The 72,089-nt window shown below is 36.9% G+C and overlaps 3 protein-coding genes and 2 pseudogenes across 5 annotated transcripts; all 5 read left to right on the top strand.

Annotated features, from left to right (window-relative positions):
- The first annotated feature begins 16,137 nt into the window (after nt 1–16,137).
- LOC126605584 (phosphoglycerate mutase-like protein 4) lies at nt 16,138–18,360 on the top strand. Its single transcript, XM_050272991.1, has 7 exons — nt 16,138–16,289; nt 16,419–16,497; nt 16,668–16,718; nt 16,833–16,943; nt 17,217–17,348; nt 17,637–17,712; nt 17,929–18,360. Exons 1-7 carry the CDS (start codon nt 16,270–16,272, stop codon nt 18,120–18,122), a joined length of 663 nt encoding a protein of 220 aa, XP_050128948.1. The 5' UTR covers nt 16,138–16,269; the 3' UTR covers nt 18,123–18,360.
- Nucleotides 18,361–25,244: 6,884 nt separating this feature from the next.
- On the top strand, nt 25,245–27,994 carry LOC126605583 (phosphoglycerate mutase-like protein 4; annotated as a pseudogene).
- A 3,390-nt stretch (nt 27,995–31,384) lies between these two features.
- Nucleotides 31,385–35,150, top strand: LOC126605581 (phosphoglycerate mutase-like protein 4). Of its 3 annotated transcripts, none has more exons than XM_050272987.1 (7): nt 31,385–31,649; nt 31,752–31,830; nt 32,655–32,705; nt 32,850–32,960; nt 33,523–33,654; nt 34,281–34,356; nt 34,708–35,150. In XM_050272987.1, exons 1-7 carry the CDS (start codon nt 31,423–31,425, stop codon nt 34,929–34,931), a joined length of 900 nt encoding a protein of 299 aa, XP_050128944.1. In that variant the 5' UTR covers nt 31,385–31,422; the 3' UTR covers nt 34,932–35,150. The 3 variants fall into 3 exon arrangements, with proteins under 3 accessions (XP_050128944.1, XP_050128945.1, XP_050128946.1); XM_050272988.1 differs by having other exon boundaries at nt 31,408–31,576; XM_050272989.1 differs by having other exon boundaries at nt 31,408–31,681.
- A 7,128-nt stretch (nt 35,151–42,278) lies between these two features.
- LOC126605578 (CDPK-related kinase 5-like) lies at nt 42,279–46,807 on the top strand. Its single transcript, XM_050272985.1, has 11 exons — nt 42,279–43,166; nt 43,846–43,976; nt 44,078–44,119; nt 44,254–44,362; nt 44,633–44,711; nt 44,819–45,115; nt 45,194–45,306; nt 45,503–45,610; nt 45,690–45,752; nt 45,851–46,018; nt 46,237–46,807. Exons 1-11 carry the CDS (start codon nt 42,609–42,611, stop codon nt 46,375–46,377), a joined length of 1,809 nt encoding a protein of 602 aa, XP_050128942.1. The 5' UTR covers nt 42,279–42,608; the 3' UTR covers nt 46,378–46,807.
- Nucleotides 46,808–47,931: 1,124 nt separating this feature from the next.
- LOC126602853 (uncharacterized) lies at nt 47,932–57,324 on the top strand (annotated as a pseudogene).
- Nucleotides 57,325–72,089: the final 14,765 nt, after the last annotated feature.

Here is a 72,089-nt window from a genome sequence, read left to right as displayed (position 1 = left end):
TTAGTGTGCCAAGCACGTGCTTGCGTGTGGCTGGCGCGTGAGACATAAATTTTTTTTTCTAAAAATATGGGGATGCTTGTGGTGTTGAGTAGGCCACGATGGTATATTCAAACACCCTAATTGAGCAGCGTATGAGAAGTTATTACGCGGTTTTGGTTAGGTGCTAAAAATTAACATTAAATTAGTTGTTTCGCATATAGGTGAGACGTTTAAGGAGGATGAGCATAGCCAGGCAAGACTCGGGGGTTATGACCCTGCTATATACCAGTGAGTGAGTTTTTGGTTTGCTATATATGCGTATATGTGTTTTCCATTTTCCCAGAAATTGTTTTAAATGGATTTACATTTTTAAATGCCATGTCAATTGCATTACATTTTAGTATATGCATTAGTATAGATATGCATATTATTGCATGTAGCTGCGGACGCCCAGGTAAGCTTCAGGTGAGTGCATATTGATGATAGGGATTGCAGTGTGTATGGTTATGTTTAGATGCATTTTGTGCTCATTATTCTACACCTCGGTGTTAGTGCTCCGCCCGAGGCTAGGGCCTAGCCTTCACGTGATCGTTCACCTCCAGCACCACACGCTCACCTTGGATCCAAGGCAGGTGTTAGCCTGTCATACAGACCACATTAGGTGGTTCCGACTCGTAGGTGACTTGCAATACTTCGCACAGACTTCACGTGATCATAGCACTTGAGCATATTTATTTACACCTAGCTTGTCATACATACCACATTAGGTGGTTCCGACTCATGTGCGGGAATTGGTAGATGAGTTATAGGCTCAGCTGTATAGGTCACATTAGGTGACTCCGGCTGACATATCAGTTTACATTGATTTATTTCACCTGGCTTACTCATTTCATTGTTGAGATATGGCATATACTTGGTTTTCACTACTCTTGAGCATGATTTCTACATATGTATGTATTACTATTTTCTGGGAAATTATACGGGTTTTACGGTGAGTGGTTATTATTTTTGGAAAGAGAAATGGTTTTAAAAAGCTTTGTTTTTACCCACTCACGTTTTTTTGTTTTGCGCCCCTCCATGTTCTAGTTAGACGTTCGTGTTGGTGGCTTACAAGGACTCTACAGCGGTTCTGACAGACTTTAATTAATGTAGGAATTTCTTTCATGTCTTGTATAATTAATACTTAGCTTGCTAAACTGCATCTAGGTTACCTATACTCTGAATATGTGTATCTACACCTTAAGTACCTCCACTCGCTTATATATATAGTGTAAGTTAGTTAATTGGTTTTTATTTACTCACATTTTCATATCACTATCACTTCTGCTCTGCGCTCATGGTTACGTCACCCTCACGTGACGGCCAACATGCCTCGATTTTTTGTCACGGTGTGTCATTGATTCCTTATATTGTTGTTTTCACATTTATGTAAAAATGAGCATTTTTATCCTTTCAAATAATTGTAACAGGTAAATTAGTATTTTTCACAAATATACAAATGTTGTTTTATTCAAAAGTTAAGTTATTTGCGTGCGCGCGCGTGCACACACACAAATAATAATAATAATAATAATAATAATAATAATAATGATATCAAAATGTGCCTAACATATGTAATAATACATGCAAAATAATTTACCTACAGAATAAATAAATTGGAGATTATATCCACACACCGCAAATTACTTCTCCCACACCTTTTTAATTTTTTTAATATTTTCTTATCAAGTGTTAGTTGACACATCCCGACCCGGATTGTTCACTAGGACTCCGAATCGAGTTGTGTTGGCCGACACCTGGAAGGTAACGAAGCCATAAGGTGTAATGATGTGGAATATGTGAATAAATTTAAACCTAGAAGTGCCTAAATACGAGAGTGCGCTGTGAGCGAGAATGAACCCATTTCACACGTGACGTCAAAGCATAAGTAAAGTATAGTAGAGTGGATTGAAAATCATACCATCGAAGGTAATCTCTAATACCAAGATTTGCCACGAATCCTCGTCGATACTAAAACTATGCTACTAGAACCTGGAAGGAAAAAGAAACAAGAGTGAGTGGGCCTGAAAATAACGCTTTAATAAAGACCTTCTAAACGTTATAATCCCTCGCTATAATACCTGTATAGTTTCCAAGAAATCATACTATGTATAAGTATGAAATCAAATGTAAATCAATAGTAAATCCAGGAATATTCCAAATCACTACATGGCAACAGCATAAAAATCAAGTGCTCATCAACCTATGATAACACATTAGTTGGAGTTGTCTAATGCAACATGTACCACTCATAAATCAATCTATGATAACACATGAGTCGGAGTTGTCTAATGCAACATGTACGACTCATAGGCAACATGTATGACAATGTTGGAGTTGCTTATTATTGCAACCTGTATGACAATGTCGGAGTTGCCTAAAACACAAATATAGTCATGTCATAACTTATTCATTCCAGATAACACCATAAATTCACCTGAACTTACCTCATGACCCGCGTTCACCTTAGCACTTCAAAGCATTCACAACAATTATATATAGGTAATATGCATATGGATATGCCATGACTCAATATAAAACTCAACCACATCATAGTATTTTAGAAAATATAAAGGAAATTGTTATTGGCATAAAATGCATAATTCAATTTAAAAGCATTTGTGGAACTATCAGTTATATATATATATATATATATATATATACGATAAAAAAAGATAAGACTCACTCACCTGAGGTCCACACTACGACTCCTTAGCATGAATATTGAGACGTCACGAATGACCATCACTTAGAATAAATATTCAATCATGTCTCAGAACTCTTATCAATAAAACACGTAACTTACATAAAACACATCCCAAGGACATTCTAGAATGATTTGAGACCCCTTTGACCAAAAGTCAACCGTTGGTCAAAGATCAATGGTAGGGTCCACAACCCTACATAACTAAATCCGGAAGATATGCATCTTGGATTTTCGATTCGTAACTTCTAAAAATCCACATTATACTTCTAGGACATCATACTAAAGTTTCATTACTATCCAACGATTGGATCTCTGCTAATTGCCAATTCAAGGGGAGGTCAACGTTATATTTTACAAACTTACAAATCTAATTTGGGAAGATCTGTACGTCAGAATCTTAATCTGTAAGTTTCTAATATCCTCAAATATTATGTACTATAGCGTATTAAAGTTTGGTGACGATCCCAAGGTTGGATCGTCAATTCACATAATGTTCAAGTAGCGGTCTTTAACCAAACTATATTCAAACGATGAGATTTCAACAATCGGACACCTTAGCTTAGGAAGGTCAGGGGGTGACCTGGCTCACGCGTTGCCGCACACGGCGGTCGGCTGCCCCGATTCGCAGGAAAATTCAACTATCCCAAAAAATTCTCAAATTCTATAGAAATGAAGATCTCCAAGAGTATAGCAAGTTTTATACATGTGGTCAAGTCCAATTTGGCTGGGAAAGGCTCCAATTTCACTCAAACCCGTCGGAACCCTAAAATTGGTGAATTTCGATTCTCCTTCCTCGGTGCTCCAACATCTCTACCACTGGTTGGGTCTTGTTCATGGGTCCAAGGGAAGTTGATTAAGGGTGGTGATGGGTGGTGAGACTCACCGGAACAGCGAATCGCCGTTGAGAACCTCCGTGTTCTCTGGTATGGTTTTACTCGAAATTGGCCTTAAAAACCCTGAAATTTGAGCAAATATGGTAGATGAGAGGTTGTGGAATAAGTTGTAGGTGGTGGAGGGGTGAGAATGGCCTGAAAAATGGTGGCAATTGGCTGGAATTCATCCGGGTTGAAGTCGGGTTTGTGGGTGCACGGGTTAACGGGAAAGGGTGGTTCTTTCTCACCCTTCCTGATTGGTCCCTCATTTTCTCCTCCTTTCTAATCGGTCCTTAGTTCCATTTAAATTGATTGGTCCTATATTCCCTTGTTGAAAGCTCATTGGCTTCCTTCCCACAAGATGGGAGCTCAAATTATTTAACTAACTTTAAATAATCAATTTCAAACATTTGTAACTATACCGTTATAATTCAAACTCAAACGGTTTTCGCCTATGCGTTCGTAGTTTCAAAATCTATTCGAAAACATTAATTGTGACTTCGAACGGTCAACGAAAGTCAAACATCCTTGCCTCTAAGGGCATTTTCGAAAAATCACTACTTTAAAATTTATAAAACTTAAAATTTGGGATGTGATGTCACATTAGTGGTGTGTAAAAAATATTAAAAATTAAAAAGGTGTGAGAGAAGTAATTTGGGGAGTGTGAATATAATCTCTCTAAATAAAAATGTTGATTGATTGCAAACAACACATAATAATATATAACAAAATGTGTCTAATGTATACATGCAAAATAATTTACCTACAATGATTGTCAAACAAATATATGAAATGGAACAGATGATGATAAGACAAGTATAAAGTAGATACTTTTGTAATTTACCTATAGAATAAATGAATGTTGATTGATTGCAAACAACATAATAATAACAAATGTGCCTAATATATGTAATAATACATGCAAAATTATTCACCTACAAAATAAAAATATGTTTTCAGCCAATTGATTCAAAGTTAATTAATTACCTATATTCTACTTAAAAATATAAGTAATTTATTTCACACAGATATAATAATAAAAAAATGTGCCTAATGTATACATGCAAAATAATTTACCTACAATGATTGTCAAACAAATATAAGAAATGGAACAGATGATGGTAAGACAAGTATAAAATATATACTTTTGTAATAATAAAGCTCTTATTTGCCATAATTATGGTGGATAATTAAATTCATAAACATAATTAGGGTGATGTGGCACAATTGTAAATATTTTGAAAATAATAAGTATTTATTTGTTTTCATGGCAGTTTATTTCAAATTTAGGTTTTATTTGGATGTTTAAAACGAGATGGGTTTTTGTCAAGAAAATAAGTGTTGCATGGGCTTATATCTAAAGTGTGACAACCCGTCCCTAATTTTACGTTTTTATAAATTTTAAAAGCGTGAATTGACGAAAATGCCCTAGAGGCAAGGACTTTGACTTCCGTTGACCCTCGTTTAGAGAAACGTTTAACTTATTCTTTTAGCGTATTTAAGTAATACTCGTCACTACGCATAGGCGAAAGCCATTTATGAGTCTAGATTATAACAATATAGTTATGGACGTTTAAAGTTGGTTATTTAAAGGTAGTTAAATTATTTGAAGTCCCACCTTGTATGATTGAGAACCAATCAACATATGGGTTAAGGGGACCAACCTGATTTGGAGGGAGAGAAAGTGAGAGCCAATGAGGAAAAAGAAAGGAAAAAAAAGAGGGGGGGGGGGAAGCTCCCAGCCTTCCCATAGCCTTTCACACGCACCCACACCCATTGCGACGACCCATCTTCCAAGGCCGATTCCGGCCAACTCCGGTGGAGTTTTTTGACACCACCACCACCATCTTGAAGCTCTCATTCCCTCTACAAAACCCAACCAAGAACCACCTTGATTAACCACTGTATGAGGCGGTTTGAGACCACGAAAGTCGACGGTTCTCGCGGTGCTCTAACCACCATTTTCAATTTTCCGACGAATCGACAAAACAATGGCTGATGCCACCCCTTGGGCTTTGTATCCCATCATCCCTAGAGAAAATCCCAACCAATCTTGACCCTGTTGGACCACCGTAGACGACGAATTGACGCCGGGAAGCTTTAGGCACCCGCCAGTTTTATGAGCAAAATTGACTATCTTCCGTCCACTTTTGGACTTCGTGGCATGTATGAAAGTTGTTCCTCTCTTTGAGATCTTCATTTCTGTGAATTTTGGTAATTTTTAGAAATAGTTGAATTTTCCGGAAAGTCGGGGCGGCCAACCGCCACTTGCAGCGGCGCGTGGGCCGAGGGGTCCCCTAACCTTCCTAAGCTATATTTGAATACGTTGGTTCCATTTGTGAAGTCCGATTGACGAAATTTCGTCGTTTGAACTTAGTCCCATTATGGTCCACCACTTGATTATTACAGCAATTGACGATCCGACTGTTGGATTGTCATTAAATTTTAATACATTATAATACGTAATATTTGAGGATATTAAAAAATTACGGATTGGGAATCTGACGTACGGATCTTCCCAAATTGGAATTATAAGTTCGTAAAATAAAACGTTGACCACCACTTGAATTGGCAATTGGAGGAGATCCAACCGTTGGATCGTAATGAAACTTTAGTATGATGTTTTAAAAGAACAATATGTATCTTTGGAAGTTACGGATCAGAAATCTGTGATGCGGATCTTCTAGATTGAGTTACGTAGGGTTGCGGACCCTAGCGTCGATCTTTGACCGACGATTGACTTTTGGTCAATGGGTCCCAAATCATTCTAGAACGTCCTTGGGGATATGTTTTATGTAAATTATGTGTTTTATCGATAAGAACTCTGAGATGTGATTTGATAATTGTTATAGGCAACGATGGTTCGTGATGTCTCGATTTTCGTGTTAGGACGCCGTAGCGCGGACCTCAAGTGATTGGGTATTTTCCTTTTATCGTATATAGATATGACTGATAATTCCACAAATGCTTTTAAATTGTTCTATGCATTTTATGCCATGTTATATATATGTATATGTTAAAATACTATGGTATGGTTGAGTTCTAGATTGCATTATGATATATCTATATGCATATTATCGGCATATAATTACTGTGAATGCTTTGAAGTACTAAGTTGAACTACGAATTGCTTGATCCCGTTTGAGAGTACGTAGGTAGTCTAACAAGACAGTTAGATGCAGCCATAAAACAATCCAAATTTAACATGTACTTGGTTTCTTTAAAGAAATAAGTTATGATGATTAACAGCATAGTAATTAACCATGATTTTATTCTAGTCTATGACTGGGTTTAGTTCCGATTAAAAATGTTGGGACGTTAAAGTGGTTATGCCAAATGACGCTGCGGATGCCCCGGTAAGCTTCAAGTGAGTACACATTGATGATAGTGATTTCAATGTGTATGGTTATGTTTTTTGCATTTAATGCTCATTATCCTGCACCTCGGTGTTAGTGCTCCGCCCGAGGACAGGGCTTAGCCTTCACGTAATCGTTCACCTCTCGCACCACACGCTCACTTTGGATCTAAGGTAGGTGTCAGCCTGTCGTACATACCACATTAGGTGGTTCCGACTCGTAGGTGACTTGCGATACTTCGCACAGCCTTCACGTGATCGTAGCACTTGAGCGTATTTATTTACACCCAACCTGTCATACAGACCACATTAAGTGGTTCTGACTCATATGCAAGAATTAGTAGATGAGCTATATAGGCAACTCCAACACTATCGTACAAGTTGCCTATGAGTCATACAGGTCACTACAGGTGACTTCGACTTATGTGCTAGCATTGATTGATGAGATATGGATGAGTCGTACAGGTCACTATAGGTGACTTCGACTTATGTGCTAGCATTGATTGATGAGATATGGATGAGTCATATAGGTCACTAAAGGTGACTCCGACTTATGTGCTAGCACTAACTGATGAGATATGGGGGAGTCATACAGGTCACTATAGGTGACTCCTAATTATGTGCCAGCATTGATTGATGAGATATGGCGGAGTCTTACAGGTCATTATAGGTAACTCCAACTTATGTGCTAGCATTGATTGATGTGATATGGATGAGTCGTACAGGTCACTATAGGTGACTCCGACTTATGTGCTAGCATTGACTGATGAGATATGAGGGAGTCATACAGGTCACTATAGGTGACTCTAACTTATGTGCCAGCATTGATTGATGAGATATGACGAAGTCGTACAGGTTACTATAGGTGACTCTGACTTATGTGCTAACATTGATTGATGAGATATGGATGAGTCATACAGGTCACAATAGGTGACTCCGACTTATGTGCTAGCATTGATTGATGAGATATGAATGAGTCATACAGGTCACTATAGGTGACTACGACTTATGTCCTAGTATTGATTTATTGAGCACATGATTATATATATTGTTTATGAGATGCTGTGTCACGGTATATTTATGGATTTACTGTTGATATACTTTTGATTTTACATTGATACGTGGTATGATTTTTTTTTTAAACTATACAGGTGTTACAGCAAGGGGTTATAACGATTTAGAAGGTTTTTATTAAAATTTTATTTCCAAGGCCACTCACCTTTGCTTTGTTTCCACCCTCCAGGTTTTTTTTTTAGCTGAGCTTTTTTATCGACGAGGATTCGTGACAAATCTTGGTATTGGAGATTACCTTCAATGGTATGATTCTCAATCCACTCTACTATACTTTACTTATACTCTGACATCACATGTGAAATGGTTCATTTTTGCTCACAATGCACTCTCATATTTAGACACTTTTATATTTAAATTTATTCACATTTTTCCCACATCACAATACTTTATGGCTTCATCACCCTCTTGGTGTCGGCCATCACAACTCGATTTGGAGTCTAAGTAGAACCCTAAAAATTTTCTCTATAACGACTAGACCTAGAATTCGTGTTGTGTTTCCCGTGTTCATTTCGTTTTCGTGTCATACTAGATATCTTAACGGGTCGTGTCGTGTAACACCCGTTAAAATAAACGGGTAAAATGACCCGACCCGAAATCGACCTGATAATATTAACAGGTAATATGACCCGACCCGTTACCCGTTAAGGAAAATATATTTTAAACCAATAAATAATCAAATGAAAAACATAATACTAAATAAGTATATACATATCATATTATCGCATTCAAAACATAAAAAGGCATTTGTCTTTCAAGTATTACATATTTACATATCCAAAATAAGAGCATAATAAAAAATAAAAAATAAAACATTAGAACATTACAAAATATCAAATGTTCAAAAGATTTGCAAAATTAAGAGAGTTATGTTCAAGGTTTGGAACCTTGCACATTTTCTTACAATCAAACTCTTCAATTTTCATCAATCACCATGGAAAACGGTATTGGAACTTTGGCTTGATATATTGTCTTCAAGAGTTATATTGATGATATTTTTAGTGAGGCTTTTTACATTAGCACTCTCTTCTCATTTATCCTATGTTAATTGTTTAAGTAAAGTCTTTAATAGTTTTTTTAATTAATGTAGAAGTGTGAAAAATATATAAATGCTCGTAATGACAAGCTTTACAACTTTCGTGAATGGCTTAACTTTGAAATGTGCCACTATAATAATATAAATCATAGATCAAAATTTAACCATCAATTGTTGTTTACATTTATGCTTCATTTTTTCTCACCAATTTTTTTTTTCTTTTCAGATTTTCTTTTTTGAAAACATGATCTATTAGAGGATACAGGAAGATGAACGGTTCGGATTGTTGATATTATGTTCAGAGTTTTACCGTTAGTGAAAATATTGCTTGGTGTTTATAAAGTCTCTACAAACTATATAACATTGACTCATATTTCAATTAACCGTAAATACCAGGATGTGATATCAAAGATCTGAACTGTTCATCTTCCTACATCCCCCAGAAGATCATGTTTTCAAAAAAGAAAATTTTAAAAATGAAATTCAATATAGAGAATAAAGCCTAAACGACAATCGAAGGTTAAATACAAATTTAAGGTTTATGGATTATAGTGTCGGATTTCGAAGTTGATCCCTTTACGAAAGTTGTAAAGCTTGTCACTACTAGTGATTGTATTTTTTTTTTTTTTACATTTCTTACACTTCTACAATAATTATTATTAATTTTATTACTTTTACACTCAAATAAAAAACACTATTCATGACGGTTTAGAGGGTTTTAAAAATCTAAACAATAATGTAAGTGTAACCATTGTTTACTCATAGAGGAATGATGAATCACGAGTGTTTATATATTCTTTCACATTTTGCATACTTGTAGGGATGTCTTATTGCCTATACTAATACTATACTAGTTGATTTTAATTTTGGACAACATGTTAAGTAAAATTTATCCTATTAATGATAATAAGAAACTCTCATAATAAAAATAAATAAATGAATAAAACTTAATTTTTTTGACTTATATAGAATAAGAATACCAAAATATATATTTAATATAGAATATACCAATATATACAATATGGCTATTGTATTTTATAACAAATTTTTAGTAATTATAAACTTTAAAATTATAATTTTTTTTTCTTAAGGGGTTGAAACGGATTACCCATGTTAACGGGTTCTTAACGGGTCATCCGATAATAACCCGATTAGTTATCGTGTTGATCCAAAACCCGTTATTTTCGTGTTGTGTCACTGTGTCGTGTAAAAAACTGCCGGATCTAATAACGACCGACTATGTCTAGAACTAAAAGATAGAAAGCTTCTTTTGCATTAATTGAGATGAATCGTTGCTATCATGGAATTAGTTCGCATTCTCATCGGCATCTAGAAAGCTTCTTTTATTAATTCCAAGTACCAAACGTTTTCCTTATGTTAATAAACTATTCCTATTCTTATGAGAGATTAAGGCATCTAGAAAGCTTCTTTTATTAATTCCAAGTACCAAACGTTTTCCTTATGTTAATAAACTATTCCTATTCTTATGAGAGATTAAGCCAATAATGTTAAAGGCCTCAATTATTTGAGATAAAAAAATTTAAAAAAAAAAAATTGTTCCCCAAACAAAAGAAAACAATAGGACACTGCCAATCAGTATGACGCAAATTGGGTGGCCGCCAGTCAAGAACTTTGGTTAAGACTGTGGGAGACGCTAAAGTGAACAGTACCAAATGTTTTTCGTTAAAGTTCCCATAATAAAAAATGACCAGGAAATGCACGTAGTTAAACGAGGGTTGGTGGCCGCCAGTCAAGAACTTTGGTTAAGGCTGTGGGAGACGCTAATAAAAAATGACCAGGAAATGCATGTAATTAAACGAGGGTTGGTGGCCGCCAGTCAAGAACTTTGGTTAAGGCTGTGGGAGATCTTTTAATTAAAGGAAAACTAACGAAAAAATCTTAAAAATTTTAATTTTAATGAAAAAAGACAAATAAATGTGTAAGTGAATAGTACCAGGAAAGGTAAAAATGTCATTTTTCGTGAAAAGTAAATAGCACCGAGAGTGTTTTATTAAAACTCTTTTTAATTAAACCAAGTGGCCTAAACAATTAGTTAAAAAAAATTCTAAACTCTCAACCAATTTTATTATAACACTTGATGTACTAGCTGTGTTCCCGTCACACACTCCCCTCACGTTTCTCTCTCTATAGCTCATTTGCACATTTTTACCATCTTGTCCTTAACTTTTTTTTATTTTTTATATCTTAACCTATAATTAAATGAATAATTTTGGTCATTATAAGAATGTTTAACCATGAGTTCTTCTGCCTTACGAATATAAATACAATGGTCAAGGCAGATGCCTTTATTTGATTTTGATTTTTAATTTTCATATTTTGGTATTATTAAAAACCAGATAAACATTACTAAGCAAAGCCTGAAAACTATATATAATTACTGAAATGTTTATCAAACTCTAGTTAAGAGTCACCAAACTCTACTAAAAAATTAATGACCTCATATATTGTCACTTACGTGCCCCTTTTGTTGAAGTTGATAAATTTAATGAAATGCTCATTTGACAACCATTCTAGTTTTTATTATTATTTTTTTTTTTTTGAACTAAAAGCTAGTTTAGTAATTGCCTTCAGTTTCAAATATATGATGCATGAAAATCAAAATCAAGCCAAATTATGAAACTAAAAAAAAGTAGCTTTTAGTTTTTTATTTTCAATTTTTATACCATACAAGTTTTCAATTTTCACTTTTTTTTTTTGGAAAATCTTGACGTACGATAAAATTTTATTGATTTGAAAAAAAAATTACACCTAATTAGGTAGACATAAACCTTACCCCTTATAAAGCAAGAAAACCAAAATACAAAAAATGAGGAGGAAATAAACATTACCTTCTTGAAAAAGAAAGTACAAGAAAAGAAAGGGAGCATAAATCTTATCCCTGATAAAAAGAAAATACAATAAAAGGAGTGGAGATCTATGACCAAACCCCTCTAAAATAAAAGCTATAAGGTAAGAACTTGCATGATAAACTGCAAAACAAAAAGTAAAATCCAAAAGGATTAGGTAAAAAAGAAAATCATACATAAAAAAGGGAGATAAACATGTAAGTCGGCATGCCAAACAAGTAAAGATGAAAGAAGCTCTAAAATGGCTAATTTGTCAACAAATGCATTCTTTTCTCGAAATGTATGGGAGCAACAATAAACCATGTGTTGTAACATAGAAATAAAGTTTTTCCAATGAGTTCGGAACAACCAAAAAGGAGAAAAAGAACTAGAAGCAAAGCAATATATCACATTAGAATAGCCATAAGCCAACCCTGCGCATGAGCCAACTCCGTAGCAAGGATGACAACATAAAGCTCTGTACAGAAAGAAGTATGATGGCCCAAACTCAGGGAGAAACCACCAAGAAAATAACCTGCATAATCTTGGAAAACCCCACCATATATAAGCCGCAAGATCTAGGTTACCTTTAGCAATGTCATCCTTATTCACTTTGACCTATGGAAATGGAGGGGCATGCCAAAGAACATGAACTGTAAAAGAAGCTTTACAGGACTCAACCAAGATTCTAAAAGAGACCAAAAATTGCTTACCCAATATACAACGTACATGACCATGAGTTAAAACTCCAACTTACCTAATCCAGGCAAAGTAGAACAACATAAGCATAAAAAAGAAGAAGGCCTACTTTCAAACTTTACTTTATTATGCATCTTCCAAACAACCATTAATAAGTAAAATCATAATGCTAGCCAAACATTGTGAAGTTGTGGAGAAACCCGTTTTGACACAAAAGCAAGTCGAAAATTCAAGAAGGAACCTGTAAGCAGAAAAATAGTCCAAATTGAGTAGCAAGCCAAAACTAAGTGTGGAACCATGATTTTCTAGATTTGGAGTAAGATAGATCGGAATACGAATATCTTAGAAATTCGGTCATGGACTTAACAGCTTCCATCACGGAGCTGCATAGATGAACCAGTGATTCCATTGTCATCTTGCTCGAAGCAGTGGGCGAAGTCTGTTGACTTCACTGAGATTAACCATGCTTGTTCAGCAAGATACAGAAATTTGTTCTAGTATAGAATCAACCAAGTTTCCTTAAATCTGGAAGATTCCTAAAATCTAGGGATTTGGTGTGCACCACAAGTAATCATACCACTAAGAGGATTCAATATCTACTCATAGATATCTTGTGGGATTCTCATGGTTTAATACAAATTCTATATCCTAAAATAACTCTATCTCAACTAGTATAAATACACCATTCTGGGTTCATCTCTGGTAACACAATTATCTTATGTACTGCTTGAGTCTCAAATATTGCTTACTAACTTGACCGTTAGAGAGTCTTTGACTAGTACCCTACCGATCCTTAGGTTGCTTACGGTTATTTGTTATTTTATAGGTTGTCGAATTTGTGCATCCCGACCCTTCAAGGTAGTGCACAAATTTAGTTTTAACACCAAGCATGTTGTGCAAATTCACAACTAAAAAATTGGAAATAAAGGAATGTCCCCTACTTGATGTTGATTCTCTTTTGGTAGCTTATTAAAAAGAATCAACCAAACTAAAATAAAGTAGCGAGCTAGAATGAAAGGATGCCAAATAATGGAAGACTAACTTTTAACAGGAAACCGAAGACGAACAGTTTCATAGCCATCAAAAAATGAAAAATCTCAAAATGTGCATCTCAGATTAACACATCCTTTTCCTCATCAATTATAAGAGGCATCTCTAAAATCTCTTTACCTAACTCTGAAAAGTAGAAGAAGAAAAATAGGAGGAATAACCCATTTTCCATATCATAATGTCTGAGACTTTTGTCTGAAATAGAGAATGAGCAAGCTTAGTAGCAACAACGGCCTCCATAATAGGCATAACCAACCACTTATCAATCCAAAGAGAAAAGAGAAGTACTAGAACCATACCAATTGCCCAACGATAATTCTAAAACAAGATATGAACAATAGATTAATACTAGGCCATATAGAAGATTGTTTGTAACAAGAAAAGTATAAATAACCATGTAGCTGAAATTGCTCTAAAAATAAACACTATAGAGAATCTAATGTTAAACCCCACCCCCGAATTTATATGTAATTTTATAATTTCCCAAAGTTTTATTGAAAATTTCATTTTGGTCCCCTAGATTGACTAAATCTGGACCCTTTATCTAGATTCCTAAACCCCCTCAAACTGCCACGTGGCAGCACCCTAACAAACCTCATCTCTCTCTCTATTCCCCCCTTGGTGACTCTTTCTTCTTCTTCTTTCTATTTTTGTTTCTCTCCCTCTCTCTCTCTACAAACCACGCACACCACCGTGCATCCTCACCCAATTGACCTTTGACCCTTGACTATGACTGTTGACTTTGACTTTGACCGGTCAACGATCAGCGTTGACTTTGAATTTGACTTTGACCAGTCAACGGTCAGCGTTGACTTTGACCGGTCAACGGTCATCGTTGACTTTTCGGGGTTTCGTCTGAGACCTCTCCTAGGTTAATTTCGACGTCCTGGACCTGTTTCTGAAGTCCGTTTTCCTAAATTAAATCGTTTGAGTAGAGTTTGATTAAATGTACTATTTATGTGTTTAGGGGCAATTATTGTGACGTTTCCGTCTTCGTTAGTAGTGTAGCTTTTGGCGGCTAAGTACTATGAGTGGACCCTTTCTAAAATTACATGATTTTTATAGTTCAATTTCATAAATGAATAGCATGCCTTACGAGTTTATGATTTGATTTTATGTTAAGCATGTTTTTTTTAATATGTTGATTTTCATCTCGTGTTTTTAGTGAGGAATTAATTGTTGGCCTATATTGAGCTATATTTTAATATATCGTATTTTCTATAAAACCATGAACTGGTAGACTATCTGATGGATGACGAAAGGATACTAGAAAGTGTTTTCAAAACCCCTCTTTATAGTATAGAAGATAGATGACTTTATACTATGAAGTGGTTATTTATGAGAGGCGTAACTATTTGTGCGTACCTAGTGGACACTATGTCGCCTGAGGCGAGGATCTGGTGTTGGTAGATAGGCCGGGAGAAATAATCCCTAGCTACGGGTTGAGGGACACAGAGCAAGCATTGGGCCGGGAGTTGGTAATCTCTGGCTACGGGCGCAGAGACCATGGTGTTGGCATATGGCCAGGAGTTATATTTATTTCAGTGATCTTACTAGCAGTATACTGCGATTACAAGACAATCTACAAGACGATATACTCGATGATTTATATGATGGTTTTCCGCGTTATACCTGTTGAGATGTTTTATGGCATGCTAGAGTTCAGAAAACCTATCACTTATTATGCTAGTAGTTTTCATTATATATAAACTTGGGAGTTAGTATGTTCATAACTGTTTTGGTCCACTCATCCTTGTTTTGCGCCCCCTTTCAGAATTTAGAATCGAGGCATACGATCCCAACGTCAACACTTTCGCATTGGCATATTCGAGTCCTCTCGGTGTAGGTACCACATCCTTTTATTTATTCAATTTTATATTAATTCTTTTAGAGCTCTAGTTAGTTGTATACTCTGAACTCGTTTCTAAATTATTAATTCATTGTTTTTAAATTCATAACCCTTAATTACTTCTTATTCTTAGCTTTTGTATCAATTAATCGCTTTCGTCACCCTTAGGTGTCGGCCAACACGTGTTTATCCTGGTATTCGGGGAATATCAGGGTCGGGGCGTGTCATCAGAAGTAATAATAACTCATCTAATGTGCCACTTAGTATTACAGTCTATTGATATTCATCTTCACTTGTAAGTAAAAAGTCATTTGCTTGATTTTCGCTAAAGGCGGAGTTGAACCATATAATACGTTACCCAGTGTGAGACTTAGCCTATTCTCCACACCTTAGTGTAGATACTATCGTTTGTAATATCTAGAGAGCAAAAATTAAATAAACCGCAATCCATCCTCTTTTTCTATGCACAAATCCGAGACAAAAACCACTGACAATTTTCATTGAACTAAGGTCAGCAAAATGTCACAATTTTCTTTGAACTAACGTCAGTGGAGCATATCTTGTGGGAAAGTGAACGCCTGCCACAAAGAACTGATTCCAGGCAATTTCCATGTCTTTTCACAGAATCAGACTCTTCTTCTATTTAATTAACAATTATTGCAATGCGCACTCTTAACCCTCCTCTCACTTTCACTCAACCCTTAGCGCCTCACGGAGCTCAGAGCTCAGCGTCGGTACGGCGGCGGCGTCAGTTCCCGATTCATCCATGGCGGAGGCCGATTCCAGGTCCCTCTCATTCTCCTTGTACCTCAATCCTCCGTTTCCTTCCAATCGCATACTTCGTCAATAAATTTTTTTTTAAAAAAAATGAAGCTTGAAATTCAATCCTTTTTTAATCTTGTGGATTCAATGCAGCAGTGTTGACTCGGATTACGCGGAGATCCTTGTAGTGCGTCATGGCGAAACGGTCTGGAATGCTGACGGTAGAATCCAGGTCCTATTTTTCACTTAAAATACGTTGTTTTGTTAGTTGTTTGATGAGTAGAGGAATACCCTCAGCTGTACTTTAAATTCAAGTAAAGCCTTTCTGGTCTCTTTGTTTTCAGTAAACTATAGGACTGCCGCACCCTTCTTTTCTGAAAAAAGTAAACTTATGTTGGGCAGGGGACTTTGGATGTCGAATTAAATGACGCTGGGAGGCAGCAAGCAGCCGCAGTAAGTTACAAACTGTATGTATACGTGCTATTTGAGGAACTCATATGACAGTTTTGAGCCTTACGTACCCTTCGCTTGTTAATGTCTGACAAATTTTTCGTTTACGCCCTGTAGCTGGGTGATAGATTATCCAAGGATCCCAAAATCTCCCTTGTATATTCTTCAGACCTGAGTCGAGCTTATGAGACTGCACAGATAATTGCATCCAGGTGCGGTGGGCTAAAGGTAGGTAATATTTTTTTGTACTTCGTTGCATCTACTAAAGCAAAGCAGATTCCGTAAATTATAGTACCGCAACTGCTTTCTTCATGCTCTAATCTAGAATTTTGGACAGAAATGAATTTGGAAGCTGGGTGTATAAATTTACCGCGTTTTGGTAATAAGTAGACAACAAAATGGAGTCAACTCAGCTAAATCAGTGCTACAGAAAAATGATACTGGATAAAATCTAATTTCGATCTGAAACCAAATGTAAAAAATCTTTTGGGTTAAATTCAGGTTGTTACCGATCCTGATCTACGAGAAAGGCATAAAGGTGTTCTTCAAGGACTTGCATACCATGAAATTCCCAAACTGTATCCTGAGGCTTACCAGGCCTTTTTATCTGGTGACACAAGTAAAGATTTCCCGGTAAGCAATCTTCTTTTACTTGGGTTTTGAGCATGCAGCAATCGGTACTTGTTTGAATTTTGTAAGCAGATATAACATCCACATTATAAAAGTACTCCAATGAGAAATTTTATGGAATTGGTCGGTGCGCCTTGATTTCGGACTGTCTTTCCGAAATCTTGGTACCGCCTGTCTTCACAGTCGGGGAGAGAGGACTCATAGCATATAAGATTGTAATATTAGTAATGTTGTTTCCTGCCTAATTATACAATACAAATTTATGTTGATTCCATTATTCTACCCATGTAGGGTGCTGAAGAAAGTCTTGATCAACATTATCAACGCTGCACATCTTCGTTGCAGCGAATTGGCAATAAACACAAAGGTATGTTATCACGGGCGGATGTCGCATTTGTATTTTTACTGCTACGGAATTCGTAAAAATTTTGTTTGAGATTACATGAGTACTTAAGAAAACTAACTGGTTCTTTGTTGAATGTAACACATGTCAGAACTAAGCCGCAATAACAAATGCCAATTTAGATCAGTGGCGACAAAAATTACAATCTGAATGTTTATATCTGGCTTGTTACAATCGCAGGAGAGCGAGTAGTTGCGGTCACCCATGGGGCGGTCATACATACACTCCTCACGAAGGGTTACCCAAATGGCGATTTTATTGGCAAAATTATACCCAATACATCGATCCATGTATTTCACTTGTACGATGACGAAAAATGGACCGTAAAATCCTTAGGTGATGTTAGTCACCTCAACCAAACTGATTTTTTGTAATCAGCTCTCCGTGGGGACGAAAAATCTGCCTAGTCCGTGTGTCGGGTTCTCTCGCAATTTGTAGTAATGAATTGAATGCTGGAACTGCCTAGTCACTATTCAGTAACAATGTCATTTAGCTGATGCTGGATTATCGCATTAAGGTGGCCTATGTTCTTGAGAATAATATGTTGTATTGCTTGATATGGTTATTGGATTGGAAGAAGTTCAAGCATAAGATAATTTATCATTTAGCAAATGCAATCTGTTAAAAATTATACTATATATGCTCTGAAGTATCTTATGCACTGAGGTTTTGGTAATTAATTCTTGGTCTTGGATTTCTAACAGCCTAAAACCTCAGTGTATAGGATGCGTCGGAGCATTAATCCCGCATCATTATATGCCAACATCTATTAGGACACTATCATGTGAGATGGAATCGTTTCTCTAATTGGAATGAGGGAAGTATTGTCCTTCCAAAAAAGTCATATTCCACCCCTTACGGATGGAAAAAAAAGGTTAACAAGTGTAAAATTATTTTTAGAGAGCCAATAGCAATTTTTAAAAATAAATATACTTTCATACACGAAATGACAATATATACGAAATTTTAATATGTTTTGTACGTAGTATATGAGGACCTTAGAGACTTACAGATCAGAAATCCAATGTAGGGATCTTTCGAATTAAAGAATCTTAGATTATGGACTCTTGTAGGTAGTCGATGATCTGACTGTTGGATCGTTATCGAATTTTAGTATGTTATTGTATTTATTATGTAAGGACCTTTGGAATCTACTAATCGGAAATCCGATATACAAATCTTCCAGATTGAAGGAAATACGGTAGACTTTACAGTGGTTGGCTCCATTAATCTTAGTAAAGTGATATTTGGTCTTAATGGATGATTAACGTAATTAAATGTTAATATGGTGCTTCTTTGATTCATTGGATCAATTATTTTCTCGTGATTGTTGACTTGTCATTGGAAGATAGTGTGAGGTATGTGATGGATGAAATGGAATTCTTGGTTATTATATATATTTTTTAAGTAGTCTAGAATCTAGTGAATTATACTCATTGAGTTCCATGGAGTGATTCTGGAACTTTATGTTATTTTCCTATTGAGAGATGCCATGAGAAACGTTGGGGTTAATAATGGTGAACTGAGAATAAGAATTGCTGCGTAGTGGAACCATTGATTGGGTTTTGGGTCATGCCTCGGAGGTGAGACATGAGAGACGTACAAGTACTTGGTGACGTCAAATGTTGATCCTGACCTCAGGATCAGGGCGTGATAATCTCAACTAACTGAATTTGCATATATTATCCCTCTAGTAGATTAAAAAAATATTAATATATACATAACTCATGTGCCATTTTTGTTTAAATAAATGAATAAAATTAAAGGCTTGTTTGATATCTATTCTAGTTTTTAATTTTTTTTTTTTTTAAATCAAAAATTTTTTAGTAACTGTTTTCAGTTGAAAACAATGTGACATAAAGATCAAAACCAAGCCAAATATAAAAGAACTTTTCCGTTAGCACCCTTTCCCTTAGTGTAGATAATATCATTTGTTTAAAAAAAAAAAACAAGTATGTGTAGGATGTTTTAAGTATGTAGGATGCATTCAACAACATATATGGGGTGATAATAAAACAACCCTTGAAGAAGCTTGTGATTTAATAAAAACCTGGCGTTAGATTACATATTGATTATAGTCCATTGATGTGTGCTTAATTCAAATTAACTAATGTTTATTTTATTCAATGTCTCCCATTAAATGTTTAAATTTATTAATAAACACATTTTAATTTATTTTTTGTCACAGTCCGTTCCAAAATACTTTTATCGAAGGTGTGAAAAGACTAGAATGCCCTTGGGCGTTGAGATGAGTCGTATATGACATGGTTTTAGAAGTGGACCAATATAATTATTTTCCTAAGTTTTTGGGGCCTATGAGAACTAAACCTTGGTTAGTTGTGATTGGTGTATAGATTGGACCACACACACACATCCACATTACTTTATCTCTCTCTTCCCTCCCGTGTTCTCTCTCTATCTCTCATATTCTCTCTCTTCTTCGAAATGGTACGGACAAGCACCCAAGACCCTTAAAACTTCACGGATCATGGCCAAAATTAGTACCATTGTGCTCGTGAGGACCATACGAGTTCAAAGGTACCCATTTCAGGTAAGAACTCGTTCGATATCACGTTGAACATTCAAGCTCCAAGTTGAGCACTATTCACAAACTTTTAAATGGTTATGTTTTATGACAATCCAAGCTTGTAGGAAGCTTGGAGTGCTTTGTTTGAAGGTTTTGGACGTCGGGATTGTGTGGACGAAGTTTGGCCGGTTTTCTTTGAATTCTCCGGTGAGATTCTGTGACTTTTAGAACTTTAAATTAGTATGATCGTGTTCTACAAGTTAAGAGCTTCATTTTGGTATAAAATACGTGAAAAGTGGTGCAAAAACGAGTGAGAAATGGGCAGTTGCAGGTCTGCCCAGAATCCGGCACTGGTAACATAGTTCTGGCGTCTGAAGGTTAAAGACGATGCGCGTGGGCCGCGCGTGAAGCCATGCCCTCCCCAGCGCGTGGGGGCGGGTGAGCCACCTAAAAATTTATCTAAAAATATCACAATGTTCATGAGGTTGTGTAGGTCACGTTGGTATATTTAAATACCAAAATTGAGCAATGTATGAGAAGTTATTAGCTAGTTTTGTATATGTGCTTTAAAATAACATTTTTATAGTTAATTCGCATATAGGTGAGACTTATCCCGAGGACGAGCGTATCCACGGGCGACTCGGGGGCTACGACCCTTTGACATACCAGTGAGTGGGCTTTTGTTTTCAGTATATACTTATATACTTGATATATTTCCCAAAAATGCATTTTTAAGGAAAGTATGCTTAGAAATAATATGCCAAATGCTTCTATATTTTGAATATGCATTGCATTGTTGCATATATATATATATATATATATATATATAAATGTGGTGTTGTGGAAGCACAGGTGAGTTCAGGTAAGTTATGTTTGGTTGTGTGAATCATCGATGATGTGATATGTGATTAAGTAATGTTGAGCTCATAAAGCTGCACCTAGGGTGATTGTGAATTAGCCAGAGATATGAAGTACATGCTTGTTTATTTACGTCACCTCCCGCACTATATGCTCATATTGGATCCAACTTAAGTGCACAGTCTTGTCGTACAGACCTTATTCATGGTTCCGACTCGTAGGTGACTAGCGATTTATCGTCCGGCTATTATGAGAGAATAGAGTTGAGCATAATTATATTACACCCAAACTTGTCATACAGACCCTGTCTAGGGGTTCCGACTTATGTGTAGTATATTACCGTATAGGTTACAGTAGTGACTCCGGCTAGATTGAGTTTGAGCTATGAATTCAGCCGTACAGACTACCACAGAAGTTTCGGCTAACATATCATATTTCTATGAAATTATTATTACCTGGATTGTTTACTTTGTTACATTTTGGCATGGCATACATATGAATATGATTATGTGAAGCATGAACTGAATTGATATGATTTCAGATATATATATATATATATATATATGTATGTATATGTGTATGCTTATATCTTGATTCTGGGAAAATAATACATATTTTACAGCGAGGGGTTAGTATATTAATAAATGAAATGATTTTGTAAAACATTTGTTTTTGCCCACTCACGTTTTCTGTTTTGCGCCCCTCTAGGTTCTAAGTAAGCTTGTTGTTGGTGGCTCGGGATCGTCGGCAGTTCTGATCTATTTGATTAATAGTAGGACATTTCTGATACTGTGTAACTAGTACTTGTCCTACTGGACTGCACCTAGACTTTTTATGCTCTGATTAAGAGTGTTTACGGTTGTAACTAACTCCTATCACTCCCTGCTAGCAGTACACTCTATTAATGTGGTTTTAAATTATTCGTATATTTGCTATCTTTATCGCTTCTGCACTGTGCACATGGCTACGTCACTCTCACGTGACGACCAGCATGCCTTGACCTCAGTCAAGGTGTGTCATTTTTTGACCAAAAAAAGTTTTTTAATTTATTAGTTTTATTTAGCATTCTTCAAAGTTGAAAGACTCAATTAATGTACCTAAATGTTAGTACCGAAATGTATTATATTGAATTAATATACCTAAATGTTTGTATCAAAATATATATACTGAAATGTGTGTACCTAAATGTATGCACCAAAATATATTATATTGAATTAATATACCTAAATGTTTGTATCAAAATATATATACTGAAATGTGTGTACCTAAATGTATGCACCGAAATGTATTATAATGAATTTGATATATCTAAATGAAGAAAACAAGGTATATCTAAATATATTGTATAACAAAAATTAGTTTATCTAAGATTTACGACAAAATATATTACAATGAATGAAATAAAAATTATAATTATAATGAAATATAATTAATATATTAAAGTTAGGAAGAAAAAGAGAAATAATTAAAACATCAAAATTAATTAATAGATGAGGTGATTAATGTATCAAGGGACTAAAATTAGATTTTGATCTTACTTATGGTTTTAATCTAAATGTCATCTTTGCTAATTATTAAAATAAAGTTTCCTAATATAAAAACTACAAAAAAAATTGTTTTAATTTTTTATTTTCAGTATTTATACCATGGAAATTTTCAGTTTCTAAAAAATTGACATACATTATTTGGTGGGAAAGTAAACGGCCAAAAGAACTAGATTCCAGGCAAGTTCCATGTCCTTTTACAAACAGTCAAATTCTTCTTCTATTTAAGGCTAAATAGCTAAAATGGTCCCTAAGATTTGCACAACTCATCACTTTGGTCCCTAACATTTCAAATCGATAAAAGTGGTCCCTGAGATTGTTCACCATCCATCATTTTGATCATTCCGTTAAAAACTCCGTTAAGTGTCCAGGAGCTCTTGGCCGGAAGTTTGAGCAATTTTCAAAGCTTCGTAACTCAATCGTTTCTTAACCAAATTCGACCCATAATATATCAAAATGAAGATAGGAAAGTGTAGAATATGATTATACCTATTTAGAAGCCCAATGGATGCCAGAGATGCCAGAAAATAGCCTCAAAGTTGACTGGTCCGAGGGAAAACTGGAAAACTCGCCGGAAACTAGGTAAACTTTAAACGTTCATAACTTCTTCAATACTCAACGAAATCAAGTGATTCAAAAACAAAAATTATAATTCTCAACGAGACGAAGAGAATGGTACCTTTGTAGACGGTTAAAACACCATGGTTTAGTCGAAAAAGGGCTTAAAAGTGGCTAACTCGAGACCAAGACAGCCACTTTCAAGTCGTTTTCCAGCAAAAAAATGGTGATTTAGCCATCAAAAAAGGTACCATTCTCTTTGTCTCGTTGAGAAGTATGATTTTTGTTTTTGAATTACTTAATTTCATTGAGTATTGAAGACATTATGAACGTTTAAAGTTTACCCAGTTTTCGGCGAGTTTTCCAGTTTTCCTTCCGCCAGTCAACTTTGAGGCTATTTTCCAGCTATCTCTGGCAGTCATTGAGCTTCTAAATAGGTATAATCTTATTCTACACTTTCATATCTTCATTTTTGTATATTATGGGTCGAATTTGGTTAAGAAACGATTGAGTTACGAAGCTTTGAAAATTGTCCAAACTTCCGGCCAAGAGCTCCAGGACACTTACCGAAGTTTTTAACGGAATGACCAAAATGATGGATGGTAGACAATCTCAGGGACCACTTTTATCGATTTGAAATGTTAGGGACCAAAGTGATGAGTTATGCAAATATCAGGGACCATTTTGACTATTTAGCCTCTATTTAATTAACAATGACTACAACGTGCAATCTAAGTACTGGTTTGATACTGATGTGCTTTTATAAAAAATGGGTATAAAAAAAGCTGAGCTCAAAAAAGTGTTTGGTAAACACTTAAAAACAACTTATTTTCACAGTTTTTGGTGAAAAAAGCTGAAAACGTGAAATAGCAAAAATGAGCTTATTTTCACAGCACAACAATAATAGTTTTTTTTTTTCAAAGTACAGTAATACCAATCAGTCCTAAGTCCTCTTCTCTCACTTTCACTCGAAAAATGATCCTTGCCTGTGGATTCTAGGGATCTCGTGATCGTGATCATTCATCATACATCATTCGATCAGAAATCATTAGAAATTTAAAATTTAAAATTAAATATAAATAGTAGCTAACGAAAACTGACCATACGATATATAATGAATGACCACGATCACGAAACCCCTAAAAAATGATACGAGGAGGATCTTTTCCCTTTCACTCAACCCCCTCGCGCTGCACGTAGCTCGCAGCTCAGCATTGACTTATACGGCGGCGTCATCAGCTCCCGATTCATTCTCCTTGTAACCCTATCCTCCATTTCCTTCCAATCGCATACTTTTGTCAATAAACCGAAAAAAAAAAAAAAACTTTTAATTCAATGGTTCTTATAATCTTGTGGATTCAATGCAACTGCGTTGACTCGGATTAAAAAGCTTTAAATAAATTTATTACCAGGTCATATAGAAGATTGCTTGTAACAAAAAGAGTATAAATGATCATATGGTTGAAATCGCTCAGAAAAATAAACACTTCATAGAGAATTAGAAGTAATAACTCATCGAGGTTTAAAAGAATTGTAGCATTTATAGAGCAAAATCACTTGATTTCAAGCCATCATAATGTTATTCATATCATGTTTTTATACCACATTTTCATACCACCTTAGATGACATTTGATGTAGACAGCCACATCATTTGAAAAATTTGCAAAACCTAAGGAAAAGAAGAAGAAAGATTCTTTGTATACCACAATAATTATTTAATTAACTAGTTTTTCTTAATTATTAATTTATTAAATAATGAACTAAATTTAAAAATCTGATTAACTCAAACGATAGACTCTTCTTCAAATGCCACCTAGGGTGGATGTCCACATCAAATATCATCTAGAGTGGTATAAAAATATGAATAGCATTACTTTTTTTTTTTATGCACAAATAAAAGACAAAAAACTGTGACAATTTTCCATAGTTGGTGGGAAAGTAAACGCCTGCAACAAAGACTAGATTCCAGGAAATTTCCATGTCTTTTCACAAACAATAGACTCTTCTTCTATTTAATTAACAATGATTGCAATGCGCACTCTTAACCTCTCACTTTCACTCAACCCCTTCGCGCCTCACGGAGCTCGCGGCTCTGCGTTGACTCGGTACCGCCGCGTCGTCAGTTCTCGATTCATCCATGGCGGAGCCCCATTCCTGGTCCGATCTCCCTCTCATTCTCCTTGTAGGCTTGTACCTCAATTCCCCGTTTCCTTCCAATCGCATACTTCGTCAATAAATTGAAAAAAATGAAGCTTTAAATTCAATCCTTGTTTAAATCTTGTGGATTCAATGCAGCTGTGTTGACTCGGATTACGCGGAGATCATTGTAGTGCGTCACGGCGAAACAGTCTGGAATGCTGAGGGTAGAATCCAGGTCCTCTTTTTCACTTAAACTACGTCTTTTTGTTAGTTGTTTGATGAGTAGAGGTGTAAGTTTTGAGTTAGCTGATATGTTCATAGCACAATCTAAAATCTTTATATGTTCTAATTCTGAACTCCGGATAATATCAAACTTGTTAAGCAAGTAATCATTAAGACAATGAAAATGGTATTTTAGAGTACAAATAACGCCGTGTATAGATGTTCGTTCCATCAGAAATTGTTATGGAATCATAATGTTGTTTTATCCTCAATTGACATTTTTCGCTATTACGTGACTACGTCATTAGCATTGCTGGTAGGGTAACGTATTCTTTGTTCGTCATTTATATATCTGCATACCTTTCTACTGGATTTGGATCGCTGATTATGTAAGGCTTTTCCGGTTTCTTTGTTTTCAGTAAATTAGAGGAATACCCTCTGTGGTCTGTACTTTGACTGATGTTTGTGTTTAGTACGTGAATTTTGGAATGGGTCACTTTGCCCCTTGTAACTTCAATTCAATGATTTAAAGTGGACATCTGTTATCTTTCCTGTCAAAAATGATCATGCATCGCACACGCCACGCTTTCTTAGGGGCATTTTGTAGCTCCAAAGGAACCGCAAGAGAAGGGAAAATGAGGTGGTTTTGATGTCTGCCTACGAAGAACACTATATTGCTCATTTAAAGTAAGAGAAAAACATTAAGTGTGCATCGAGGTGGCGCTGCCACGACAGGCACCAAGCATGAGTAGATTTTCTGGATCATTAGTGCAATTACCCTTCTTTTCTAAAAAAAGTAAATTTGTGTTTGGCAGGGGAATTTGGATGTTGAATTAAATGACGCTGGGAGGCAGCAAGCAGCTGCAGTAAGTTACAAACTGCATATATACATGCTGTTTGAGGAGCACATATGACAGTTTTTAGTCTTACCCTTTGCTTGTTAATGTCTGATAAATTTTTCGTTTATGCCCTGAAGCTGGGTGATAGATTATCCAAGGATCCCAAAATCTCCCTCGTATATTCTTCCGATCTCAGTCGAGCTTATGAGACTGCACAGATAATTGCCTCTAGGTGTGGTGGGCTAAAGGTAGGTAATTTTTTATTTTTTTATTTTTTTTTGTACCTCCTTGTTGCATCTACTAAAGGAAAGCAGATTCCGTAAATGGTAGTACAGCAAGTGCTTTCTTGATGCTCTAATCTAGAAAAATAGACAGACATGAAATTGGAAGCTGGGTGTATTAGTTTACCGCGGTTCGCTAATAAGTACATGGAGTCAACTCAGCTAAATACATGCTACAGAAAATTGGTACTGGATCAAATCAAATTTTAGTCTGAAGGCAAATGTAAAAGGACTTTTGGGTTAAAATTCAGGTTGTAACCGATCCTGATCTACGAGAAAGGCATAAAGGTGTTCTTCAAGGACTTGTATACCATGAAATTCCCAAACTTTATCCTGAGGCTCACCAGACCTTTTTATCTGGTGACATGAGTAATGATTTCCCGGTAAGCAATCTTCTTGTACTTTGAGTTTAAGCATATAACAGTTGGTACTTGTTTGAATGTTGTAAGTAGATCTAACATCCGGATTATAAAAGTACTCCAATGAGAGATTTTAAGGAATTGATCCGTGCGCCTTGATTTTGGACTGTCTTCTGAAATCTTGGTACTGCCTGTCTTCGCACTTGAAGAGAGATGACTCATAGCATATAAGATTGTAATGTCAGTATTGTTCTTTCTTGCCAAATCATACAATACACAATTATGTTTATTCCATTATCCTACACATGCAGGGTGCCGAAGAAAGTCTTGATCAACATCATCAACGCTGCACATCTTCGTTGCAGCGGATTGGCGATAAACACAAAGGTATATTATCACGGGGCAGATGTCTCATTTGTATTTATACTGCTATGGAATTTGTAAACTTTTTCTTTGGGATTACATGAGTACATAACAAAACTAACTGGTTCTTTGTCGAACGCAACACATGTCATAACTAAGCCGGGATAACAAATGCCAATTTAGATCAATGGTGACACAAATGACAATCTGAATGTTTATATCCCAGCTTGTTACAATTGCAGGAGAGCGAGTAGTTGCGGTCACTCATGGGGGAGTCATAGAAACACTCCTCAGGAAGGGTTACTCAAATGGCGATTTTATAGGCAAAGTGGCCAATACATCGATCCACATATTTCACTTGTACGATGACGAAAAATGGACCGTAAAATCCTTGGGTGATGTTAGTCACCTCAACCAAACAGATTTTCTGTAACAGCTCTCTGTGGGGACGAAAAATCTGGTTCGACCGTGTTTCGGGTTCTCTCGCAATTTGTAATAATGAATTGAATATTGGAACTGCCCAGTCACTATTCAGTAACAATTTCATTTAGGTGATGCTGAATTATCTCTTTAAGGCGGCTTAAATTAACGCCGGCGATATGTTTTTACAATCGAATGGAAGAAGTTCATGCACCCATTTATTTGATATGATTCTTGAATTGGAAGAAGTTCATGCATAAGATAATTTATCATTTAAAAAATGCAATCTATCCAAAAATTCTACTATGTTCTGGAGTATTCTATATACTCAGATTTTTTGTCGTTAGTTTTAAATGGTGGTATGCCCATTCCAATGTCTTATTTCATCAACCATCTTATATTTACACTCACCATAAAAAGTGAAAAAATACAACTCTTTTCCCACCCGCCATTATTTCTAAAATAACCCTACATCTCTTTTTCAATTTTTTCTTGCTTTAAAAAAATTATTACATATTTTAAAAAGCCAATTATCACTAAATGAAAATACCCAAGAACTCCAAATATCACCATTAGGCAGCACCCCTCTCCCGTAGAAATTTTAAGAACCATCACTACCGACTCCGCAAATCCCCAACACCCAACGCCCCTCCTCGATCGCCAACCATCGTAGCACCACCACGTCTCAAAAGCCGCTCCAGCACCCAATTTCTATCATTTCCAATTTGAATTCAGACCACGCAAGAGAGTGTGATTAAATTGGAAGAACTTCACTCATAGTTTGGTGCTACATTGGCTTTCTCTAACATCAAATTCCTCCAAATTCAGTATATGGTAGGTATCCAAATTGTTCCAAAACACCAAACACGATCGGGGTTCAATGAGTGTCGGATCCGTGAGTCTCCTAATGTAATATGGACTATAAGCTTATCTCCTCATCTATCTCAACATTATAATAGTCTTGAAGATTAACTTGCTCTACTCTCTGGTGAAGCTTGATCACATCTTCCACAACATGTGCTATATTGCCAGCCTCGAGGCTTTACTCTGTCTAGTCTGAAATCTAGCAGAATTTAAGCCTTGAAACTTGAATAATGTGATTCTACATGTTGTTAGCTTCATTTTGGTACCAATTTCATGAAAAATGGTGAAGAAATGAAGGAGAATAGTGGTCTTAAAGTTTTACCCAGAAACCCGCGAAGTCGCCGGCGATCGGTGACTCACCGGAGAAGAAAGGGGAATATTCCGTCAGTTTTGACGGAATATGCTAACATCGTTAGTTAGGGTTAACAGTTACCGTTGAGTTTTAATGGAATATTTCGGGGAATATTCCTAACAGCAGTTAGAGAATCCGTCAGGATTCCCTGCGCGTGGCCGCACGCCTTGCCGTGCACTTGCCGGCGCATGGCGGTGCGTGAGGGGTCCAAAAATTAATCTGAAAATTTTGGGATGATCCCTGAGGTTGTGTAGGTCACCGTGGTATATTCATATGCCCATTTTGAGCTATGTATGAGAAGTTATTAGCTAGTTTTGCCTATGTGCTTTAGAATAACGTTTTTATAGTTAATTCGCATATAGGTGAAACTTATCCTGAGGACAAGCGTATACAAGGGCAACTCGGGGGCTACGACCCTTCGACTTACCAGTGAGTGGGCTTTTGGTTTTCAGTATATATTATATGCTTGATATTTTCCCAGAAATATGTGTTTAAATGATAGTATGCCATAAATGCCATGCATATAAGTTTATAATTCAAGTATAAATTGGTATGTGATGCTTTATATATATAAATGTGGTGATGTGGACGCTCAGGTAAGTTCAGGTAAGTTGTGTTTGATTATTTGAATCATCGATGATGCGATATGTGATTGAATAATGTTAAGCTCATAAAACTGCGCTTAGGGTGATTGTGATTTAGCCATAGATATGGCACATGCCTGTTTATTATGTCACCTCCCGCACCATATGCTCACATTGGATCCAATTTAGGTGCACAGTTTTGTCGTAAAGACCTTATTTATGGTTTCGACTCGTATGTGACTAGCGATTTATCGCCTAACTATTATGTTAGAGTATTATTGAGCATGATTGTATTACACCAATTATTGTCGTATAGACCTTTTCATTTGGTTCCGACTCTTGTGGAGTTGCCGTATAGGTCATTGTAGTGAGTTCGGCTAGAGTGACTTTTGAGCTATGATTTCAGCCGTACAGATTACCACAGGGGTTCCGGCTAACATGTTATATTTCTATGAAATTATTCTTACTTGAATTGCTTACTCGGTTTTATCTTGGCATGGCATACATATAAATATGATTATGTGAAGTATGAATTGAGTTGATATATTTTCATATCTGATTATATATATACTTATATCTTAATTCTGGGAAAAATTGTACATGTTTTACAGCGAGGGATTAGTTATGTTGATAAATGAAATGGTTTTTTAAAACATTTGTTTTTGCCCACTCACATTTTCTGTTTTGCGCCCCTCCAGGTTTTAATTAAGCTTATTGTTGGTGGCTTGAGGAAGTAGGCAGTTCTGACCTTTCTAAATAATAGTAGGATATTCCTAGTACTGTGTAACTAATACTTGTCCTACTGGATTGCACCTAGACTTATTATGCTCTGATTAGGAGAATTTACTTTTGTATCTAACTCTTATCACTTCCTGTTTAGTAGTGCACTCTAGTAATTCAGTTTTTAATTATTTGTATATTTCCTATCATTATTGCTTCCGCACTGTGCACATGGCTACGCCACTCTCACGTAACGGCCAGCATACCTTGATCTCGGTCGGGGTGTGTCACTATCGTGTGAGCTGGAATAGTTTATCTAATTGGAATGAGGGAAGTATCCCCCCTCCCCCCCCCCCCCCCCCAAAAAAAAAAGTCGTAATCCTCCTCCTTAACAGATGGAAAAAAAGATTGACAAGTGCAAAACTATTTTCGGAGAGCTAATAACAAATCTTAAAAATAAATATACTTTTATACATGAAATGATAATATATATGAAAACTAATTCCTAAAAACTGTTTATCCATTGTCATTTCATATATCCTCACTCATGTGCCATTTTTAACAGTAATGTTTTGTTTGATAACCATTTCAGTTTTATGTTTTTATTTCTTTAAAAAATGGAAAGTAAAAAAATCAAAACCATCAAAAGTTAAAAACTTAAAAAAGTAGTTTTTAATTTCTTGGTTTTAGTTTTCATGCTTAACAAATCTTCAGTTTTCAAAAAAAAGCTAGAAACAAAGCTAAAAACGAAATGATTTTGATAAGTCATTGCCCTTTCGTAAATCGAAGTGATATTTCTCTAAATAAATAAATAAATCAAAGCCACATTTCACTAATACAAGGACCAAAACATAGTTTAGCCCAATAAAAGCCCATTTCTGTTCATATTAAACCGTCTCCCTTTTGGGCTGCGACATGATTTGGTGGGAAAATCAAGGCCCGCGACAAAAGTTAGATTCCTTGTCTTCTTACCAACAATTTAGATTCCACTATTTTCGGAAGGAATAAGATTCCTTTTCATTCTTTTCGGATCCTGAAAATTAATGAATGAAATGAGCACTCTAAATTTTCTCACTCTCACTCAACCCCCTCGCGCCTCACGGAGCTCTCAGCTCAGCATTGGCTCAGTACGGCCGAGTAGTCATCCACGGCGGCGGTGTCAGTTCCCGATTCATCCATGGCGGACGCCGATTCCAGGTCCGATCTCCTTCTCATTCTCCTTGCACCTCTATCCTCCGTTTCCTTCCAATCGCATGGTTCGTCAATTGGGGTTTGTATATCGAATCTTCGATTGCTGGAAAAAGTAATAAGTTGAAAATTGAAGGCTTTGGATTCAATTTTATTTATTGTTAATCCTGTGAATTCAATGCAGCTGTTTGAGTTCGGATTACGCGGAGATCATCGCAGTTCGCCACGGCGAAACGGCCTGGAACGCTGACCGTAGAATACAGGTCCTCTTTTTCACTTGAACTAGGTCGTTTTGTTAGTTGTTTGATGAGTAGAGGTGCATGATTTAGGTCAGCTCATAGCACAATCTAAAATTTTATGTTAATATCCCAAATTTCGCGGCTTGTTTTCTCTGCGAATCTGCGATAATATTGAACTTGTTAAGCAAGTAGTTCTTAAGAGAATGAAAATGGTATCTAAGGTTACAAGTGATGCATTGTGTAGTATTCTATCGGAAATTGTTATGGGATTATAGTGTTGTTGTTTTATCCCCAACAAACATTTTCCGCTGCTTCGTGACTATGTAATTGACCTCGTGGTTAATGAACATTTTCCTCTGAACTTTGACCGATGTTTGTGTTTAGTTCATAAAATTTCGAAATGGGTCGCTTCATTCCGTTGAACTTCAGTAAAATGATTTAAAGTGTCCCTTGGCATGACATCGGTTATCTTTCCTGTTAAAAATGGTCACTCATCACATGCACTGCTCTTTCTTAGAGGCATTTATGTCACACCCAAGGAACTGCAGGAGAAAAGAGAATGAGGTGCTTTAGATGGTTGCCCATGGAAGACACTATTTTGCTCTTTTTAAGAGAAAAAAAAATAAAAAATCAAGTGCGGGTCGATTAGTGAACACTGACTTTGGGGGTGGCTGCCACGGCGGCAGCCAAGCTTGGGATGCTACAGTAGCTAAAAGAAATTCCCTAGAAAGAGTGGCCACCAATTCTAATAACCTCCAATTCTTTTTTATTATTATTTTCTTCTCATGGTTCCTGTAGAAACACAGAAATACCCCTTCTTTTCTAAAAACTAAATTCATGTTGGGCAGGGTCATTTGGATGTTGAGTTAAACGATGCTGGGAGGCAGCAAGCAGCTGCAGTAAGTTACGAACTATATATATTGTATATACACACAGAATCTTTATGGGAAGGGATCCCCATTTTTTGAGTAACACACACGACTGTTTTAAGCCATATCTTTTACTTGTTAATCTCTGACAAAGTTTTTGTTTGCACCCTGAAGGTGGGTAATAGATTATCCAAGGATCCCAAAATCTCCCTCGTATATTCTTCTGACCTGAGTCGAGCTTATGAGACTGCACAGATAATTGCATCCAAGTGTGGTGGGCTAACGGTAGATAATCTTTTTTTACCTCCCTGTTGCATCTATTAAAGTAGATTCCATAAAAGATAGTACCGGTTTTTATTGCAATAACAAATAATGTAGATAGTTCCACCAAGTGTTTTCTTGATTCTCTAAACGAGAAAGACAGACAGACATGAAATTGGAAGCTGCATGATATAAATATAAATTTACTGTGGTTTGGCAATAAGTGAAGTAAAACTATGGAGTCAAAGTCTTGGTAATCAATTCATCTAATACATGCCACCGAAAATTGGAATTGGATATATCAATTTATTAATATGAAGCCAAATGCATAATTTGGATGAGAGAAATTTTATTTTTTTTCGGTATATCATATGTAAAGAAGAGGTCGCACTTGGTGCGATGGCAAGTGCCTTCGCCCATGAGCGGTAGGTCTCGGGTTCGAGACTTGGGAGCAGTCTCTCCATAAAATGGGGGTAAGGCTAGCCGACATTCACCTCTCCCAGACCCTGCGTAAAGCGGGAGCCTTGTGCACTGGGTACGACCTTTTTTTTATATCATATGTAAAGACTGTTGGGTAAAATTTCAGGTTGTAACAGATGCTGATTTACGAGAAAGGCATTTAGGTGATCTTCAAGGACTTGTTTACCATGAACTTGCCAAACTTAAACCTCAGGCTCACCAGGCCTTTTTATCTCGTGAGACATGTCAAGAGATCCCAGTAAGCAATCTTCTTGTACTTTGGGCCTAAGTATATAGCAGTTGGTACTTCTTTGAATTTTGTAAGTAATCTAACATCCGCATTACAAAAGTACTCCAATGAGAGATTTATGGAATTGGTCTGTGTGCCTTAATCTGGCTCTACTAGGCCTGGTAATTGTCAGCTTGGCTTGTAGCCTAGCTCATTCTATGTAGGTATATACGGGGCAAGTCCTTCCCACTACTGCTAGTCTATTGCAGCTGAAGTTCTAGATTTTTTACTGTCATTCTGAAATCTTGGTACTGCCTGTCTTCACACCCGACTGAGGTTGATGTTCTAGTCTCTGGTTTGGGTTGGCGAAAGAGGGTACACATAAAATATAAGATTGTGGTATTAGTATTGTTCTTTCTTGCGTAATCATGCAATAGATGTCTAATTGATAATCTATATCTACGGACTCTACTGTTTTTGCATGGTAATGGCTATTGTCACATAGCATGTGAGATCATGGTTAAAACGAGTGAGAAATCGGAAAACATGTAATTATGATAATGGATACCCTAAAATTATTCTGCTCAGGGGCATTAATTTTAGCTTTGGACATCACAATACAAGTTTATGTTTATTTCACTATTCTACAAGTGCAGGGGGGTGGAGAAAGTCTTGATCAACTTCATCGACGCTGCACATCTTCATTGCAGCGAATTGGCAATAAACACAAAGGTACGGTAGAATGAGGGGGATTTCTCATTTGTATCTTTACTGCTATGGAATTTTCAAAATATTTTAATAAAATGTTAGTTAGTTTGTGAACTGAATGATCCAATATGCATTTTTTCGTTTTGAGATCACGAGTCCTTGAGAAAAACTAACGAGTTCTTTGTTGAATCTGACACAGGTCGTAGAGTGGAATGACCATTTTTAGATCATTATATTTTGTATAAACTATTCTAATGCAATCGAGACACGTTTTGCCTTTCAAATTATAACTAAGCTGCAACAAGTGCCAATTTAGATCAAGGGCAACACAAATAACAATTTGAATGCTTATATCGTGGTTTGTTTCAATTGCAGGAGAGCGAGTAGTTGTGGTCACTCATGGGGGGGTCATCAGAACACTCCTCAAGAAAGGTTACCCAAATGGCAAGTCTATAGGCAAAGTAGCCAATACATCGATCCACATATTTCACTTGTACGATGACGAGAAATGGGCCGTAAAATCCTCGGGTGATGTTAGTCATCTTAACCAAACAGATTTTCTGCAATCAAATTTCGGTGGTGACGAAAAATCTGGTTAGGTCCTAGTTTCAGGTGCTCTCGCAATTTGTAGTAATCAATTGAATGCTAGAACTACCTAGTCACTATTCAGTAACAATTTCGTTTAGCTGATGCTGAATAATCGTGTTAAGGCGGCCTAGATTAAAGCCGCTTGTATGTTTTTACAATCGAACGATAACAATATGTTGTATTGAATTGATTGATATGATTCTTGGCTATGTTGAACATTGCTTGCATCTTCATTTAAGTTGCCAACTTTCACAAATCACAAGCAGAAAGCAGAAAGCAACTTTCATTGGTTTTTTTTTTTTTTTTTTTGACCAAAGATCTAACAATTGAAAATGCAGAGTACTCGATACCGGGAGCCCGATACGAAATTGTTTCTCTAATTGGAATGAAGTCTTGTTCTGAGGTGCAAAATTCCTTTGGGTGCTTGTGCTTATTGGAATAGAAGCTGTGGTAGGCTGTAGCTCTCATTATAATTGCTTTGGGCTGTTAGTTTTGGGTAATTTATTGCTGGGTTTATGGAAATGTGAAGTTGGTGTAAGGTGGTTGTCACTGGCCAAGAAGATCATTTACAACGTTTTCTGACCGAATATAAAGAAGAGGCATGCAAACCTTAATGAGTCATGACCATCAAAATATACGAGGACCCAGGTAAAAGATTGCTGGGTTCAACTTAAAATGGGCAGTGGACCCGAAATTATTATCCAACCTCTGGAGTCTGCAAACATTTATATGGTTACGTTAAGGGTTTCGTTTGAAGACCATTTTATGTTTGTTTTTGTGCTAGAAATGGTAATGAGAGTGGGGTAGAAGAAATGTATATGGAGTAGTACATTCTCCTTCATTTTTCACTCCTCTCCCAACGCCATCCTTCCACCCTTCTTTATTCCTCACTTCAAGCATGTATTTTCTTTTGATCTCTAAGAAAAAAGAATAAAAAAAATAAAAGCTAAATGATTATAAAATGAGCCCTAAGGCGGGATTTACAATTTTTTTTTTCTTAGCATTAAATTTGAAACTTAAAGAAAAGTTAAAACTATAATTTGTTTTCTTCTTTTAGACTAGTACAAACGATATTCTACACTAAGGGGGAGGAGGGGATTTGAAACCAGGACGTAGTGAGTTGAAGAGAAATACCCAAATCATCAAGACAATTCACCTGTAGCCAAGATTCTAAAAGACGCTAAATACTAGTCGGACGGTGAACTGGGGCCTAGGCAGAGTAGGCGGATTTAATAAATTTATTATACATTATGTAAATAATTACCTATTTATACTTAGAAAACACATAATTGTATGTGATACATCAATTGAATAATAAAATGACATATAGATTATAAAGTGTTATAACATATTGAAAACATGGGGAACAAGCATGTAATGAGTGTTCATCCAAGTATTTAAAAAGTCTCTTACATTTTATTGACAAAACAAAATGCAAAATGAAAGTTATCAATTTTCTGTTTAAGTAAGAGTCGTAACCTAGACAGGTGCCTAGGCGGGCTACGCGGATGTCTAAGTAGGTCTAGGTTTACTTTCTTAATATTCAAACACCTAGGGATTAATCGGAACAGTGGCCAACAGCCTAGCGCTTAGGCGAAAATTTTTAGAACAGTGCCAATAGCATATGCCAATATTCATGTGTTAGTTCATAAACAATGGATATTAATTGCAAATAGAAAGGACATTATTCAATATTACAAAAAAGTTAGAATTCTCGGATGTGAGATTCACATTCTCAACAAATATATAACCGAACCGACATGATTTTGACCATAAACATAATTTGATTATACATGGCAAAAGAACATCCGAATCTGAAAGCATCATGATGGAACAAATTGACTACAAGAAAAGATGGATGGAAAATGATTCAATAGCAATGATAATTTTCTATATTTTCTTATGCTTATAATTTCATTGGCAAGGTAAGCATGCGCGCCATGCGTTGCGTGGGGCTTCCTCATATGCCACTGTTTGATACACATGATTCATTTGGTTTGGTTTGATTTGATTTTGACTAATTGAAGAAAATTAATTCAAATTGGTTCGCTTTGGTTTTAGGTTAGGTTTATTCAAGCCTCTTGTTTTAAATTAGGTTGGTTTTATTCCGGCCTCTCATTTTCAAATTGCGTAAAACAAGTCAACAAAGAAAGTATATAATGTTAACTTATTCCGTTATTAATCAACCTAATATAGACTAAGTGTTAAGTAGTTTAATCCAGTCTTAATCCGATTAATCAAACACCCCACATTTTCGCTTTCCTTTTCTTTTTGACTTCTGCATAAACTACAAGATCGTTTTCCGACTTTACCCAAAGTGCCAACATCGTTGATTATATGAATGATGATACATTGTGATGGTCAACCCTTAAAATAATTTTTTATTAATTTACTCTCACATGCATCATGTTCTCAGGTTTGTAGTGATTTTTTTTATTTATGTTTTGTCCAACGAGTCCGGCACCACCCACCGGCCACCACCCACGGGCCACCTCCACATCCACATGGTTAACTTAAACCAAAAAATGGATATTATTATTGGCAGCCTAAAACATGGTACAGTGTATGTATATGCCCATTGGAAAAATTGGATGCATGAGCTAGGCATGCATGCATTCCCCTTCATTTGGCGCCAATCCAATGAGAGGTAGCTAGTTCATGGCTTCATGCATTGAGATTGCAGGTTTAAGTGATTCGTAAAGCCTAGTCATGATTCCACACACGTGGATGATCTTATTGCTGGAGAAATAAGGGAAAATTGAGGAAAGGAAGAGAGATATATAAGAGCACTTAGTCTCACTTGAAGTTATGTGTTCGATTTGTCCCTCTTTGATATTGTTTATACCAATAAACAAAAAATGTTGAAGAAAGTTAAGGTTATTAACAATATGAGAAAGAACCTACCGTCAAAAGCCGTTGCAAGATTTTGCTTTTCACATCCTAATATATTTTGACAAAATGCAATGTTGTAACTTATATATATTTTAGTGGGGGGCTGAATCATGACCGGAGTGTTTGGTGCGTAGCAATATCATGAAGCATGGATGTTGTTAGATTTTGGAATTAGGTCTAACATTGTAAGTGGGGGGCAATTGGCCCCTAAGAGTTTTACAAGTTTATTAAATTATTAAATTAAAATTCGACAAACTGTTGTAGTTTAATTAGTTGCTTAAGAATATTCATTCTTGCATCCGAAATTTCTTGTTTGAATCTTCGTTTTTGTAGTTTAAATAAATTTCAGCATAGACCATTCCAACGGACACCAAAAAAATTATTCTGGGATAATTAAATTTATTTATGTTGGAAGTGATCATATATAACATGAAAGCATCATTAATTATTGCTGCCAATTCACGTGAATTCGAAAACGCCCCAAAGTCCAAATTCAACACTTACCAGCTAAAAGCGAGAGAGAGGAGAAATCCACTAGGGCTCCACTACTATTCCTTTTCTTGGTTAGCAAGCTTCTTATTGTACTATTCTCATAACTTGCCCATCCGTTCATCTCGGAAACCTCTCGCTCTCTTATCACTTGGTTACTAAGAATTCATTGTTTAATGACTAAAAATTCATTGTAACCTGATGATCAACGAATTTATGGTCACTCACACTTATATTCGATATCAAGGTTTTGAGATTAAAATACTAAAAATACATATTTATTCTCTGCTTTTGAAATTAAATCTAATGGTAAGTGATCAAGCGTTTCTTGGTGATCAAGAACATATTTATGTGCAATTGAAAATGTCATTTTCTATAATAATGCATCATCTAATGAAAACTAGGACTATCATGCATGCACCTTAGCTTGTTTTGCAATATAAAGGGTGTATAGAAATTTAAAATATACAAAAACTAAAACTCAATTGATTCGCTATTTATATATACAATGGAGTGACGATTTGCCCCCGCTTAGTTAATGTTATTTCATGTCTGACCCTAGGTCATCGTCTTCTTCGTACAACTCAGTCTTCCTCTTCTTCTTTCTTTTTCTTCATACAATAGCTCTACACTTCAAATTCATATATCTCAATAAACTACTCCAAACTTGATTATGTTTTTCACCTACAAATTCTTGGTCACAAGATACACACACGAAGGTAAGCTAGTCTAGGTTTTGGTCGAATTATCCCGAATTTCGAAATTTTAGGGAATTGATTTATTTCCGTGTTGTATGTTTTAAGATTCGTCTTCGTGATGGTGATTTAAGGTTGTACGAAATGGAATTTCTGTGGAAATTGTCGATGTCTTCTTCTTCTATCGGTCTTCTCTCATCTCAGTCAATCATCTTCCTTTTTTTTTGTTTCAATTGTGATTCAATTTAATTTGAAATTAAGAAATCTTCCTTCTTTTTTTTTTGAAGAACTATGCATTAGTTAAATGGAGCCTAGTTAAATATTGTGACATTTGAGAATCCTTACTTATGTGATTGTGATATGATTAAATGTTTTGTGAAATATGCATTTTGATAGGGTTGTTGTGCTGCTGGTTTTTTATGATGCCCCAAATATTTATTTTGGGTTGAATTTCAACTTCTAATAGATTGATTAGTAATCTCTCATGGGTTTGGAAATAATAATTTGTTTGCGAGCTTCTTTGTATTGTAATTGAGTGTGTTAGCGTCATTTTACTTTTCATTCGGATGGTAAGCAAAAATTCCTCAACTATACAAGAAATGAGGAAGATAAATACACTAACACACTTTGTTTTCTCCTCAATATCAGGGATGATTTCCTTTAGAAAGATTTGAAAGTGCTGCTGATTTTGTTTTTGTATTTATTTTGTTGTTAGGAATTAATATTAGGAGGTGTTAAATGGACCGTTGGGATTGGGTTCAAGTCCCACAACAGAGCACGGGCATTCCTGCTAGTTGTCACTCAATAGCAAGTTGGTGATAAACAATCAGTACACCTAAGATTGTGCAGCTTGTCAAACATTTGAAACCCTACTTTGGAATAGTCCTTGTTATTAGGTTAGATGCTAGATTATCTATCATCAACGAGGACAACATTGTTGACATAATTCTACTAGGTACTAGTGTGGTACTGATATGTTTTTATAAAAAGTGGGTATAAAAAAAGCTGAGCTCAAAAAAATATTTGGTAAACACTTAAAAAAAGCTTATTTTCACAATTTTGGGTGAAAAAAAAACTAAAAACGTGAAGCAGCAAAAATGAGCTTATTCTCACATCACAGCAGAAATAGTTTTTTTTCAAAGCACAACAATACCAAACCAGCCATAATTATCAGAATCGAGATCCCTAATTGTCCATTTTTTTAATATAAAATACTAATTATTTTTCCTCACCCCGTTAGTTGGTAACATAAAATGCCAGAAAAAAAAATTAAAAGAAGTGAATTAACTTGTAGAAAAATTAATAATAATTCTTGTAAACACATTTTAGATTGAAAACATGCACAACACATGGATATATTTTGTGTAACAATTTCTTGAACACGTTGGTTCGACATAGACTATGCGTGCTTGTTTTGTTTCTGAAAGAAAAATTAATTCAATACGTATATGCTTTATTCTTTTAAAGAGAAAAAATAAAACAAAATAGGGATCAGGATCCTCTCCTGAGCAGATGAACATGATCCTTCTGATCAGGCCCATCGGACCGTTTATTTTTTATCCAACGGCTATAATTATTATAACTTTTAGAAAGGCCCCTGTTTGTAGCCGTTGGATAAAAAATGAACGGTCCAATGGGCCTGGTCAGGAGGATCCTGTCCATCTGCTCAGGAGAGGATCCTGGTCCACAAAATAGAGCGGGCTGATTTTCACACCTCGCTCTTACGCTACACACTTTTTTTTTTATTATTTTATTTTATTTCTAATATCAAATAAATAATAAATAAATAACAAATGATTGCAAAAAATTAAAAGCAACTTGTGAAAATAATTCTGCCAAATATATATATATATATATATACATACATACTCTTTTTCGTTTTTCTATTGGTCTATTTTGTTATATAGAAAAACATATTTCTCATGGGAAGTGAATATTTGGCCAATCAGTGGATCCCCATTTTTTTTTTAAAATTAGGGATTAGTTATGGGGTCAAAATGACATCGAACTTCAACTATCCGAACTGATTATTTTTCAAATTGCACCTCATGGATCATTCTTACAAAATATTAGCTAAATCAGAAATATTTGAGGCATCTAATTGAGGTCAAAGAAAATGACGAATACTATAGTCTAAGAAACATTGAAATTTCATCATGACAATTGAATGGGGAAATGATTTCAGATTGAATTTATTTTTGCAAGGATGATCTATCAATCGAGAATTACAACATAGATTGTTCGGATCACTGAAATCCGATATAGAATAGGCCTCATAACTAACCCTTATTTTTCTTCTAAAAATGGTCCCCATAAAGGGACTGTTTGCCCAATATATAAAGCTAGCCTATAAGGGTGGGTATTTTACTGGGTTTAAGTAGAACAACATTATTGCTACTACATCATGAGGTTTAGCCAACTCATTACCTTTTTAATGTAGATAATATCGTTTGTTCAAAAAATTCACATGAATTAGGCTCATGCTTAGGAATAAGTAAAAAACCAATCAAAGTTAACCCATGGGCTAGATTGGCCAACTAATTGAAGTCTAATACGACCAATCCACCGATGTCCATCCCTAATTATCTTGTCCAAGAAGAAAGGCAACCAAAAAAAACGAAGCAGTTTTGACTTTGGAGGGCGTTTCTGTTTCGGACCGCGGAACAGCGCCCACCCGGATCAAAACGTCCATTTCGTCTTTTGTCTTTCGGATAGCGTAAATCAAGAAACTTCGCACTCATTTCCGTCGCTGCCCTAATAAACGGCACCGCAAAATCGTAATTAACTATTGAATTAACCACTATTTAATCACCAATCCAACAACCCTCCCATCGCACGCCACGTGTTCCTTTCACCTCACAGGCTGGACCACTCCACTTGTTTTTGCTCCAACAGAAGCTAACAACAATTTAATACCAAGCTTAATCCGTAATTAATTAATTAGTTAAATAACCGATTTCATTTAAAATATTTTTATTTTTTATTTTTTTTATTATGTTACGAGAGAGAGGAGGGAAGTTACTTAAAAAGAAAACTTCTGTTTATAAGTAAGATTTACATGAAATGAGTTATTGCTGGTAACATTTTGATCTAATAGTGTGTTGATATATGATGAAAAGTTTACCCGTATAATATGTTTTTGAATGCAATGATATTATTTACATTAAAATGATGAATCAAAAACTAATAAAAATACGAAAATCAAATATAAGACTTCATCCTAGTAGTAACTTGCTCAAATTAATAAATTTGAGTTGTTGAAAACAAATTATAAAATAAAATAAAAGCGAACGCATCGTCGTTTTCCCTTTTATCGCTTTGTCTATGGATTCCTATCCACCTCTCTTCTTCTTCTCAATTGCCGGAGACAAATCCCAATTTCCAGAAATTCAAATTTAAAATTCCGAATCCTTTCAAAAACAAGAAAAAGATTTAAAGAAAAAAAAGGATTTTCCTTTTGCTTATAAATTCTTGAGAATTTCGGAAAGTCTCAGGGGTTTTTGAAAATTTTGATCCGGAAATCCGATACCCAAACGCGATGCTCTGACCTCTGGAATCGGGAATTGAAATCCCCAGGCTCGGTCTGTTTGGGGAGGAATCTCCGATTACCAAATGGGTCTCTGCACCTCCAAACCCTCCCTAAACTCTCACACTTTCTCGCCGCAATCCGATTCCCCACCAACCAAGGAGAGCTCCGTTCCACCGCCGAACGCCGCCGGAAATGGAGGAAACCGTAGAGATGAGAAGGCTGAGGAGGAGAACGTCAAGAAGTCTCCGTTTTTCCCATTCTACAGCCCCAGCCCGGCACACTACTTCTTCTCCAAGAAGTCTCCGGCGAGATCTCCGACGAATGTGAGCTCGAACTCGACCCCGAAGCGGTTCTTCAAGAGGCCTTTCCCGCCGCCGTCCCCGGCGAAGCATATAAGGGCGGTTTTGGCTAGGAGGCACGGGTCTGTGAAGCCAAACGAGGCGGCGATACCGGAGGGCGGCGAGGCGGAGGCCGTCACTGGCCTGGATAAGAGCTTCGGATTCTCCAAGCATTTTGGGAACAAGTATGAGATGGGAGAAGAGGTTGGGCGAGGGCATTTTGGGTACACTTGCAAAGCTACGTTCAAGAAGGGCGAGCTCAAGGGCCAACAGGCCGCTGTTAAAGTCATCCCCAAAGCCAAGGTTTGCAATTTCTTAGTTTGAATGGATTTACTGACCAATTGAGCTGTGAATTTTAGTGGGTTGTATGGAGTTTGATGATCAGTGGCATTTGTGATCGATACGGGCCCTTCATACTTTACGTTGTCATTGTTTGAATTGGATCTGTAGGCAGACACTTGAATTAAAGGCAACAAAGAAGCGATTTGGTTGCGTAATTGTTATGCTTTCTAGACAGGAGAGATGCATATTGCTTTGCAAGAATAGTCTTTTGTTGATGAGTAGGTTGACATTTAGTCCTTCTACTTTCGATTGCGGTCTAACTATGAATTGGTGAAATGATTTAGTTTGTCTCTGGATTGCTAGTTTTACCTTCTTCTGGAAGCAACTTATGTTGCTGTGGACTTTGGCAGTTGGGTTTATTCTAGTACCTTTCTATGCTTTGTTTCATGGGTTTTGTATTTTTGGATTGTATTCTCATCGTATTTGCTGCGATGGCACTTGGTGCGATGGCAAGTGTCTTCGCCCATGAACGGTAGGTCTCGGGTTCGAGACTTGGGAGCAGCCTCTCCATAAATGGGGGTAAGGCTAGCCGACATTCACCTCTCCCAGACCTTGCGTAAAGCGGGAGCCTTGTGCACTGGGTACGACCTTTTTATTCTCATCGTATTTGCTGATTCTGTTTTGTTGTTTTTGTTGGTAGATGACTACTGCCATTGCCATTGAGGATGTGAGAAGGGAAGTGAAGATATTGAGAGCTTTAAGCGGACATGATAATCTAGTGAAATTTTATGATGCGTATGAAGACCAGGAAAATGTCTACATTGTAATGGAGTAAGTCCTGACCCCTGCATTTTGCTTGTACATGTTCTTCTGTAAGATTTTCTTAACTTCTTTCTTACGGACTTCTTTTGTTCAATTGTTGTATTTTTTAGATTATGTGAAGGAGGGGAGCTCCTGGATAGGATACTTGCCAGGTATTTCTTTTGGTGCCTGTTAGATTTCAGCGCGAGTATCTTGAATGTGTTATGTTTTGGTTATTCTTGATGGACTGGGAATTAGTTCAACAGCAACTGCTGCCATATTAATTATATTCTTATTCCTTCTGCAGGGGTGGGAAATACACAGAAGATGATGCAAGGACCGTTATGACACAGATATTAAATGTGGTTGCGTTTTGCCACCTCCAAGGTGTGGTGCATCGGGATCTTAAACCTGAGGTAGGATATATGTTGTCCTCGGGATTGTATTAAAGTTGATGCGATGCATCACTAACGAAAAGTCACTAATATGTGGTAGATGTTTACATTTTTTTTTTAAAAGGGAGAAGATGTCATTTCATGCAGTTGCCTCCCTTTTGTTCATTTTATCTTCTTTGCTATCTCCAGTAAAAAGCATAACTGCATTTTTTTGGTCCAGCATTTGGGTGTTGTAACTTTGCTATCTTTTCATTTATGTATACTTATCTAAGTACTTAATTTCTGGATCAGAATTTTCTGTTTACGTCAAAGGATGAAGATTCACAGTTGAAGGCTATAGACTTTGGATTGTCAGATTTTGTCAAACCAGGTTGGTTGACAGTTCTTCAACATAAACATACTCTGTACTGTACTACTTGCTTTTTTTTAGCTCTCAAACTTTGTCCAATAGTTTCATATTGTTGAATATCATTGCAGACGAGAGGCTTAATGACATTGTTGGTAGTGCGTACTATGTAGCCCCCGAAGTTCTACATAGGTCTTACGCTACAGAGGCTGATGTCTGGAGTGTAGGTGTGATTGCATACATTCTTTTGTGTGGAAGCCGTCCATTTTGGGCTCGAACTGAGTCTGGCATTTTTCGGGCTGTTCTAAAAGCTGATCCAAGTTTTGACGAACTACCTTGGCCATCTCTGTCCACAGAGGCAAGAGATTTTGTCAAGCGCCTATTGAATAAAGATCCACGGAAAAGAATGACTGCTGCTCAAGCCCTATGTAAGTGCCTTGTTCACTCTGAAAATTGCTTGATCATGGTTACTTCTCAATTTTTTCACTCACTACTTTCTCTTGCAGGTCATCCATGGCTTAAAAATTCTAATGATATTAAAGTTCCTCTGGATATATTAATATTCAAACTCATGAAGGTCTATATGCGTTCATCACCTCTCCGAAAAGCTGCTTTAAGGGTGTGTATATGGTGCCATTTTCAATTGAGAATATGTACTAATATTGTTCTGGTGACTAGTAGAGGCTATTATTCCTTCACATTTGTTCTTGCCACCCTTTTTCTCTGCATCGGTTGCTTGTTTATTTTTGTAATTCATCTTTGTTTACTAATTTCTAGTAGCTTATTTGGTTCCCTCAACATTGGCATTTTGGCAGGCTCTTTCCAAGACATTGACTGTGGATGAGCTTTCTTATTTGAAGGAGCAGTTTGCGCTGTTGGAACCAAACAAAAATGGCACAATAAGCTTAGAAAATATTAAAACGGTGGGTTTCCTTCAAAATTATTTACTCTTTAAACTGGACCTATGGTTAGTCATGTTCCCGAACATTTTAATGTTGTCAGGCATTGATGAAAAATGCAACTGATGCAATGAAGGAGGCGCGAATTGCTGATTTTCTAGCATCGGTAGGTGCCTCGATGCTTGTAATGGATGTGGAAGGTTATTGCATTTGGTACATTCTTAATTCTTATTAGAATGTTATATTTCTTCTTCTCTTTGGCAGCTTAATGCGTTGCAATACAGGCGGATGGATTTTGAGGAATTTTGTGCAGCTGCACTCAGTGTGCACCAACTTGAGGCTGTTGATCGGTGGGAGCAACATGCTTGTTGTGCCTATGAAATTTTTGAGAAGGATGGCAACAGGGCTATTGTTATTGAGGAACTGGCTTCGGTATGTGTGGATGCATGATAATTGTGCCTTTCTTCAATCTTTTGTTGACTGATTGTTCCTACCATCCAATTGCTTTCTGTATCCACTGATTCACTTCTCCCCTTCCTAGTAGTAGTTATGAGCTTGAAAAAAAACATTAAATTCTTCGTCTTAGTATAAAATTTTCCGTCCACTGATATGCATATACTGATATGGGGCATTATGTGCATATGTTTCAGGAACTTGGCCTCAGCCCTTCCGTCCCAGTTCATGCGGTTCTTCATGATTGGATTAGGCACACTGATGGAAAGCTAAGTTTCCTTGGATTTGTCAAATTGTTGCATGGAGTTTCTAGCCGGGCTGTGCCAAAAGCTCAATAAAAGTTTTGATAAGATCCATGAAGTATAGATTTGCCGGTGCTGTCTTGACTCTTGACCGATAAAACAATGGTCTTGGGGGTGGTTAAGAAATTTTCTGGATGCAAATATTCTATATTTTGCAGCAGCAATATATAACCGAAGCGAATCATCATTTGATGAAGCTTCGGCATTGTGTGTACACTTGGGACCGGAGAGATATGACACCTTTGCGTTCGCTAGATGAAGCATTCAGTCGTGTTTTTCCACTGTAAATCTGTAGTATTAGTATAGTGTGTTCAGTTGCAGATTAGAATAGTTCTCAACTTGTTTACTAAAACGATCACACTTCGATGTTTCTGACATTAGACTGGCGGGACATGCCCTCAATTATGTTGTAGCATCTCTACTCTTAATACTACTATTTAATGAGCATCATATCTTTTTGTTTTAACTTGCCAATTTCTTTTTCAATTTGACATAACGAGCTCGTTTAGAATTGCTTCTTTAAAAAGCTTGGATGTTCAAAACACTTGTAGTAAAAGTGCTTCTATTAGAAGCATTTGAGTTTTTTTAATAAAAAAATTTCCAGTGCTTTCGGAACAATGCTTGGAAGTGCTTCGTGATAGAGCCATACAATAGATGCCTTCCTTTTAAAAAGCACGTCTAACTTCTTTTTTCTCAAACATGGGCAAAAGTGCTTTTGGTGATTTGAAAGTGTTTTTAGATATTTTAAATTACTTTCAAATAAGTTCAAAATCAATGATATGTAGGGCTGGTTTGGTATTGCTGTGCTTTGAAAAAAAACTGCTGTGAGAATAAGCGGCTGTGCTGTGAGAATAAGCGGCTGTGAAATAAATCAACAGAGCGTTTGGTAAACTTTTTTGTAAAAAAGCTTTTGGAAAAAAAAGTAGTCTGATAGTGGGTCATTTCATTAAAGGAGTACTGTAGCTCCGTGTGCTTTGAAAAAAAGCCAGTTTTCCAAAGCTGCAAATAGCAGCTTCAGCTTTTTCCTTTGATTTCAGCTTATTCTCACAGCAGCTTCCAAAATAAGCCATTTTTTTTCAGTTTACCAAACACCTAAAACCCTCACAGCTTTTTTTCATAAGTGCTTTTTTTTAAGCACCTCACTCCCAAACTAGGTCGTACTAAGCGGCGACAGTTTTCTATCCATGAGTGAGTGATCGTAAGTTTTTATTTTATATATTATATATATATATATATATTTTTTTTTTTTATAATTTTTTTTTATGTATGGTAGTGCAAGATTTGCTTGCATCAACTGACACATCCCAACTCGGATATTTTGGTGAACACAGGAGTCAAGGCGTGCTGCTTGACACCTGAAAGGTGATGGAGCCATATTATGAAATAGTTAAGTGAAAGTGTGAACAAATTAAAATCGAAACTAGAAATATTTAAACTAAGGGTGAGAATGCGCAGTATGGGATATACCCATATTATAAAGTATGTAATTGTTAGACAATAGCTAATAGTGTAGCAAAAGTAAGAATATTCCCATCCTAGGTAGGATGGATATTACACAGCTACTAGAATTAAATTCCTACATTTACTGGAATGGATGTCAAAACCATCAAAGATCCCTCGCTCGCCATAGAAGTCCAACTATTAAGTCCTGGAGGTGTGCGAAACATAAAGTGTGAGCGGGTAAGAATAAGTTTTTTTTTATTTTTAAATTTTATTATTTGAAGGTGATGGGGGAGGGTACAATAATTAAGGGGAGCAGGAAGTTTCGAACCCATACACAGGTAAAAGCTCAACACCCTATCTATTAGGATATTGGACCATATGCAAATAAAGGTTTAATAAAACCTTTGTTTTTCTCAACATAATAGCCCCTCGTTGTGAACCCATATATATAGTTTCCAAATCATACTACGTAAGTATGAAAATCAATTACCGTTTAAAACAATTATTTCCAATTATATAGTAAACCACAATATATCAGCAACAAAATATAACATGCTTTACTCATATCATACTACATAATAGTATGACAGTTAATTACCGTAGAATCCTAATATTCAAATGTACGATAATCACAACATCTCAACCATACAAAATAGTATGCTTATCATAATTATGCAGACAAACAAGCCCATGCAGAAAGTAACTATATGGAATAGGCTGAGTGTAAGGGCATCTCCAAAGAGACCACCATCTTTGAGGACTCATGTAGGGACTTAAAAAGAATCTTTGTGTCCTTAAAAGAATATTATCTCAAATGAGAGTAGCATTATAGTATAATTCCTAAATATAGAGATTACACTATTAAAAAATTATTGTTCATTTCATTAGAGTATTCTAGATGTTGATAAAAACCAAAATCCTGTATTTATCGTTGGGAAGTTGAAGTTGCAAAAAACCCGAAAGAGAAACAGCATGCCCACATGTAGGGATGGGCAAAATACCCACGGTTATGGGTAATCGCGGTTACCCGCCCATTTAAACTTCACGGTTATGGTTTTGGTTAACCGTTTAAATAAATAAACGGTTATGGATATAACTGTTTACTTGTGAAATTTAAATAGATGGTTATGGGTATTAACCGCGGTTATAAACGGGTAACCGTTTACCTATTTATTTCATATATGTAAAATTAACAAAAACCATATTCTCTAGGGGTGGAAAAAAAATTACCGAAAATTCCAAAACCGAACCGAAAATCCCAAAAATTTCAATACCCAATCCCGAACTGATCCCGAAATTTCAGTATGGGAATCGGTCTCACATTTTCATTCGTTCGGTAATAATCCCAAACCAAACCGAAAAAAAAATATATTATTTAATTTTAAATATATATTTGAAATTGTAACAGCCGTCAGATTTGGTTGAGAATTAATCTCAACCGTTGAATTCAAATAAAACCCTCACTCAGCCGTCCTTAGATCAATGTATAAGTTTGTCCTCCCCATCTCTGCACCTAAGACTATTAAATGCAACATATTGGACACTTAGAGTTGCAAGAAGTTCTCCAAAGTTGAAAGTTGTAGAGATTGTAGCTGCTTACACGTCTTTATCCTTTGAAATATATAAGATATTTTGGGAGTGCCATGGAGCAGCCCAAAGTATGTTTCGTAGTCTTTTGTGATCGTTTTATCATTAACTAGCTTCATCTTCTGCCTTCATGATCTGACTTCTAGCAAAGATTGTGGGGAACTGGGGATTCCCGATTTCATTTTTTAATTTGGGATTCCCGATTTGTACCGAAATTCCGAAAATATTTTGAGATTTTTGAAATTTGGGATTCCTGAAAATTTGGTTTGGGATTGGTCTTTAAATTTCCGTCTTGAAAAATATCGGTTTGGGATTCGGGATACTAATTTCGATTCGATATTCCATACCGAACCAGCCCTAATGTTCTCTATCGGATAAAACTTAGATCAATGCTATTGACTATAGTGCATGGTTTATATAGCTAATTATAATATAATGTAGCTCATTATATATATATATATATATTATGTTAATACTTTACATTATGGGTTAAATAACCCAATAATACTGTCTTCTAAACAGTTTTCGTAATCCAAAAATACTTGGCAAATATTATATTATCTTCATTGGTAACAGTTAAAAATATCGGCCGTAAACTATTATTTCAATTATTGGAATGACATAAGGACTTAAAACTTAAAATACGGAAATGTATGATGAATGTACCTACAATGGTGTTTAATTGTCAAAAAAAAAAAATAAAATTATGACAATTTTTTTTTTTAAATTTTCAAGTTGTTAAAAAACATGTAGACAAGTGAAAAGGAGGTAATGGTAAAAAAAAAGAAAGATAAATGGGTTAAAAAGGGTAAATGGTAAACGAGTATTAAATAGTTACGGTTAAATGTGTATGTGGTTATATCTATGGTTAACCATTTATAAATGGTTATGGGTATGAGTATAACTGTTTAGGCAATTACCCAACGGATAAACGGTTATGTGGGTATGAGCACAAACGTTTATGAGTAAATAATCACAGTTACCCGCTTGCCATAACTGTTGCCCATCCTTACCCACGTGGCATGGGTGGGTTCAAAAAGCAAGGAAAAAAAAAAAAACAAAAGGTGCAGTATTCCCACGTGAGTGAGTTTATTTTCCACTCAAAATCAACATGGGACCACTTTTAGAATTTCTATATACACTCTTCATATTTGAGATATTCATCTCCCTACATATTATGATACTTTAGAGACTCAATTGAAAGTCTTTTGTCCCTATATTTAGAGACTCCATTTAAGCCTTCATTGGAGATGCTCTAATAATCTACGCTCAAGTACCTATACACATAAAGCTGGCTAAGCGCATCATGTACAAGTTCTAGTTGCCTATTGCAAACATAGTACAGGTTGACACCTACAATGAATTCTTATTGAGCGTAACAGTGCGATGTACATACATGTGAAGCTGGTCTTGACCCGAACGAGTACTATAATTAAGGTGTAAACATGCATGATGAGCAGATAAAAATATGTATATCATGCCATCATAATTTCATAAATCTCAACATCCTTAAGTAATACTTACAGTCATAAAGTGGAAGCATGACATGATGTAAAAGCACACTTTATCCAAACAGTTCTGAAATATATATATATATATATATATATATATATATGTGTGTGTGTGTGTGTGTGTGTGTGTGTGTGTGTGTGTGTGTGAAGTAACCACTTATCCCTGTTCTTTTAATTTGAAAGCTTTGTCATGTGATGCTCGTTCATCAATTCTTTCGGCGGTGTAATTCAAGCATTTGGTTTCAAACAGGTTTGACAAAGTGACAAGGCATGGAATGGTTCTAGGGAAGATAACTGTTGCTGGCAAAGAAAGCTATGGTGCTGACAAACAACAACATACATTTACGGTGAGGCTTGAAGCTTAAGGTTGTCTTCTGGCCGTAATTAAAGTCGATTTTGAGTATACATGTTGGAAGTTGGCAATATTCTAGGTTCATATATAAAAGTTAAGAGAATGGTGGTCAGTGAGAAGTGATAATTTGCTTTTAAATAACCCTGTCATATATCGTAGTGTACTGTGTAGCTATTTGTGACTCTTTTAACTGATCCATGTTCGTGATGTGCAAGGTGGAAGTGATATGGATCAGGGGAATAAAGTAGCTGTGTCCACCATTTCCTTTGCTTGTGAAGGGTCGTAACCTCTACAAATTGAGAACGTTTAGACAGGTAGCTGTAATATGATGTCTTGTTTATTCATTTAGCATTAACTGGTCTGCAGTATTAAGGTATTGGTTGGTTGCATGTTTTCTTGTCCACTGTTTAGCGTTGGAGTGAAGAAGCTGTAAGATCGAAAGTGCTTGCTGAGAAGCACAGACGAGGTGAAGCAGCAAGGCGTGTTAGAGCAATGAAAAAATCAAGGAAATTTGATAAATTCCGGTGAGTTAATTTGGTTGGTATGATGTATTTCTGAAGGTAGACAAGGAACAAGAAAACAGAGAAAGTTTAGAGGAATGTGAAAGGTTTTTCAGTCCATGCAGCAAGCACATATATTTTCATTAAATATCAACACATTGGATTTTTTCTTACAAGCTAATCTAGAGCAATATAAGCCCTTGATTCACAAACAAAGATCTAAAGCATACACTTGTCTTATGAGACTAGACATACACTTTCCTATTGGTTTCTTCCTTCTCAGCCACTTGATCAAAACTAAATTCTATTTAATTCCAACACTCCCCTTTAAATGAATTCTGGTTTTGATCCCAAGCATTCCTCTGAGATAGACAAATCTTTCCCTTGGTAGAGCTTTGGTAAAGATGTCTGCCATTTGATCCTGTGATTTGCAGTAGATCAGTTCAATGGTATTCTCCTGCAAGGCTTCCCTTATGAAGTGAAACTTCCTTTTGATATGCTTGGTTTTCTGGTGAAAAATAGGATTTTTGGTCATAGCCATTGCTGATGTGTTGTCACACATAAGTGGTGTAGCATCCACTTGCATTTCACCAAAATCCTTTAACACAAACCTCAACCATATAGCTTGAGAGGTAGCCATTGCAGCACTCACATACTCTGCCTCAGCCGTAGACAATGCAACACTTTGTTGCTTGACAGAGGCCCAAGAAAATATCCCAGAACCAAATGTAAATGCATATCCTGAGGTACTTCTCATGTCATCTTCACTGCCACCCCAATCGCTGTCACAGAAGCCTACCAGAATTGCTTTTTCTCCCTTTTCATACTTGATTCCATAGTCCAAGGTCCCTGAGATATACCTTAGTACTTTCTTAGCAGTTCCCAAGTGAATTTTTGTGGGATTATGCATGAACCTTGATAAGAGACTGGCTGCATACATAATGTCAGGTCTTGTAGCAGTCAAGTAAAGCAGACTTCCAACCATTCTTCTGTATAAGCATTCATCAGCATTCATCAGAACCATCCACTTTACAAAGTTTCTCATTTGTGATCAATGGTGTTGCCACAGATTTACATCCTTTCATATTGAATCTTTCAAGCAATGATTGTGCATACTTTTGTTGATGTATGAAAATCCTAGTAACTTCTTGTATTACTCCAATTCCCAAGAAGTGAATCAACAAGCCAAGATCCGACATCTCATATTGTCTCATCATGTCCCTTATGAATTCTTCAATCATTTCTTCACAACTACCAGTAAAGACCACATCATCAACATATATAGACACAATAAACATCTCAGAGTTCTCACCAATTTTTGTATATAATGTAGCTTCACTAGGACTTTTGTTAAATCCACTCTTGTTGAAATAGGAGTCTATCTCACTGTACCAAGCCTTGGGGGCTTGTTTGAGTCCATACAGTGCTTTGTTTAACTTGTAAACCCTCTCTTCTTTATTTGGTACTTCAAATCCTTGTGGTTGATCCACATACACTTCTTCCTCCAGAATGCCATTTAGAAAGGCTGATTTAACATCTAACTAGTGAAGTTTCCATCCCTTTTGGGTAGCAAGAGCAATCAAGGTTCTAATGGTATCTAACCTTGCCACAGGGGCAAAGGTTTCATTGAAATCTACCCCAGGTTGTTGTGAGTAGCCTTTGGCAACTAATCTTGCTTTGTTCTTCCGTATTGATCCATCCAAATTCAGTTTGGTCTTGTAGATCCATTTCACACCTATCACAGGTTTATCACTCGGTCTATTTACCAATTTCTAAGTAGAGTTTTTCTCAATCATGGCAATTTATTCACTCATTGCTTTCTGCCAAGATTGATCCTTCTCAGCTTCTTCAAAACTCTCTGGTTCAACAACACAATAGTTACACACTGTATAGATCTCATTTAAACTCCTCATTCTTAATGGAGTTGTTTCAGGGGAGGAATCATGTAATTCTTGTCCTTCTGCATTTGAAGTAGAGGACTGAGGTCCTTGTGTTGGAGTTGAAAAATCATTTTGACTTCCATCCTGTATAACAAGTTCATTCACATTTTGCACTTTAGCTTGTGCTTCTTCCATTGCTAGTGGAAATGATATAGTGTCAATGTTATTGGTTTCCCAATTCCATGCTTCATTCTTCTTGAACACCACATCCCTTGAGATAATCACTTTATGTGACTCAATATTGTAGAGCCTATAGCCATTTTCACAGCTTCCATAACCTACAAGAACACACTTGACACTATTGATTTCAAGCTTGTGTCTTAATTGAGATGGTATCTGTGCATAGCAGATTGATCCGAACACCTTCAAGTGCTTCACACTTGGTTTTCTGCCACTAAATGCCGCAAAAGGTGTTTTCTTCTCAAGTGCTTTAGTTGGACACCTGTTTAGGAGATACACAGATGTATTGATAGCCTCACCCCAAAAAGAAAGTGGCATTTTCTTATCATGTAGCATTGACTTGGTCATTTCAACCACAATCCTGTTCTTCCTCTCAGCTACACCATTCTGCTGTGGTGTGTAGGCAACTGTCAATTGCTTTTGTAATCCTGCTCCTTCACAGAATTCTTGGAACTCAAGTGACATGAATTCACCACCTTTGTCGCTTCTTAGTCTTTTGATCTTGAGACCACTCTGAAGTTCAACCATCACTTTGAATTTCTTGAAGATTGAAAAGACTTCACTCTTGTTTCTCATAAGATATACCCAAACCATCCTGGTGCAGTCATCAATGAATAACAGAAAATATCTGTTCCCATTGAGTGTAGGTGTTTTCATTGGACCACACACATCTGTATGAATGAGTTCTGGAGGTTGGCTTGCTCTCCATGCATTTCCAGTTTCAAAAGAGTCCCTGTGATGCTTCCCCAATATGCAACCTTCACATGGTTCTTAGTCTCTTGTAACTCAGGAAGACCAGTCACCATTTGTAGTTTCTCCAATCTCTTTAAACTGTGAAAGTTGAGATGTCCAAACCTCTTGTGCCATAACCAAGAGTTTTCTGCAACATTTGCTTTTAGAGCAATTGAGTCATTGTAATCTAGCATAAGTGGAAAACTTTTGTTTTCTGTCATGCCAACTTGTGTTACCAAGTTTTGGAGGCTTCTGTCATCAAAGATCTCCACCATATTGTCTCCAAAAAGTAAGAAGTAACCATGAGCAATCATCTGTCCCACACTAAGGAGATTCTCATTAAGACCTGGTACAAGTATTACATCCTTGATGAATCTTCTTCCACCCTTTGTCTCTAGAACAAGAGTTCATTTTCCAGTAGCTTCCATTAGTTGTCCATTCCCCATTTTAACTCTGCAATTGAAGCTTCTGTCAATGTTGATTAACAAGGATTCATATGCAGTTATATGATTACTGCATCCACTGTCAATGTACCAGATTCCTCTCTTATTTTCAGTTCTTGTAACACTATAAGCATAAAAGACATTTACTTCCTTTTCTTTTGCTCTATGTGCATAGTTGACAGCTTGGTTCCTTCTTGGATTACAATCTTTTGCTAGATGGCCAAATCTGTCACACTTGGTGCATTTGGGTTTTCCCTTGAACCAGCAAACACCATAGTGTAATTTGTCACAGATTTTACACTTGGTTTTGGTAGAATCACTGCTAGTTTCTGATTTCGATTGTGGAGTATGGTTGTTGTCCCATTTCTTCCCTTTTCATTTCCAGAATTTCTTTTGATTTGAGTTGTTCCCCTGAGCCCTGTAACTGCTATCTCTCTCAGTCACACTTAGACTAGTAAAAGCCTTTTCAGCTAAGTTTTCAGAGTGCATATTTAACCTCTGCTCATAGCCTTTCAATGTACCAATCACCTCCTGAACCTCAATGGAGTCAAGGTCCTTAGTTTCTTCTATAATAGATGCGATGGAATCATAGGATTTAGGCAAGCTAATAAGTATCTTCTGTACTAATCTTTGGTTTGTCAGTTCTTCACCAAGAGTTTTCATTTGATTCACAATGTCAGTCAATCTTGTTAAATAAGCAGATAGAGCTTCACCATCATTCATCCTTGTGTACTCAAAATCTCTTCTTAAACATTGTAGTTTGACAGACCTAACCTTTTTATCACCACGAAATTCTTGTTGAAGAACATCCCATGTAGTGTTGGAGGTTTCAAAGTTTGAGATTCGAGGAAAGATCTCATCAGACACTGCCCCTTGAATGATACCAAGAGCTTTTGCATCTCTGGTTTCATTAACTTTCATTGCTATCTTCCTCACAGACTGTTGATCTTCATCGCTAGAATCATCTTCAGTTTCTGCGGTTTCAAAACCCTTGTCTACCAAATTCCAGAGATCATGTGATTTGAATATGGTCTTCATCTTGATGGACCAAAAATCGTAGTTGATCCCATTAAAAATAGGAGCCCTCAGATCTCCCCCACTGCTCGAAGTAGCCATGTGAGACTTTGTAAGAACAGATGAGATTTTCACGATCTGGGTATGTTTTTCCCCTTTCCTTTTCAGAGATACGAAGCACACACAAAAACGCCCAGTCCTGAAATTGATCAGAACCTAAGCTCTAAGGCCATGATAAATTCCGGTGAGTTAATTTGGTTGGTATGATGTATTTCTGAAGGTAGACAAGGAACAAGAAAACAGAGAAAGTTTAGAGGAATGTGAAAGGTTTTTCAGTCCATGCAGCAAGCACAGATATTTTCATTAAATATCAACACATTGGATTTTTTCTTACAAGCTAATCTAGAGCAATATAAGCCCTTGATTCACAAACAAAGATCTAAAGCATACACTTGTCTTATGAGACTAGACATACACTTTCCTATTGGTTTCTTCCTTCTCAGCCACTTGATTAAAACTAAATTCTATTTAATTCCAACAAAATTGACAGAAAATAGAGGTATTTAGGAAGAAATGAAGCATTTTTGTTTCATGTTAGTTCATTTACATCCTCAATCTTACTCCTGCTCCAGCTGTGAAGGATTGTTTATGTATTTCATTGTTTTAGATGGAGATTCTTACACCATGGTTATGTTATATGATCAGGTGTCAAGTGTCAGAAAAAATCATCTTCTACCAGACCAAACCAAATTAGAAAGAACAATGAATCAGAAAAGGGAAAGCATTTTGATAGACTCCAAAGGACATCCCGATCCCGTGGATCTGCCAAGCATAATAGTTTATCTCAACATCAAGCAGGCCTGCCATCAAAACAGATGACATGTAAAGCCTCTCTATGTTTTAGAAGGTATCAGAAATCAGCTCGACCTAATATTGATAGAGATCCAACTCTTCATTCTCAGGCTGTCCTTCCAATTCTTCACCTATCTCTTCTAGAATTTCAACACAGGAGTGCGCCGTTCCAGTCTCTCGGTCATGTCATGGGCTCCATTTCAACCATGTTGAGATATCCTTTGACAACTCATTTTGATGCATTTATTGAACCTGCCTCACAATTTCATAGGTTTATAACAGCAATTATAGATTCCATGGTTACATACATAATCTCGAGAATTGGAATCACTTATTTGGCGTGAATGTCGGCAGGCCATTTTGTCTGTATATTTCAGGAGCTGAGAATAGAGGCAATGAAGGTATAGAGTTTGCTCTATTCTACAGTAGGATGTTATTACTGAAGATCTGTATGTTGCCTTATTTGTTCTTGCTGTGTTACTAATACCAGAGGACAGGGCGCAAATTATATGCACCTACTACATACTCATTAGTTTCAACTCGTAGCATTTCATTCGGTATCTCATTTTCCTTTGATGATGATCTGTTCATAATCACTCTACTAGTTGAAACTGCAGCTGCATCCTTTTGTGGATATAATAATTATGTGTCACTGTTTATACATGTCAGGAATGTTTCTCAAGCTTCAATCTATAATAGTTTTCATATAACTATTAGACTGTTTTTCATTGATGTATCATGTGTGTCGTGAATGTACGTACCTATCCGCGCTCAATTTTATACTTGAACCAAAAGTACTGCCTTCGCCACCATGCTCAAAAAATCGAAAACCTTTTCTTGTTAAACGTTTTCAGAAAATAGAAAGGGAACTCTTTGTTCTCCATTTCTTCTTAGTTCCAAATGATATCTTGTCAGTGTATGCCACTTGTATTCCATATACTTGATTAAGGTATTATGTTTTCTTCATACTATGAGTTCCTTAAAATCCACATTCTAATGTTTGTAGAGCGAACCATGGCATGATAATATCTGGGATTGTTGTGTGGACGTAAAGAGATAAATTTAACGCTTGTTTCCTTAGAAGTTGATAGCATTATGTTTTTCTTCCTTCCCAAAGTCTTGAACCAACTGCTTCGTGGTTTTGAACAAAACTTTTCTTAATTATAGTTGTGAGAGTCACTATTGCTAGATTGAAAATCTTCTTTACAATTGTGGTTGGTTGGTTGTTATTTTAACTGTTGCTAGATAAGTGTTCATAAAGCATGATGTTTATCTTTCGCTGAATCTATTATTATATATAAAGCCAACACAAAAGTGAATATTGTTTTGGTGTCATAATGCTTTACCAAAAATAATTGGACAAAAATGCCCCCAAAACAAAAAAACTTCAAAGGCATCCTAAAATAATGCATCAAATAAGGTAAGGGTATTTTCGTCATTTCAATAGTATTTTTAATGATTAATGATTTTGTGGTTTTTTTTTAAATTTTTAATTACTACCTCACAATAGACTAACAATAATGTGATTCAATTTATCTATTTTTAAACATGTTCAAAACATCTTAAGATGTGTGTAATGCCGGTTATAAAAAAATCATTCACACACAGATAATAATATGATTAAATTAGTTGTCAAATGATTGTTTTTTTGTTTTGTTTTTTGTTTGTAACAAATGATATTATTTATACTAAGGGGGAAGGAGGTGGGTTAACGTGATTCAATCAATTGTTTATTAAATATTATTTTCTCTATTCTTAATGTAAATTATACAAAGACTAATTTTATTATGTGAATTCAGCTCCTTTAATTGGTTTATGAGGGGTTTCTTCTAGCATGATCTAAGATTATTCATTTACTTCAAATATTTGACTTTTCTTCTAAGATGATTTAAAACGTGTAAATCGCGCGTAGCATGCTGTGATTCAAAAAATGTCACGCGTGTGCATGAAGGCTAGTATGAATAAATGGAAGACGACAGTGAAAGGATAAGAGGGTGTTGACTAACAAGGCATGTCTGGTGGTGTGCTGCTGCCATGAGTCACAATAGTGCTCAATTGACGTTCTTGAAACTGAAGACAATCAAGAAAGCCGAAACGGCTGCAAAATCCAAAGAAGCTACATCATGCCTAACTTATTATTGACTAAATAACAAGCATGCTATTTATAATAAACCAACCCTAGCCCTACGAAAATGAAACCCTAATGCTAACGGGCTAAGCTCATAAAACCAAACATTAAAGTAAACTTAAATACTAATATTTTCTAGCCCTGGTCGCGCCACGTCCAATTAGCTTTAATTTCTCACGGGTCCTGCTAAATGACTGCTATTCTAAGAAATATATCCGACATTAATGTATTGTGTACTTTACATGTGACAGCCCGTCCCGAAATATTTATTTTCGACGATGTGAAATTATTTATATACCCTTGGATGTTTTGTGTGGTGGTGTGGTAGGTTAGATTTTGGACCAATTAGTGCTAAGTCCTATTAATTTGGAACCAATTAGGACTTAGATGGTATTTTCTTTGGCTTTGGTTGGTGACCCCGTGGACCACACACACACACACACTCACTCCCTCTCTTCCCTTTCAGATTTCCTTCAATTTCCATACAAACCGTACGGTTAACCTCAAACTCCTTCAACCAGTCGCGGATCGACGTTAAAAAGGTGATGTTCTTGTTCCCTACAAGCCCCTGAGTCCATTCGTACCATTTTTAGGACTTGAAAGCTTGTAAAACCCGAGAAACCATTACCCTCTGATTTGAGCACTGTTTATGTAGTCATAAATGCATGATTTTTAGAGGATTTCAAGCTTGTAGGAAGCTTAAGAACGTCCTTATAAAGCTCGGAGAAGAAAAACCAAGTAATTTGGACGTCGGAAAGTCGAGTTTGACGAGATGTAAGTTTTGGTTGGATTATCGAGTCTTCTCTATCAAGATTCCATGGATTTCAAGCCTTGAAATTGGTAAGATTTTGTTCGTCTAGTTACAAGCTTCATTTTGGGACAAATTTGAGGTAATTTGGTTAAGAAATGACTGAAATATCAAGGTTTTTCAAATTCGCAGTTTTTCGGCGATGGCAACGGTCACCGGAGTCGAAGGAAGAAGACGAGCGAATATTCCGTCAAAGTTTGACGGAATATTCTGACACCGTCAGGTAGAATTAACGGTTTTTGTTACTTTTTAACGGAATATTCCACGGAATATTCCTAACGGGGTTTGGGGATTCCGTTAGGGTTCCCTGCGCATGGCCGTGCCCTTGTCGGCATGTGACGGTGCGTGAGGGCTTCAAAAAATTATTTTAAAATTTGGGCGTGTTCATGGAGTTGTGTAGGTCACGATGGTATATTTATATATCTCAATTGAGCAATGTATGAGAAGTTTTTAGCTAGTATTGCTTATGTGCTTTAAATTAACTTTTTTATAGTTGTTTCGCATATAGGGGAGACTTATCCCGAGGACGAGCGCAGTCAAGGACGACTCGGGGGCTACGACCCTTCGATATACCAGTGAGTGGGCTTTTGGTTTTCAGTATATACTTATATACTTGATATTTTCCTAGAAAATGCGTTTAAATGAAAGTATGCTTTCAAATGCCATGCATATAAATTTATATTCAACATATGAATTCGTATATGATGTATAATATGAATTGGTGCTGTGGACGCTCGAGTAAGTACTAGGTGAGTTATGTTTTATTATATGAGATATTTATAATATGAGATGTGATTGAAAGCTAATAAACCTGCACCCTGTGTGATTGTGATTTAGCCAGAGATATGGTACATGCCTGTTTATAATGTTACCTCCCGCACCCTATGCTCACATTAGATCTAATTTAGATGCACAGTCTTGTTGTACAGACCATCATAGGTGGTTCCGACTCGTAGGTGACTAGCGATTTATCGCATAGCTATCATGAGTGCGTAGCATTGAGCATAACTATAATACACCCAGTCTTGTCGTACAGACCCTTACAATGATTCTGACTCGTGTGCAGTGTAGTGTCGTATAGGTCACTTGTAGTGACTTCAGCTAGATTGATTAATGAGCTATGAATTCAACCGTACAAACTTTTGCAGGGGTTCTGGCTAATATGTTATTTTCCATGAATTTATTTTTACCTGAGTTACTTATTATGTTATATATTTTTGGTATGGCATACTTATGATTATGGATATGTGAAGCATGATTTGATATATATATATATATATATATATATTTATATTCCATTTCTGGGAAAATTATACATGTTTTACGACGAGCGGTTAGAGCATTTGGTAAATGAAATGATTTTGAAAAGCTTTGTTTTTTGCCCACTCACACTTTTTGTTTTGCGCCCCTCCAGGTTTTAGATAGACTTGCTGTTGGTGGCATTTGTGGATCTTGGCGGTTTCGACAAAGTATAATATTCGTAGGACTTCTTCTGGTACTGTATAACTAATACTTGTCTTACTAGACTGCACCTAGACTTCTATGCTCTGATTAGGTGTATTTACACTTGTATCTTATTCTTAGCACTTTCTGCTTATTAGTGCACATTAATTAGCTTTCGGTTCTTATTTATTCGTATATTTCATATCCTTAATGTTTCCGCACTGTGCACATGGCTACGTCACCCTCACATGGCTACGTCACCCTCACGTGACGGCCAACACGCCTTGATTTTAGGTCGGGGTGTACATGCATCAACGGTCACAAATCATGAATGGTAATGTATTGTAGGCAGATATACATCAACGATCATGAATCAAACTGCTCGTAACACAACTCTCGTTCACTTGTATATTAGCGATTGGATCAATAGAAGTGTGGCGGTTCAACGTGTATGGCCAATCATGACTGTTGATGTGTTAGGAGCTTCACATGAAATCAATACTTTTTGTACTCTCTCTTATAGAGAAAGATTGACATGAAATGAATTCACTGCTACTGTAGCCTCCATTCGATAACAATGATATGTGTAAGTTTCTCAATACATAACATTCTATTATTGAATTAAAACACTACGTAACAGTAAATCAGTTTATATAAATTGCTTTCCTGAATTGTCCACTAGACTTTCGTCCGAAAATGAGGCCCATCCAGACAAAGATGAGACCCCATATCATTGCTGGGTCCACTATAGTTTAGTACCCGATCTCCTACAAAATGCTGCCGCACCCACTTCAACCATCTTCTCCTATGCAATGCCGCCACCACCACCTCAACCGACTCACATTGACCGTTTAGTCGGTGAAATGTTTGGCCAATTTTAACTACTCAGATGCGGTTAACCGAACCCGTCCCCACCTCTAGCATCTATTTTACCTCATGAGATTCGGTGGTACATTACAAAATACATGATTCAAACCACCGTCTGCTTCCTATTTCTTTTCTTTTCTAAAGCATCCGAGAAACTTTAGGAAAAGCAAATCCAAGAATTTGTGTGTCCCAATATTGTCTGTGCAACCAGGTTCGCGGCCTAGTAGGCCCCCTACCTTTTCCAATTCCGGGCCTTTTCAACTGCATCATTCATATCCTTGCCACGCGTACAAATTGCATAATTTTGCATCTAGTCAACAACGGATCCACCCATCTTTCAATCGGAATCACCAAGAAAGAAAACCGTCACTTCATTAGCATCACATGGTGGGAAAAGAATCCTCGCCGATCCTTTTTTTAGAGATCTTAGAAATTTCGTGATTGTGATCGTTCATCGTATATCGTGCGGTCAGTTTTCATTATGTACTATTTAAATTTAATTTAAAATTTAAAATTTTAAAATAATTTCTGACTGCACGATTTACGATAAATGATCCTGATCATTGAATCCTTAAGATCCCCAGAAAAAGGATTCGACGAGGATTCTTTTCCCACATGATGGACCTAGAATTTTAAATTCATGAATCTTAATAATAATCATAAAAAACTTTATAGACAAAAATGACATTAAAAAGTTAAATGGTAATATATGTCATTCATAAATCATACTCAAAACAACATTATAAACTATAAAATCCTAATTACGTCATCCACAACGAGGTTTCATAGTTTGAAAATGTTACATGATAACTTCATGTTGGTGTTGTGGATGCAAATTTCCACCGTCTTCTCCTTTGACTAAATTGCACCTGCAAAATAATAACACCTAAGATTAAGGCCAAAAGCCTCATGCACCTACAATGAATGAGGGAGGGGGCTTTGGACGAAGAATCTCCGATGCCAAAGTTAGAATCCTGAATGTGTTTAGGAGTTTGTGGGTAGCAAATGACTTCGCTTTTTAGTGGGAGAATAAGCTATTTATAGGAGAGTGGCCGACCTTATTTGGAGAATAGTGGCCGGCCATATATGATGAATTTGTGTGAATAATTGCAAGATATTATGTGAAATAATATCTTGCAATTAACATGGCAATTAATCCTAAATTAAATAGGAAAATTGGGAGTTATCCTTTGAATAAGGATTTGATGAGGAGTGAAGGGAGAGATTTGAATACCATTTTGATCACTTTTGACTTTTCCTTGATTGAACCGTTATTGTCCGTTGCATGCGCGTGGGAATCCTGGTGTGCCTCGAGGGTAATTTTGTCCTTTTAACCCAATAGTCCATGTGTCACCTGTATAATCTTTTTGATTATTTTTGGCTCCACAAATGCCCCTACACCTGTTGGGTTGCTCGAATAAAAGGGCATCAGGTGTAGAAATCTTCCCTTGCTTTAGGAAACATAAGATTGTTTGCTATTTTGATGTAGATTTCCACTTTAATTGGAAATTAGATGCTTTTAGGAAAGGGAAATAAACTACTTCCAAAGTCTATTTAAGTTTACCTTAAGTAGATGATTAAATCAATTTTAGAGAGCAATTTATTCTACCTTACAAGATAGAGAAAGCTAGAGCATATTTGTTCGCCATTCCTTAGCAATCTTTTACACTTGCCCGTGTAAGGGACCGCCTTTCGTTGCTTTCTTCATCTTCACACCTCACCAAGGTAAGAAAATTTTAATTTTTCCTTGTCTTCGTAATTTTTTGGAGCATCCGGCTTAAAATTTGGCTCGATGGGGGTCGATGATGTGTGAAAAAGTAGCTGGGAAGGCCACGACATGGCTGCTACTGTAGGTGGCTGTTGTTGACTTGGTGCGGCAGCAGCTTGGCGTGAGCCAAGGTCTGGGTGTAGTGGCGTGGGCTGTGAAGACGAGCTGGTGCTCGGCTTGGATTCTGTTGACATGGGCTAGAGACCATTTGGCTTGGGCCAAGGCTGGTGGACTGTGAGGCGCTGATCTTTGGGCCGTTGGGCTTGGGCCAGTGTGGGAGAGATAAGATAGAGAGAAAGGAGTAGAGGCGCCAGCCTTCTCCTTTTAGATTTGGCCGCGAGGCCTTTAGGCTGAGAGAATGGTAGCGCCTAGCGCGCTCGGCTGCCTGGCATGCTGGGTCTCCAGGTGCACTGGGCTACCTGGCGTGTTGGGTCGAGAGAGAGATGGGAGCCAATGCCGGCTAAGCTCCCTTGAATGTTATCCTTGGACTGTAGGGCCTGATGCAATTTTTTTGTGTGCAGCCGTCTAATGATCATTCCTCACATCTTTATAGAATTTCTTTGAGTAGGTTTTCTTTAAGCCACAAAAGCGATGATGGTGTGTCGCCGTTGTATCGTCAAGGCGGGTCTTTGAGTAAAGTTGGCTACTTCAAGGGTTTTCACTTCAAAATTAGCTCCGATGACTTGTTCAAAGATTTCCTTGAATCATATAGGCACGTCATTCCGTATGGGGCACGTGTGAAGCGTGTTAAAGGGGTAGCAGCCGTGAACCATGTAGTGGGGCTCGGAGAGCCATCAAGTTTCACTCCTATTACTTCGTGTTGGGATTTACTTTTCCCATGTTGCGTTTCTTTTAAGAAGTGCTTTGCTCCATGAAATGTTCCCTCGCTCAATGTTATTCGAATGTGGTTTGTGTAATGGTGGGATTCCTCAATCTAAGTCAATTATTTGACTTGGATCTGATTGTCAACAAATTTTGGTACTTCTTTGACATAGGCCATATTGATGGAGTTAGGCAACTGTGATCCCGCCATAGGCTATTTGATCATTCGAGCAAGGGAGATTATGATTGGGCTAAGGAAACTTTGGAGATAAGTGGAGATTGGGAGTTTGATTCTTCCCTGAGCTATGCATTCCGACAATTTTCATCACCGGTAAGTAGACCACTTAGTCTGTAGGCTGTTTTGTGCTTTTGTTGAGCTACTATCTGCTTTGTTGATTATCCTTATCTGCTTATGTAAATTTAGAATTCGGCTCAATTCCCAAGACTTCTCCAAATATGAAGAAAGTGCATGTTGCTTTTGGTATCCTCGCTGAATATCGTGAATGACGTTGGTTGTTTAGTCATATTTGTCAGAAGAAATGTGGGCTACCCCTGAGAGAGGAGATAAAGTAGATCAAGGCGGAGGCATTAGCTCTTCTGATCGCTGTCGTGGAGCCTGCTGTGAATGATGGCGGAAAGAAGAGATCTTCCCCGCCTGCTCAAGAGATGTTGGTTGAGAAAAAGTCAAAGGTTTCCTCCACTGCTAGTGAGGGTCAGCCTACTGTCGATAGGCTTGTGATTGACTTGACTTCTTCTAAGGGAAATAAAGATGAGGCCGTTAGATCTAAGCCGGTGACGTCTGCCATGCAGAAGGTAGCTAGTACAATTGTTGATAGGATTGCTTAGCGTAGAGATTCCGTCGTGCCCTTAATGTCGAAATCTGTGCCAAGACGTACATTCAGAGCTAAGTCTGGTTCTCATTCAGAGAGGCTTGCTACTATGAAGAGCAATAAGGTGGACTCTACTGCTAAAGTGGCGCCAAGGCTTATTCTTCTTGCTGCTGAGATTGGTTTGCCTGCTGAGAAAGAGATAACTACTCGCGTGGACATTTGTGAGAAATCTACCAAGCCTGTTTCTAGAAAGTCTACCGAGATCTGTGCGCTTTTAAAGCCAGATCTACTTAAAGACATGGACGTGTGTGCCAAGCTTGTTGACAATGTTAGAAAGGTTATTTGCCCAAACTCCTTTGCGAAGCATATGACCCAATATAAAAGGATTGTTTTGCTTGCTATGATGCAGAAAATGACGATTCTGGTAGCTAAATCTATGCTTCTTGACCAAAAGGATACTAAGGTTACCAAAGAGATGATAAAGACTATGACAGTTGAAGCTTATTCTTCTGCTGAGAAGATCAAGAGGTTGGAGTCTGAGCTAGTCGCTTTGAAGGGGCCCAATATCTCTGCCCCATTCTCTGCAGTTTGAGACTGCTTGCTAGGAGATCGTTAACTTGAAGACTAGGCTTGACACGATCCAAGTTAAGTATGAAAGTGCAAATATGGAGATTGGATATTACATACCTCAAATTCAAGATCTTAAACGTGCTGTTTGCTAGGAAAAACTTCAAGACCTTTTCTATTTCTCCAGAAGACTTGCTTGCCTATACTTTTAAGGCTTCCATTGGTGAAGTAGTCAGAGAAGTTGGTGCCCAAGTTGCGGCAGCTGGGGGTGAAACACTTGATGATGCTGCTGCTGAGAGTGTCGCAACTGCTGAAGGTGTGGCGACCGAGTAGTCATGAGATGTCTAAGCTGCTGAAGAGTAGTTTTCTAGGTATCCTTTAGGATTTTCTTTGTTTTCCTTGTTGCTTTTTGCTTTGCTTGAACTCTATTTGTTTATCAATTTGCTAGAAAATTTAATAAACTTGCTTCATTCTCTTTTCTTCATCTTTGCTTCTTTTGATTATACTCAACCTTTGACCTTTACACCAATGGAAGGCATGCTGTTTTTCTATAAGCAGACATGCCCGTGTAGCCTATATAGCCCTAGGTGTTGGTGTATAACTTTTGCAAAGTTGTTAGCCATAGGGTCGGCAGCCGGACGCCTTACTTACAGAAGCAAACGAGTTTGCGTGACCATTTGGCTATTAACTTTGGCTTTCTTCACAACATACTAAAGATTTTTGGGTTATGAAATTTGCTAACCTTTCTTATAAAAAGTATGCAGTTGTATGAAATTTCGTAAACAAAGTTCCAAGAGAACTCATTGCTCTTTATGTAACTAATTCGATGGGTTGCGTAACAAGTATCACAACACTTTAAGAATTAGTGTAGATCTAAATGATCATTTTGTGCTCGACAGAAGTGAAGCTTCTCGACTGCATATCATGTCGGCAATGGATAGAACTTTGTATATGCACACTAACTTGTTTAACCTTTCACAAATATGTGCGGTTGTATAAGTTTAGTGATGCTTAATACTCGAAGGGCAAGCCATAAGCAATCGTCTAGAAACTGTATGCTACCTTAGTGCACTTGGTAGCAGCCGTTCATAGGGCATACTGCGTAATGTGCCTCATTTGTCTCTGAGGCCCGGTTCCCCATGGATTAGGCCAAGAGACCAAAAAACCTTCAGTTAGCTAAGTTTTGAAAAAGACCATTGTGGCTACTTCTAGGAATCCGTGCGCAAGTTATCATGCACCTAGTTACACTAGGGCAGCTCGACTCATCCACGTCTGGATATTCAGAGTGTATAGTTTATCCTCCCTTATTAGAGAACAAACCTATATGGGTGTTGGGGAATTGGTTTACCCTCTTGCATTGGAGAGCATGACTGGTCCCCATAGGGGTGCAATTCTTGATATAAGTCCCTAAAAAGAGCGCGATCTTCTTTTGAAGTGTAAGAGTGATCAGTTGTTGTAAGTATGCAGCCGAGCTAAGTTGTGAATTACTTCTGAATTCCTCATTGAAAAACGAGTGAAACGAACGAAAACTTAGTTGTAAGGTAGGCACTGCATAACAACTGGATTGTCCTCGGCTTGCAAGGTGGTGCCTATCTAACTTTGTATATGCACACTAACTTGTTTAACCTTTCATAAATATGTGCGGTTGTATAAGTTTAGTGTGGCTTACTACTTGAAGGGCAAGCCATAAGCAATCGTCTAGAAACCATATGCTACCTTAGTGCACTCGGTAGCAGCTTTAGGATTTTAGGGCAGACATCCATAGGGCGTACTGCGTAATGTGCCTCATCTGTCTCTGAGGCCCAATTCCCTATGAATTAGGCCAAGAAACCAAAAATCCTTCAGTTAGCTAAGCCTTGAAAAAGACTATTGTGGCTACTTCTAGGAATCCCTGTGCAAGTCATCATGTACCTAGTTACACCAGGGCAGCTCGACTCATCCATGTTTGGATATTCGAAGTGTATAGTTTATCCTCCCTTATTAGAAAACAAACCTATGTGGGTGTCGGGGAATTGATTTACCCTCTTGCACTGGAAAACATGGTTGGTCCCCATAGGGGTGCAATTCTTGATTTAAGTCCCTAAAAAGGACACGATCTTCTTTTGAAGTGTAAAAGTGATCAGTTGTTGTAAGTTTGTAGCCGAGCTAAGTTGTAAATTACTTCTGAATTCCTCATTGAAAAACGAGTGAAACGAACGAAAACTTAGTTGTAAGGTAGGCACTGCATAATAATTGGATAGTCCTCGGCTTGTGAGGTGGTGCCCATCGAGCTGCCTGAGTCTTTGGGCTTTAATGTAGTGGGAGGTCAAGCATAGTACTTCCTCAGATTGTAGGCGCTCCACTGTTTTTTGATCTCTTTGTCGTTTATGGTGGTGATGGTATAGCTACCCTTACCGCCTATTCTACTGATATTGTATGGACCTTCCCAGATAGGATCTAACACACACTAACCTAAAATGTCATCCTGGACTTTGAATCAAGTTGTGCTGGCCGACACCAGAAGGGTGACAAAACCATAAAGTGTAGTGATTTAGAACATGTGAGTAAATTTAAACCTACAAGTGACAAAGTATAAGAGTGCGCTTGTGAGCGGGAATGAACCCATTTCACATGTGATCTCATATCATAAGTAAAGTATTGTAAGGTAGGATGAGAATCATACCATCGAAGGTAACCACCTATACCAAGATTTGCCAAGAATCCTCATCGACACGAAAGCTCAACACTAAAACTTGGAGGGGCGAAAAGCAAGGGTGAGTGGGCCTAAAAATAAAGTTTTATAAAAACTTTTTTGAAAATACTTACCGTAGCCTACAATATCTCAAGAATTCAATATTTCACAAAATGCGTAAATAGACATATAACTACCAGTAATCACAATATCTTGCAGAAATGGACCTATCACATTGAGTGCTCATCGACATATGCTAACACACGAGTTCATGTAGAGGTATTCTGACATGAACATGACTAGGTGTAATAATGATTTACGCTCTAGTACTACAATCACGTGAAGACAGACGCTAAGCGTATCACATACATGACTTAATTGCCTATAGCAATCTAGGACATGACTGGCACTTACAATGGATCCAAAGTCAGCGTATGGTGCAATGTGAACATACATGTGAAAGACTGGCCCTGGCTCGAGCGAGTACTAACACCAGTGTAACACATGATGAGCATATAACACAAATATGATCATGCAATGGTAAATTGATAATTCGATAATTTAATAACCTAATCAATGAAATACTATTCATAACCATAAAGGCCATTAAAGCATCCATACTAATACGCATACCTATGCATCCCATAGGACGTAGTATAATTGCATGAATTCCGTCGATACGGTAATTTTTTATACATTACCCTAATCTAGGTGTAACGTAGAAAATTCTTTATCAAATATATAAATGGAAACTAACAAATATATATACCATATAAAAGAAAGACCCACTCACAGTTACTTACAATGTCACATCTGTTCAAGCTAGGAAACCAGAGTCTTCGATACTAATTGCATTATTTTGGTTCTTTGCTGTGGCCGAAAAATGGCCGGAAGACGCCAGCAACTCGCGAGTCCTTCGTCGGAAAACTAAGGAGATTCCCCCCGAATTGATCTGCACCAAAATGTCTTCCAAAACACATGTATAATGACTCAATCATCATCAAAATGAGATGTGACAGACAAATTGAGTTGTCCCAACCCCTACCTTGGTCGAAAAATAGTGATGTCTTGTCGAGAAAATTGACGTCGGTGGTGGTCTCGGTGTTTCTATGCAGTGAGCACAGAGAAGATGACGGGATAGACGTTTGAAATAGAGAGAGAGTGACAAGCGAGAGACGCGGTGGTTGGAAGTGTAGCTCACCAGAAAACATGGAGATCGAGGTTTGGGTTCGAGGTCGTAAGCTAGGGTCTCGATCTAGGCTCGGGTTCGTATGTCCCAACTTAGTCGCCTGAAAAAGTTAGTGAAGGTGGTGGTACAGTTTCACGATATGGGTTCAACAGAGAGAGGGAAAGTTAGAGTGAGAGAGAGAGAACCAAAAAAGATGAGAGGAGGAAAGAGTTTGAGGGAAGAGATGGCCAAGAGAGACAAGATGAGGTGGCAACAAGGGATAGGTCTCAAAGGTCTAAAAGAGGACACGGAAGCAAGGGAAGAGTGGGAATGAGAGGACATGGAGACAAAAAGGAAAGGAGACCCATGTGGGTGGGTCCCACGGACATAGATATCCCATAAGAAAATAATAAAATAGTAAGGGTGAATATTTGAAATAATGAATTTACTAAAATGCCATTCTACTTCGTAATGCCATAAAATCTTCATCGTAGCTTCAAATTTGATTCCACTTGCGCCTAAGCAATTGTACTGTCAAGTATTTAGAGAATATGGTAAAATAACAGCTCATATGCATCACGAAAAGATGGTCAACAAAAGTCATCAGTCTCGCTTCTATGGGCATTTTCATTAATTCACTCATTTAAAATTAATAAAATCATAAAATTAAGGATGGGTTGTCACATGATCCATTTTTTTGGAGCCTTTTCTGCGAGCAGTGAGGAAGGTTTTTCTTAGGATTAGATCTCCACGCTGGAACTGTCGGATCTTGGCCTTTTTGTTGTAGCTGGACAAGTGCTGATGTTGGTAGGCTACAATGCAGGTGATGACCTTTCACATTTTTCCTCTGCCAGATCTAAGTTTGTGGCCATCTCCTTTTTGTTCTGCTCGATGCTTGGTAGTAAAATGTTGATACTTGGCACGATGACTTTGGGAGGAATGATTGCTTTTGAACCCAATGCCAAAGAGAAAGAAGTCTCACTTGTTGCTCGTTGTTTGGTTATGCGATCTGCCCATAGACATCCAGAAAGTTCGTCTTGAAGGAAATTTTGTGAAAAGCATGTTCATTTAAGCAACATCTATAGCATGCAATTAACAATTAAAAGGCGGAATCATGCTTGTATGCACTTAAAAACAAAACATTAACCATGAAATTCAAAGCCTAGTAGATTGGTGAACCAAGACTCAACTCAAATCAAAGTGAGTTGAGAAATTTATACCTTTGTAGATTCCTCTTTGCATAAGCAAAGGCTAATCACCCAAAGAGAGGGCCTTCATTCCTTGCATCTTAGATCTATGGATTTGGATGGATGAAATGGTTCTCCAAGTTCCCAAAATTGAGAACCTCTAAGTCTCTTCACCAAGGTTAGATTGGAGAAGAAATGAGTGACCTTGGAGTAGTAGGATTGCTAGCTAAACCCTCCAAGGAGGCCGGCCACTTTAGAGAGAAAGGAGAGCTTATGTTCTCATCCTTTCCCCAAAAGAAAACCCTAAATGAATTTTGGCTATAAAGTCATATTTATACCTTTATACATTGGAGTGGCAAACTTGTAATTAAGTCCAAAACCCACTCCTTTAACAAAATGGCCGGCCATAGGGTTTCATTGGGCTTTTAAGGCCTTTGTGAATTATTTGTCATTAAGTTGTCATACAACTTAAGTCAATGGGCTTGACGTTCGAAGCCCATTGGGCCTTGAGGCCCAAAACTATCCCGAGGTCTTTAACGAACTTATTCGTTTGATTAATTAACATATTAATTAATCCTTGCCATAAATAATTAAACCATTTAATTATTCTTACTCATCTCCATTGTTTCTTCAATCTCCACCTTACACGGTGTACGATCCATTAGGTTCCTTTTAGCGAGGCATTGGGTGATTAAAACCATTTCAAATCGATTGTGAATTGAAACTTACTTTCAATTCTCCCTTTAGTGATTATACACGTTTAGGGCTTCCACAAACCATGAGTGACACCTAACAGCATATCATGGTTACCCAAGCTAATCAGAAGAGGTGGAGATTCTATTCAGTTTAGGATTACAAATGCAATACGGTCTTTCTCTAATACAATACTCTTGACCACATTGTTTGGTTTGATAGTTTATTCATGTCTACTATCC

Source organism: Malus sylvestris, chromosome 15, assembly GCF_916048215.2.
Source record: "Malus sylvestris chromosome 15, drMalSylv7.2, whole genome shotgun sequence".
NCBI lineage: Eukaryota > Viridiplantae > Streptophyta > Magnoliopsida > Rosales > Rosaceae > Malus > Malus sylvestris.
This window is presented reverse-complemented; position numbering and strand designations above follow the sequence as displayed.

Coding starts and splice junctions, on each gene's coding strand:
- LOC126605584 (XM_050272991.1), top strand. CDS start 16,270: ATGGCGGAGGCCGATTCCAG. Junction 16,290..16,418: donor ATGGCGGAGGCCGATTCCAG/GTCCCTCTCATT, acceptor GATTCAATGCAG/CAGTGTTGACTCGGATTACG. Junction 16,498..16,667: donor ATGCTGACGGTAGAATCCAG/GTCCTATTTTTC, acceptor TATGTTGGGCAG/GGGACTTTGGATGTCGAATT.
- LOC126605581 (XM_050272987.1), top strand. CDS start 31,423: ATGAATGAAATGAGCACTCTAAATTTTCTCACTCTCACTCAACCCCCT. Junction 33,655..34,280: donor AGACATGTCAAGAGATCCCA/GTAAGCAATCTT, acceptor CTACAAGTGCAG/GGGGGTGGAGAAAGTCTTGA. Junction 34,357..34,707: donor AATTGGCAATAAACACAAAG/GTACGGTAGAAT, acceptor TTTCAATTGCAG/GAGAGCGAGTAGTTGTGGTC.
- LOC126605578 (XM_050272985.1), top strand. CDS start 42,609: ATGGGTCTCTGCACCTCCAAACCCTCCCTAAACTCTCACACTTTCTCG. Junction 43,977..44,077: donor AATGTCTACATTGTAATGGA/GTAAGTCCTGAC, acceptor TGTATTTTTTAG/ATTATGTGAAGGAGGGGAGC. Junction 44,363..44,632: donor ATCGGGATCTTAAACCTGAG/GTAGGATATATG, acceptor TTTCTGGATCAG/AATTTTCTGTTTACGTCAAA.